This window comes from Denticeps clupeoides, chromosome 16 (assembly GCF_900700375.1).
Source record: "Denticeps clupeoides chromosome 16, fDenClu1.1, whole genome shotgun sequence".
Lineage (NCBI taxonomy): Eukaryota > Metazoa > Chordata > Actinopteri > Clupeiformes > Denticipitidae > Denticeps > Denticeps clupeoides.
The window spans coordinates 6037746-6109320 of NC_041722.1; the positions used below are offsets into that span (position 1 = coordinate 6037746).

The 71575-nt window shown below is 42.3% G+C and overlaps 5 protein-coding genes, 2 long non-coding RNA genes and 3 pseudogenes across 10 annotated transcripts in view; 7 read left to right on the forward strand and 3 right to left on the reverse strand.

The window, feature by feature from the left end:
* The window catches only part of LOC114766317 (uncharacterized), a 1760-nt gene extending 470 nt beyond the window's left edge, over positions 1 to 1290 (reverse strand). The window contains exons 1-4 of the mRNA XM_028957018.1: positions 834 to 1290; positions 559 to 730; positions 275 to 358; positions 5 to 187 (exon numbers count right to left, since the gene is read on the reverse strand). Of these exons, the coding sequence (XP_028812851.1) occupies positions 5 to 187; positions 275 to 358; positions 559 to 730; positions 834 to 1024 (630 nt within the window). The 5' untranslated portion in view covers positions 1025 to 1290. The remainder of the gene's footprint in view (positions 1 to 4; positions 188 to 274; positions 359 to 558; positions 731 to 833) is intronic.
* Positions 1291 to 2264: 974 nt separating this feature from the next.
* On the forward strand, positions 2265 to 5647 carry LOC114766219 (uncharacterized). Of its 2 annotated transcripts, none has more exons than XR_003742756.1 (5): positions 2265 to 2389; positions 2748 to 2787; positions 2883 to 2946; positions 3161 to 3304; positions 4446 to 5647. It is a non-coding gene; the product is annotated as an uncharacterized LOC114766219 (long non-coding RNA). The 2 variants fall into 2 exon arrangements; XR_003742757.1 differs by having other exon boundaries at positions 3161 to 3299.
* A 14162-nt stretch (positions 5648 to 19809) lies between these two features.
* On the reverse strand, positions 19810 to 20603 carry LOC114765733 (uncharacterized). Of its 2 annotated transcripts, none has more exons than XR_003742710.1 (3): positions 20182 to 20227; positions 20040 to 20092; positions 19810 to 19952 (listed from the first exon to the last, which is right to left on the reverse strand). It is a non-coding gene; the product is annotated as an uncharacterized LOC114765733 (long non-coding RNA). The 2 variants fall into 2 exon arrangements; XR_003742709.1 differs by lacking the exon at positions 19810 to 19952 and adding an exon at positions 20548 to 20603 and having other exon boundaries at positions 20080 to 20110; positions 20182 to 20244.
* Positions 20604 to 25240: 4637 nt separating this feature from the next.
* Positions 25241 to 26870, forward strand: LOC114765732 (UDP-glucuronosyltransferase 2A1-like). Its single transcript, XM_028956138.1, has one exon. It carries the CDS (start codon positions 25280 to 25282, stop codon positions 26750 to 26752), a length of 1473 nt encoding a protein of 490 aa, XP_028811971.1. The 5' UTR covers positions 25241 to 25279; the 3' UTR covers positions 26753 to 26870.
* Positions 26871 to 27583: 713 nt separating this feature from the next.
* On the forward strand, positions 27584 to 29083 carry LOC114765760 (UDP-glucuronosyltransferase 2B31 pseudogene; annotated as a pseudogene).
* Positions 29084 to 34515: 5432 nt separating this feature from the next.
* Positions 34516 to 37141, forward strand: LOC114765821 (UDP-glucuronosyltransferase 2B1-like). Its single transcript, XM_028956285.1, has 2 exons — positions 34516 to 34524; positions 35609 to 37141. The coding sequence occupies exon 2, from the start codon at positions 35657 to 35659 to the stop codon at positions 37139 to 37141; it is 1485 nt and encodes a 494-aa protein (XP_028812118.1). The 5' UTR covers positions 34516 to 34524; positions 35609 to 35656.
* Positions 37142 to 43676: 6535 nt separating this feature from the next.
* On the forward strand, positions 43677 to 45690 carry LOC114765756 (UDP-glucuronosyltransferase 2B15 pseudogene; annotated as a pseudogene).
* A 1357-nt stretch (positions 45691 to 47047) lies between these two features.
* LOC114765700 (UDP-glucuronosyltransferase 2C1 pseudogene) lies at positions 47048 to 50769 on the forward strand (annotated as a pseudogene).
* Positions 50770 to 51493: 724 nt separating this feature from the next.
* Positions 51494 to 53223, reverse strand: LOC114766301 (calcium homeostasis modulator protein 6-like). Its single transcript, XM_028956995.1, has 2 exons — positions 52340 to 53223; positions 51494 to 52242 (listed from the first exon to the last, which is right to left on the reverse strand). Exons 1-2 carry the CDS (start codon positions 52874 to 52876, stop codon positions 52099 to 52101), a joined length of 681 nt encoding a protein of 226 aa, XP_028812828.1. The 5' UTR covers positions 52877 to 53223; the 3' UTR covers positions 51494 to 52098.
* A 1798-nt stretch (positions 53224 to 55021) lies between these two features.
* The window catches only part of LOC114766411 (neuroplastin-like), a 26578-nt gene continuing 10024 nt past the window's right edge, over positions 55022 to 71575 (forward strand). Inside the window, exons 1-5 of one of the 2 annotated variants that reach the window (XM_028957180.1) lie at positions 55022 to 55204; positions 55331 to 55469; positions 65102 to 65449; positions 68645 to 68828; positions 70317 to 70411. In XM_028957180.1, coding sequence (XP_028813013.1) covers positions 55391 to 55469; positions 65102 to 65449; positions 68645 to 68828; positions 70317 to 70411 — 706 coding nt within the window. In that variant the 5' untranslated portion in view covers positions 55022 to 55204; positions 55331 to 55390. The remainder of the gene's footprint in view (positions 55205 to 55330; positions 55470 to 65101; positions 65450 to 68644; positions 68829 to 70316; positions 70412 to 71575) is intronic. The other variant, XM_028957181.1, reaches the window with a different exon arrangement.

Consider the following 71575-nt stretch of genomic DNA (forward strand, 5'->3'; position numbering starts at 1 on the left):
TTACAGTTTGGGAGGGTCTGACTTCATGCACCATTGGGATGTAAGTATCAGCTGAGATCCTCATCCTCTTTTCTCTGACAGGTGGCCTCTCATCTGGTGGCGCCCTTCTTTTTAATTGAGACCGTCCCTCTAGACTGGGCGTTGAGGGAGAGCGGAAAAGCCCATGTGGTTCAGAGCGAATCACAGACTACAGTCCAGGAGGACAAAGATGTAGAGTCAGAATCTACAGAGGATTCAAACGAATCAAACAGTAAAGAATCAAATCGTGTCTCACCGATCCAGGACCTTCAGCTGGTTCATCAGTCACTACTGGAGCAGTAAGGACACTGGCCATTCCCACTGGAACGTTGGAGTCAATCTAAAGAATTAAATGTCATTTTAAGGATTACACAGAACTGTTTTAGTATGAAACATTAAACTGTCATGGTAGCAAACACTGACATATAAACAATAACAGCTATGAATAAAATGATAGTGAACTCTTTGATATTTGAAACTGAAAATAAACAAATAAATAGATAGATCTGTTGTTACAGAGTAGAGTTATATATTACTTACAGTTTGGGAGGGTCTGACTTCATGCACCAATGGGATGTATGTATCAGCTGACATCCTCCTGCTCTTTTCACTGACAGGTGGACTCTCATCTGGTGGCGCCCTTCTTTTTAATTGAGACCGTCCCTGAATACTGGACATTGAGGGAATCTTCAGCTTGGGGGGTTCACATTGACTGTAAAGAGAAAAAGAAGCATTAACTATTATATGAAAAGCCAATATTATAAATAGCAGACAACACGAGGATAACGGCTTATTAAAGAGTTTAGAAACTGTACCTTCCGAGACCTGCCAGGTTGTTCATTTTTATGCACGATTTAGTCACGGGGGACAGCACGTCCCCGGGACCAGCGGGGGAGAAGAACAGAGTCTTCACAATTGGGGAGCCCGTGGACACCAAATCCGGCAGCGAGACCTGAGCAAGTCCTCGGCCAGGCTGGGGGTGAAGGCTGTCCGGGCTGAAGTCCATATTTGCCCGCTATGCGCAGTGTCCCCAAAAAACGGGATTAATCGGTGACAAACTCCTGTGAATTTGCAAATCGCACTGGCGACGAACACGGACACGGAGTAAGCACGCTAACGGTCCCGATTGCAAAGCAGTTGAAAATTTTCAAATTAATAATTAAAAAGACATCTTCATTTGTCTTCCTCCTTCCTTCGGCTGTCAGAAAGCTGCCGCCAAACGCGCACTCTCTCTGACCCTCGGGATCCACTGTGGGGGAGAAAAACTCGAGTCTGTATGTCAGCCAGATTGTATCTATGTGCAAACCAGAAGCATCAAACCTCTGACCAATAGCAGACACTGTTATTATGTTCTCAACCAATCACAACCGTGATTGAAGGGGCGGACGGATGACATACAGAACCGACATCCAATCAGAAGCGGGTCGGTGATAGCTGGTGCGAGCCATTATCCAATCAAATCGTGACCTGGAGCTGAAGGGTGGGTGCAGAATAATCCGCGTAAAAAAAATGAGCAGATTTTCCCGCGGAACGTTTCAAGCTGCGACTGGACCACCCCCGACGAAAGCCCGTCAGCCAATAGAAGAGCGAGTTTTTGTTGCGGAAACGTGCCATTTAAACACGACACGCGGTCTTTTAAGATTCGCTATACATTACGTTTAATTTCACAATGGCTAATTCACACATTTTGATTTTGTGCAGGGTACAGTTAGAATAATCGTTTTTTAAATATACATACAGGCAAATGATTTCCAATTTTTGATTCATGATAAAAAACTGAGTAATCAAAAATCATGTGGAATTTTTTTATGACCTACCAATATGTATCTGCATACTAACCTGTTTGTGTGTCTTCTGTTTATCAGAGTGTTGAGTACATGAGTATCTTATTTTAAACAGAAAATCTGCCCACCGGGTTTCACTGATCACACCCTCCATCTGGATATATATACGATATATACACACACACACACACACACACACACACACACACACACACACACACACACACACACACACACAGCATGTTCTATTCCTGACAAGTTAGGCCTTATCGGGGCACTTAGTTTTGTAACTCAAAATCTATAGAAACCGAATGAGGAATGCCAAGTCTGCCAAGTAAAGTAAAGAAAAGAAAAGAACGTTTTAACTCCATCTCGGCCGCAGACAACGTCAGAGACGGGGAGGTGACAGCGCGTCAGGGGGGTGGGGACAGCTGGCCGCGTCGTCACCCCGCTCCTTCACTCCTCCGACGCGCTGCTCCTGCGCTGCTGCACGGACCGAATCGCCTACAACGAACCTGGATTCATTACACGTGCCGAGATGCAGATCTCTTATTCAGGAAACGCTGCCGACTGAAGACTGGACCCCAGTAGGTTATTGTTTCTTTCCCTATAAAATGATATGAAGATGCTCCTTCTCCTACTTTCTCTCTCCTATGTCTTGTTGGCTGGGTAGAATTAGCTGCCAGTCCTGCCAGTTTGTTTCTGAATTTTATCATTTAATGGCTCAATTCTGCTTGCAAGATGTTGGTGTGTAAATATGGGCTGCAGTGTGAATGTCACAGCCTTCTCTTAACTAGGCTGCACAACGACAACAACACAAATAATATTAATAACTCATAAATGGAAATGGAAGGTGAATAATTTGAGGAACACTGAGTATAAAATTGAAATGCACTTATGACGACTGCTGAGTGAGTTTTTGACATTTGCTTGCGTTGTGTTCAGGTGTATTCAGTGGGATCCAGATGATCATGGCGATCCTCAGGTATGACGGGAACTTTTACATAACTGGAGTTTTTACATAACTAACAGGTACCTGGAAGTAAAAGAACTGGTGCTCTGTGTGACTCACACATGCAGCGCGATCGGGGATGGCTCCATAATCATCTACGCATCTTTCCAGAACCTCCCGCAAACGGCTGAGGTGCGTGTGTGGACGTTTGAGGTGATGTTATTTATGAGACCATGTGCTGCATTGTTCTGAAACAGTAAGGAACATGATCTGTGGGACCCATTTGCCATTAGTCGAAAATGAGGGGTTTCCTGCGGTGTTGTCTTTGACTCTGTGTATTATTAGGAGTGCGTTGTTTCACTGCTGCCTACCACTCACCGCTCTCTCTCTCCCTTTTTCTGTTTAGGTGTAGATTCGTTTCTGCGGAGTGCAGTCGACCTGCTGTTGGCTCTCAGTTGGCTGATTGGGGCTCTGCTGTACACAGAGGCCTGTGACAGACGGAACATCTGCTACATCCTGCACGCTGTGGAACACGTAACAAACACGTAAAGTGAATACACACATCATATACACCCACACAGGGCCTGGCGGGCAAGGAAGCGGAAGGTTGGAAGGTTGTCCGGTTCGAATCCCGAGCCGCCAAGGTGCTGCTGAGGTGCCACTGAGCAAAGCACAGTCCCCACACGCTGCTCCCCACATGCCTGTCATGGCTGCCCACTGCTCACAGGGTGATGGTTAAAAGCAGAGGACACGTTTTGTTGAGTCACCGTGTGCTGTGCTGCAGTGTTTCACAATGACAATCACTTCACTTTCACTTGCTGCAATGAACAATCCATACGTTCTGCATATTGCACATTATTTACAAGAAACATGCATGTCATACCAATTGCATATCTGCTGACTGACAGTGTGTAGAATTATCTATGCAGCGAATCTGTGGGTGCCAACAATACAGAAAAAGGATGAATTGTAATGTGTGGGGATTAAAAATAAGGGAGAAAACGACATTGTACTCTTGTAGGTTAGGGAAGCAGGGTTTCTTTCCTTGATTCTTGCGATCCTGAAACACAAATCAATGATCACAAGCTCAGTTTTATCCACAATTCATTCTTGTTGGAACATGCTGCTGAGTCCAGGCTCTAGCATCCGTTTCCCATTTAGACACATGCATCCGAACGTAAAAGCAAGCAGCTACAGATTTGCAGCCATTGTTGGTACTTTCCCTTTGTTACGTGATATGTAAGTGAACCAGTGGGTGTTTTTGTGCCTGTTTATAAGAAATTATATTTTTGTTTTTTGGAAGGAGGTTTCCTTCGTTTTTTTTTTTTTGCATTCGTAGTATGTGACATTAGTCGAAAATGAGGGGTTTCCTGCGGCGTTGTCTTTCAAACAAATGAGCGCCGTTTTCTAAAGTCTATGAGTGCAGCACACAAATAAACTAAATTGACATACAGCAGTAAAATTTCAAAACGTGGTGTTTTTATATTTGTAACGTTTGAGTAACATCAGATGGTACAATTTACCATCACCTCACGTTCGAAAATGTGACACTGATTTCATATGACAGTTCAACAAACAAGTTAATTATAATAATAATACATTTTAAATGAAATAATTACTGTTTTGGTCTATTTTAGCAGCGAAAATAGATCTGATGAATCAGTTTTCATTTTTTTTCCTCCTCCCTACAGCATGTCATCTAAATGTTCCCTCTGTCACAACCATGGTGGCATGACGAGGCAGTTGAACGGAGACGATGACGAAACTGGACAAGGAAGAAGGACGCAATCACGAAACCAGGGATTAATGGGTGAAGAACAGGACAGGGGAGACATCCGAGATGTTGGTGAACATGTAACATATCGCAGACCTGACGGCGAACAGAAACAAACAGGGCAGCTTTATACATTCGACACAGTTGAAAACGATTAGGGAACGATTCGAGTAACCCCTTTCAGACCAGATCATGACACCCTCTGAGTTTGCCCCTTGCAGTTCTGTGCTCAGGATTGTGATAGAGGCCATAAAAAATTTGGTCCTGAGTATGTCTAGTTTCATATTGTAAATGCTAGATGTGACATTGAATATGCCCATCAATGGGAGAGAATAATAAACAGAGCTGCATGAATGAATGTCTATCAGGCTCAAGGTGGCATACAGGATTAAAGAACCATAAATCGACAAATTTGAGAAGCAATTCTTATTGTCTTGGTTTGTTACAAATGTCAGACATGTATTTTGCAACCAAACTGCAAAAAAAATTGATAGATCTATACTTTCATGTTCAATATGTAATGTGCATTTATTTTTTTTTTTTTTTATTGGAAATAAACTTAAACTACAATTCTACTACATGCAAAACAATGCAAATACAAACTCCACAAAAAGGCTAGCAATATTAGTTGAAAGACCCTGGCAATCTCCAAGATACATTTACACTCATAAATTTATAATTATGCTGTTACAGGCATTTGTATAGATCTTTAGAGAACTATAGACAATGAACTGTACACAATACTAAATGCGACATCTAGTGTTTATATCTATGGTTCACGCTTAGCACATTGCATGTGTAAAATAGCATAGTTCATAAATAATTTGTCATTTAAAGTATTGCTAGAGCAATACCCTCTCCAGACTACCTGATTTATAAATTAAGCACTGGCCATGTCTTACAGTGTGTTTTTTCTCTACTTTATCCATACTTTAAATTAGTATTCAAGTTTTGTCAACATGTGAACACTGAAAACTGTTTATATCATAAATTAGAGAACAGAAAACTGCTGACAGTTTGTCAAAGTTTAGAACACAGATTTAAAATATGCTGACAAGAGCTTTGAATTGATGAAGTGTGAGTGAAACAGATTCATAAACAGAAGTGTGAGGAAAAGTGTGGGTCTGACAGTCTTATCTCTGAAGGAATGTGTGAGATCGTGTTCTGTGCTGGCACCAACAGACACAAAGATAAACATCAGTGCTTCACTGACTATATATACATGTCACTGTGTTCAGACCTTTGGAGATTCTTATAGCGAGTCTTCCCATGCGCGCATGTAAATAAAACCTGACTAAATTCATTTAAATGTTTCTCATTGTGGCTCCTCAGACGCTCAGTGATGGAAAGAATTTCCATGACAGAAGCATGTGTTGAAATTCATCTCTGTTAATAATCATCTCCTGCTAATATGAAAACTATAAAAATTGCACCGCCATACTCACTTGTTCCTAACGAAAATACAGGTTGGTACAGAGGTGATATTTGGAACAGACTTTTGCAACACTGAATTGATGCCCACATGTGCAGCCCACCTATACAAAGGAATGCAAGTCACTACTGCATAGCTGTTAAATATCAGAATTTCAGTGCGTTGCATGACGTTTCACAGCAGCACCTCCTCTGTCTTCCAGACTACCTGGTTTAGTGATTAAGGACTAGCAGATGCTTATATGGCATTAAGTTTTAGTAGAATCAAACTGTTCCATAACATGAAGAAAGGACATGAGAAGACACCAGCATAAAGACAAAATTTACAGGAACGTCCTTATAGGGGATGTTCTGCCTAGATTTTGTGAAAGTGAAAAGAAAGGCTGAAAATTGTGGCCACAAAAAAATATCAAATATATGAGGCAAAACATTATTTAATGTGAAGGTGTGGATTCAGTCTTTAATAAGGTGAAAATAATGTTTTCTGTTTTTATACAGTGCTTAAAAATGGTATCTATCACAGATAAGAGAACAGAAAATTGATGACTGAAAATTTCTGTCAAATGTATAAAGGGTCTATTTTGGGGGCAGTGGTGGAATCACAGGAAAAGAAAGTGAACTAATAACAGGAAAGTTGCGTGTTCAAATCCTGATCTGCCAAGGTGCCACTGAGGTCCCCACACATACTGCTCCCTGGGCACCTCACCAAGGGTTAAATGCAGAGGACACAGTGCTTGCTTGGTCTTTATCACAATGACAAAATCACTTTCATGTTCACTTTTTGCATGTAGTGCCCTGTCCCATCAGTAATGCATGGAAGTGTCAGTTACTATCTTACAAATACATAGTGTAGAAACAAGATCAATGTTTTATGATATAGAGCATCCAATCCTGACATGATTATTGTTGTTGGAATGATGGATATTGTATATGTTAAAATTATTGTGGAAGGATCTACCTTTTGTTCTTACCACAACACCCATTTCTCGTGTTAGACAATTTTTATTGTCACTCTTTTTAACACTCTGACCTTCTACAGAAGCATGTAACAAAAATAAATGCAGAAAATATCAGAGTTGACCATTATCCACTGTCAATACTGCAGTTAAGTGGAGTTATTAGGAATAATAGTAACACAGCATTTAAAAACACAGCACTTGTGAACATCCAAGCATCTAATAGTCAATTTATATAGAGAAAATACAGATAATTACTGTAAGAATAAAAAAATACAGATAATCATACTGTATGTGAAAGATTACAAAGTAGGAATCAGCCTATTCCATATGATTGAGTAACATGAGAGCATTTCATGCTTGAAATGACTGTTTACAGCTACACATTCTATACAATCCAGTGACAACCCAGTGGTTTGTGTTAAGAGAGTCATGTATACAGTGTGTATAATGAAGACGACAAGTAATTGTGAAAGAAGCAGCACTACACTGTACTTCATTCGGGTTGGCTGGACATGGTGAGGAAGGAGGACGTATACGCACAGTGTCACCAGGCAGAGGTTTTATTACATGATGCACACAACGTCCGGAGTAGCCCCTTCCAAACCAGATCCTGACAGATTGCACTTTTAGTGATTAAGCACATTGAAATATTACTTTTTCTATGATATAAGAATAAAAACAATTTAATAATCAGCTTCATAAAAGTTGTTTCAAGCAAGGCGTTTTCAACAAAAGACTGACTCAAGATACACAACATTTTATGTTTTTAAATCATTTGTCTGTTATGTATGAATTCTAAATACATTGAACACCAGGGAGGAAAAACAGAACCTTAAACCATTGATTTTCATTACACACTAATGCTTCCCAACCACACGACCCAGGCTTTGTAAGGGGTTCTGTGTCCCCATTCCAACACACCGTTACCAATTTCGGTTTTTAAATATGGATGGATTGACATTTTCCCTCACCACCACTCTAACCCTTTGGCTTCTTTGAAAGCTCTCCCTAAAAGCAAGTCGGATGTGCTCTTCTGGAATATTTTGGTTCTGGGGAATCAAGACCTGAGCTATAGTGGTGCTTTGACCACTGTTCCGCCGACAATTCAGCTGAATTTGAAAGTTATGGAAGCCACCGGCCATTCCTTGCATGTCAATGCGAAGGTACCTTGTCTGGATTAAATTGGACCTTGCCTGGGTTACCAAGTGCCAACTATGCCAACGGTTCACACAATCGTCTACGTCGTTACTCCAACGACGACCATTTAGAATGCAGTTGTTATTATCTTGCTCTGCGTATAAAACTATCTGCCGGTTTTCTCCATCAGGGAATTCATGGATAGGAATCTGTGACCCTGAGTTGCCACTCTGCCTTTTTCTGCGGGTAGATGAAACGTAGAGACACTCTGCTGGTTCCACACTTCCACAGAAGTTCCACGATGCCCCCTTTGTCTGGCACCATGTGTACTTTTCACCATTTTCAGAACAGTCATTTAGGCATTGTTCATCCTTGTAAGTAACACCTTGCTGTGGAGAGCAGTAGTCCCAACCTTGCTCAGTTGTGCACCAGTAGTAGTCTACTTCCCTGTCATAGCGACAATCATCCAGACATTCTTCATGGTATGTGCTGCTGTAGTAAATCATTTCTTTTGGCCTCGTATAGCCACAGTAGCCCCAGCTCCCAGCAGTATTGTAGCACCAGTAATACGCATAGCCATCAAGCTTACAGTCGCTCGTGCAACGGAAGTCTTGGTGATCATAGCCATTATAAGCGGAGCAGTATTGCCAGTCACCTCTGGTTTTGCACCAGTAGTAATTGGAAGAGCCCTCATGGCAGCTGCTGGTGCACTGCTGGTGTCGAAGTCCACTGCTGTAATAGTTCGTCCTCACAATCTTTGTCACATCCTCACAGTATTCCAATCCTGAATCGCTCCCTTGAAGATCAGCGCCAGCCACGAAGATGGGCCAGGGTGAGATGTAGACGGTGATGAAACAGATGAGACGAAATACGGAGACAACTATTTGAGGCATTATTTCAGTTTTGGTGGAAAATTGAATGAGGTGGAATGAGAGTTCTGCTGCAGTTCTCTTCCTCTTTATTTATAGCTTGACAATGAACAACACCCTTTTCTCTCAAGTGCCAACCCCCTTCTCTTTTATAAAGTAAAAATACAGAAGAAAAAATAAATTAATGTTCAGCAAAACTTTAAACTGATTATCATTCCCATTGCTAGCTTTAGTCTGCTGATATTTCTTTCTCTCTTAATAATAAAGTCAAATTCAAATCTTCCTGGCTGTAACATTCGTGCCACCTCTGCCACGCCCCCAGCGGTCGACCTCTCCCATGTATTAGTGTGTGTTCTTCCGGGGCTCACCAGCACCCTGATTATTCCCACCTGTTCTTCATCACAGGTAAGTGGTGGTAATCACGGGTGCTTAGCGGGATAATGACTTCTGATCGGTGATTGGTTAGTTTAGCGGTAATGGGTCTGTCCACTCCTCTTTATAACCAGCCGGTCCCTCTAGTCCTGCGTTTAGTCTCCCTCACACAACCAGAGTTCCTTGCCGCACTGCATGCTGTCCTTAAATGGCAGTGATTGTGAACCCCACGGTAGGACAGGAACTCAACCCTCCCCTCTAGTCTCACTACAGCTCTGCCACGCCGCAGCTCCTGGAGACACTGGTTCGAGGCCTGTGAAGAACTAGGGCACTCTTCGGCTCTCACGCTGAGGGCCTCGCTGAGGATCCTTCAACAAGACCTCTTGAGGAGAGACGTGGCACTACAAGAAAGGACATTGTTTCATTTTTTTCCCTGAGTTGAAAATAAATACGCCATTCTCATTTTTTTTTTTTTAACCTGCGTCCTCCATTCATCACCTGAGCTAGAGGGGATCGTGACACTGGCCCTGGTCCAGCACTGTTTGCTGGAGATCAGTTGAAGGTCAGGGGGCTTGGTACGTTCAGCTGATCGATGAGTTCAGCTGATCGAACCACCCTCTGTAGGGCTCGCATGTCCTGCATGGTGCTGTTCCCGAACCAGGTTGCTGAATGCAGATTTTAGCGTAAATATGGCACATTCAATTGGACATTTCTCTAAAATGGTACATTAAAAAGCTTGATATTCAGCATGTGAGAAGTCAGAACTCCAAATATGAGCGTAGATATGGGACAGTTAATTGAACATTTCTTTAAAATGGGCATGGCAATGCGCGCCTTGAAATTTTGTGTCTGCTGATTTGGCTGCAGTGATGGGGAGACAGACAAAAATGTGGCGATATCTAGTGGCCAAAATGTACCAGGTCGTGATATGTAAAGCTCCCTAATAACCCAATAAAGCCAATTAAGTGTTATTTTATGGATCATATCCTTTACACATATGCTGCCGCGATGTGTGTAATTCCTTTTCTTGCCTATTTTTTTTTTTTTTACTACTTCCAGTCTGCCACCTTGCAACACAGCAAAACACAAAAAGCTGAGAAGGTGTTCATAGACACTTTTTAAAACATGTACAAGTGATTATGTGCTCACTGAACAATTTCATTACTACTTTCTGTCTAGTGTTGAGACTGAGAGGAGCTGCAACAAAATCCAGGCACATCAGAGGAGGACACCTTTTCTAGTAAGTATTCTTCTACAATTAAAAACTTTTTTACTTCTACTTTAATTAGTAAAATCTTCATCCACACAACAGAAACTGAATGGTAAAAAAGTAAATGTCTTATCTTTTCTTTTTCTTCTTTTAGATAGGAGCAGTGGAGATGAAAACACCAGAGGACGACTTCCAGAGCGAGGAGCTAACTGGGACTGGTGAAATGGCCCTTACATTAAAGGTCATTTTATTGTTCACTTTTAACACACATACTGAGTTTTTATTCACATACTGAGTGCCAGTTTCAACTGTAGGGTGAGTAGATTTGAGATTTTGACAAAGAGGACAGGCTAAGGATTGGCTAAGGAGTCTAGTAAAATTTCCATTCGCATGAACACCAGAACAATTAAATAAATGGGTTAAAATGACAGTGTTACTGAGAAACGAGTGAAGTGCTGATTTTTTTTTCTCTCTTTATCCTCTCTTTTTTTTCATGCAAAAAACCTGCAACAAGCCAGATTTTGGCCAGGAAGATGACCTGGCCTGAACAGTAATGGCTCTCAGTGTCCATCAGATGCTCACCAAGTAGAGTCACTGGTTTCATTACATTAGCTGAACTGAAACCTCCCTCCTGGCAATGATGGACGACCTTCGTGCTGCAAGAGCTGCCCGCAGATCATCTGTCCTTGTCCTACTTGATCTATCTGCTGTCTTCAATACAGTTTACCACGAAATTCTTCTCACCACACTCTCTGATTTAGGAGTTACAGGAACCGTACTAGATTGGTTCACCTCTTATCTTCACGACAGGTCCTTCAAGGTATCATGGGGAGGTGAGACATCTGTCCTCTCTAGGGTAACCACAGGGGTTCCACAAGGCTCTGTCCTTGGCCCCCTTCTATTCTCAATATACACTCGCTCACTTGGTCACATCATCCAATCACATGGCTTCTCCTATCACTCTTATGCTGATGACACCCAGCTCTATCTGTCATTCCCACCAGAAGATGCTACTATAGCAACAAAAATTTCGGCCTGCCTCTCAGACATATCGGCATGGATGTCTGAGCGACACCTCCAACTCAACCTATCCAAAACCAAGATTCTGATCTTTCCGGGCAACAATTCCCCTCAGCAAAACCTTTCAATTCAAATTGGATCGCTACTGTTAACACCCACGGCATCTGCAAAAAGCCTTGGAGTTTGGATAGATAACAAACTGAGTTTGAACCATCATGTTGCTGCGATCTCCAGATCCTGCAGGTTCACTCTCTACAACATTCGCAAGATTCAGCCTTTTCTCTCACAACAGGCTATGCAGCTCCTCGTCCAGGCAATGGTCATCTCCAAACTCGACTACTGTAACTCTCTCCTGGCTGGAGCCTCTGCAGTCACCATAAAACCACTCCAGATGGTCCAAAATATGGCAGCCCGTCTCATTTTCAATCAGCCAAAATACACCCATGTTACACCTCTTCTTACCTCCCTCCACTGGCTCCCGGTAGCTGCTCGCATTGAGTTCAAATCCTTGATGCTTGCCTACAGGGCTGTAAATGGAACTGCGCCCTCCTACATCAACACAATACTACCTAGCTACACCCCTGCACGCTCTCTCAGATCTGCAAACGAAAGGAGACTAAAAATTCCTTCTTCACGGGGTCTCCGATTCCAATCATCTCTGTTCTCCGTTGTTGTCCCTGGCTGGTGGAACAACCTGCCCTCCTCCACACGACTAGCCGAGACTATCAGCACTTTTAAGAAGAAGGTGAAAACCCTCTTGTTCAAAAAATATTACAGACAAATCTAACACTTACACACGCACATGCGTACACATTGCACAAACAATACAAAAATGTATAAATACATTATAATTTTTCTTCGTCTAGCACCTAACAATCTCTGAGCATGCTCTTCACTGACAAGTCTGAGCCTTATCAGGGCTCTTAGTTTGTAAACTCAATATTCTATAGAAATCGAACGAGAATTGCTGGTGTCTTCCTCTTGTAAGTCGCTTTGGATAAAAGCGTCTGCTAAATAAAGTAAAGTAAAGTAAAGTTCATTTCTTTCTCTTTTAGGAGTGCAGAAGATGTAATAGCTGGAAGTCCCTGATGGAAGACGCTCAACATCCCAGTTTGCAGAAGGAGAGCTTGGAAGAAAAGAGAGAAGAAGCTGACGAATGTCGGGAAAACAAGGTGAGACAGTACAGGGAGCACCTGTACATGGTAATGAAAACCCCAGTGCGGGGAAAGCGCAAGGAGGCCGGTGGATAGCCACGATGTTAATCTGCTGAAGCTGCAACATCCACGGATGTCGACACTCACATACAAAAAGACAAAACAAGAGACGAGAAGGCAGGGAGGCAGGACAGGAAAACCGGCAAGGACAAGGAACGATGTTACTTGGAAAAGTGGTGGTGAGTAGAGCTGAGTCAAGCAGTCCAAACAAAGGGTTTCAATGACTGAGCAACCTGGGAGTGGCCATCTTGTCCTATTTGAAGATCACCTCATTCCCGGTCCAATTTCTAGTTTTGCAAGTTGGTTATAGGACTGCAATGCTATGCTGCCAGTGCAGCGTTTACTGTCATGTCCAGATTTTTACATTTCACAGATCAACTGTTTTGTCCAGTTATTGGATTACTTTTACTTTACTTTATTTAGCAGACACTTTTATCCAAAGCCAGACGACGCTGTGACGACGCCTTTTTTTTTAATTTTGAGCCCAAATAAAATATCCACTTTACTGTAAAAATATTGAACTGACCTCACTTGAGATTTAAACCAAAATCCCATATAATAAGAGAATTTTCCAGATTTCTAGCTCATTATATTGAAGTCCACACCCCATCTAGGTAAAGAGACATCAGTTGAACAAATTGCTTCTGTAGTTATTTAGGCTGATGATTCTTACCTGAGTGACACTGAAAGCTGAAATGTCACTGAAAATGTCAGAACTGTTGATCATGCATCAGATATGACAGCAGGGCTGCTTGTGGTGGGCAGTGGTGGCCTAGCGGTTAAGGAAGTGGCCCTGTAATCAGAAGGTTTCCGGTTCAAATCCCGATCCGCCAAGGTACCACTGAGGTTCCACTGAGCAAAGCACCGTCCCCACACACTGCTCTCCGGGCACCTGTCATGGCTGCCCACTGCTCACTCAGGGTGATGGGTTAAATGCAGAGGACAAATTTCACCGTGTGCTGTGTATCACAAGTGACAATCACTTTCACTTCACTTTCACTTGTTACTAGAGCAAGACTAGAGCTTTACTCAAAACATTCTACATAAGTGAACTTCAGAAGATTCCTGAAGGCCCTTCGGCAGGGAAACTGTAGTCCAGTCCCACAAGATATCCATTCTGCACATGTAGGCACTTCTCACTCCTGAAACTTTTTTTGTGAAACCAACTAAAATGTTTGATCCTCATGAGCTTAGTTTGAGGGAATTAGACTCACTCGAGTGTTCGCAGGTTTTGGGGCTGTCATTTTAATCAGCTGATACTAAAGTGGTTCAGAATTTTGCAACCCATTCCCATGTCTATGTTTTGATGTAAAAGTGAAACCACAATAAATTATTTCAAAACTCTTGCCACTTAAATGTGAGAAATTCATTATAGGCTGGATGCATAAGTGCGCACCCTTAAATGGGTTGCAACTGCTTCGGGAATGCAATGCTTAAATTCCTGTAGTACCACTACTCCCGCAGCTGATCCCATGTGGTTACCTTACTAGACGTACACCATCAGTCAAATAAAGTTTCTTTTTCTCTGGTGAATTCCACAAATGTAAGCTGATCGTTTTTACCAGGGCATAATCAGAACTTTGCTGCACAGTGAGAGAAGAATAAATCTCCTGAGCTTTTATAAACCAGCACGCACTGCAGCAGCAAGGTCCAGACCTTGTTTGTTTCTCCTGTAGTGACATTTCCTTAAGGCGCATCTCGGTCTCTACACTGCCAGCAGAATGTAATGATTCCTCCACCGGAGGTGGGCTACTAGGCTTAGAACTGGAACCAATGACACCCTGCTCTACCAAGCCGATTTTTTACAGCTTTCAACACCGTATCTTTTAACCGTTTAATGAAACCAACTATGCGTTACGATAATACAAAAAAACCCCGAAATAAACTGCATGCTGGGTAATGAGGTCATTTAGCGAGGTCATTTTAATAAATCAAAACAATACAATTCCAGCCTTGAAACAATACTACAGTCAGGCCACAAAAAAGCACCGGGTAGACTACTGGGAACAGGGCATCTGTCTGGCGTATTTCCCCCTTCTTAAAAATGGGATGTATCACAGATAAGAGAACAGAAAACTACTGACTGAAAGATTCTGGCAGTTTGTCCATATTTAGAAAAAGTTATGCTGACCGGAACAAGGCAAATGTTTCAGGCTTTTAAAACTCTAAAAGTACACATTCTGCTATTATTCCATATGATTGAGTGACATTGTAGCAATGCTTGAAATTATTGTTTACATCTACACATTCTTTGTAACCCGGTGATGCCATGGTTTGTGTTAAGAGAGTTATGATGATATACAGGGAGTGCAGAATTATTAGTCAAATGAGTATTTTGTCCACATCATCCTCTTCATGCATGTTGTCTTACTCCAAGCTGTATAGGCTCGAAAGCCTACTACCAATTAAGCATATTAGGTGATGTGCATCTCTGTAATGAGAAGGGGTGTGGTCTAATGACATCCACACCCTATATCAGGTGTGCATAATTATTAGGCAACTTCCTTTCCTTTGGCAAAATGGGTCAAAAGAAGGACTTGACAGGCTCAGAAAAGTCAAAAATAGTGAGATATCTTGCAGAGGGATGCAGCACTCTTCAAATTGCAAAGCTTCTGAAGTGTGATCATCGAACAATCAAGCATTTAATTCAAAATAGTCAACAGGGTCGCAAGAAGCGTGTGGAAAAACCAAGGCGCAAAATAACTGCCCATGAACTGAGAAAAGTCAAGCGTGCAGCTGCCAAGATGCCACTTGCCACCAGTTTGGCCATATTTCAGAGCTGCAACATCACTGGAGTGCCCAAAAGCACAAGGTGTGCAATACTCAGAGACATGGCCAAGGTAAGAAAGGCTGAAAGACGACCACCACTGAACAAGACACACAAGCTGAAACGTCAAGACTGGGCCAAGAAATATCTCAAGACTGATTTTTCTAAGGTTTAATGGACTGATGAAATGAGAGTGAGTCTTGATGGGCCAGATGGATGGGCCCGTGGCTGGATTGGTAAAGGGCAGAGAGCTCCAGTCCGACTCAGACGCCAGCAAGGTGGAGGTGGAGTACTGGTTTGGGCTGGTATCATCAAAGATGAGCTTGTGGGGCCTTTTCGGGTTGAGGATGGAGTCAAGCTCAACTCCCAGTCTTACTGCCAGTTTCTTCAAGCAGTGGTACAGGAAGTCTGCATCCTTCAAGAAAAACATGATTTTCATGCAGGACAATGCTCCATCACACGCGTCCAAGTACTCCACAGCGTGGCTGGCAAGAAAGGGTATAAAAGAAGAAAAACTAATGACATGGCCTCCTTGTTCACCTGATCTGAACCCCATTGAGAACCTGTGGTCCATCATCAAATGTGAGATTTACAAGGAAGGAAAACAGTACACCTCTCTGAACAGTGTCTGGGAGGCTGTGGTTGCTGCTGCATGCAATGTTGATGGTGAACAGATCAAAACACTGACAGAATCCATGGATGGCAGGCTTTTGAGTGTCCTTGCAAAGAAAGGTGGCTATATTGGTCGCTGATTTGTTTTGTTTTTGAATGTCAGAAATGTATATTTGTGAATGTGGAGATGTTATATTGGTTTCACTGGTAAAAATAAATTATTGAAATGGGTATATATTTGTTTTTTGTTAAGTTGCCTAATAATTATGCACAGTAATAGTCACTTGCACACACATATATCCCCCTAAAATAGCTCAAAATAAAAACAAACTAAAAACTACTTCCAAAAACATTCAGCTTTGATATGACTGTTTTGGGTTCATTGAGAACATGGTTGTTGTTCAATAATAAAATTATTCCTCAAAAATACAACTTGCCTAATAATTCTGCACTCCCTGTATGCCGTAAACTTTTGTTTCTGACTTCTGTCTGTTGTCCATGCTGTTCACATTGCATCTGTAAAATGTGAAATATTGCATAGTTCATAAATAATTTGTCATTTAATGTATTGCTAAATCAACACACTTTCCAGACTACCTGATTTATAACTAAAGCATTGGCCATGTCTTACGGTCTGTTTCCTTTATTCATTAAATTAGTGGGTTTCTTTGTCAAAATTTGAACATTGAAAATCGGGTGTGTTAACTGAGGCTGGAAATTGTGGCCACCAAAAATATATGAGGCAAAACTCAAGCTTAAAAATGGGATGTATCACAGATAAGAGAACAGAAAAATGCTGACTGAATTGCTAGAGCAACACCCTCTCCAGACTACCTGATTTATAAATTAAGCACTGGCCATGTCTTTTTTTTCCCTATTTTATCCATACTTTAAATTAGTATCCAATTTTTGTCAACATGTGAACACTGAAAACGGTTTGTATCATAAATTAGAGAACAGAAAACTGCTGACAGTTTGTCAAAGTTTAGAACACAGATTTAAAATATGATGACAAGAGCTTTGAATTGATGAAGCATCTCTGTTAATAATCATCTCCTGCTTATATGAAAACTATAAAAATTGCAACGCCATACTCACTTGTTCCTACCAAAAATAAAGGTGGTAGAGATCACTACAGCATAGCTGTTTACTATCAGAATTTCAGTGTGTTGCATGACATTTGCTTTCTCTGGTGCCACCACAGCCCTCTAGTGACAATAGCACAATATAATGACTTATATCTATTAAATATCATTGCATCATATAACATTATCTGTGGCAACAACGTGGCTACAATTAATTGTAAATAAACAAAACAAATACTACAGTGGTTCATTGTATATATTTATTCAGCTTCTACAGTGGTGTGAAAAACTATTTGCCCCCTTCCTGATTTCTTATTCTTTTGCATGTTTGTCACACTTAAATGTTTCTGCTCATTAAACTGTTAACTATTAGTCAAAGATAACATAATTGAACACAAAATGCAGTTTTTCAATTAAGGTTTACATGGCCCTGTGTGAAAAAGTGATTGCCCACCTTGTGAAAAAATAACTTAACTGTGGTTTATCACACCTGAGTTCAATTTCTGTAGTCACCCCCAGGCCTGATTACTGCCACACCTGTTTCAATCAAGAAATCACTTAAATAGGAGCTACCTGGAGTGAAGTGATTGTCACATGTGATACACAGCAGCACAGCACAGCACAGCACAGCACAGCACACATAGTGAAATTTGTCCTCTGTGGTGGTGAACCTTCCCAGGAGTGGCCGGCCGACCAAAATTACCCCAAGAGCGCAGCGACAAATCATCCGAGAGGCCACAAAAGTCCCCAGGACAACATCTAAAGAACTGCAGGCCTCACTTGCCTCAATTAAGGTCAGTGTTCACGACCTGGGCAAAAATGGCCTGCATGGCAGATTTCCAAGGCGCAAACCACTTTTAAGCAAAAAGAACATTAAGTCTCGTCTCAATTTTGCTAAAAAACATTTCAATGATTGGCAAGACTTTCGGGAAAATACCTTGTGGACCGACGAGACAGAAGTTTAACTTTTTGGAAGGTGCGTGTCCCGTTACATCTGGCGTAAAAGTAACACAGCATTTCAGAAAAAGATCATACCAACAGTAAAATATGGTGGTGGTAGTGTGATGGTCTGGGGTCGTTTTGCTGCTTCAGGACCTGGAAGGCTTGCTGTGATAGATGGAACCATGAATTCTACTGTCTACCAAAAAATCCTGAAGGAGAATGTCCGGCCATCTGTTCGTCAACTCAAGCTGAAGCGATCTTGGCTTCTGCCGCAGGACAATGACCCAAAACACACCAGCAAATCCACCTCTGAATGGCTGAAGGAAAAACAAAAATGAAGACTTGAGTGGCCTAGTCAAAGTCCTGACCTGAATCCTATTGAAATGTTGTGGCAGGACCTTAAAAAGGCGGTTCATGCTAGAAAACCCTCAAATAAAGCTGAATTACAACAATTCTTCAAAGATGAGTGGGCCAAAATTCTTCCAGAGCGCTGTAAAAGACTCGTTGCAAGTTATCGCAAACGCTTGATTGCAGTTATTGCTGCTAAGGATGGCCCAACCAGTTATTAGGTTCAGGGGGCAATTACTTTTTCACACAGGGCCATGTAGGTTTTTTTTTCTCCCTAAATAATAAAAAACATCATTTTAAAAACTGCATTTTGTGTTTACTTGTTATCTTTGACTAGTTAAATGTGTTTGATCAGAAACATGTGTGACAAACATGCAAAAGAATAAGACATCAGGAAGGGGGCAAATAGTTTTTCACACCACTGTATCTTAAAATTTACTCTACTCTTTTTCTATATGTCTGTGCCATGTAAATTCTTCATATGTCTTATCTTGCTGTAACTGGAGCCTCTCATCTTTCTGTATGACGTTATGCAACGTGAAGGAGGAAGTAGACAAAATGAGTGTTTTGATGTGGAAACCAAATATGGCACAATGGCCAGAAAAGGAAAACAGGAAGCACAATGTCTGAACCTAAACAGCATGAAAACAGAACAGGACCTGACAGGAGTCCGACATCCTGGAGTGTGGACTATCTCTGGAACCGCAGAGAGTGATTAGAACCAAATTAAGACACCAACACCCTTCACCTGGTGAACGAGGTTTAGAGCATCAAGATTCGGGTGTATTAGATAGTAGTAGTCGTAGTAGTATTAGTAGCTTGTGTAATGGAAAACATTAACAGTGACAATGCTTTGGTTGAAATTAATCATGGGTTTTCTTCTTTACTACTCTGTAAAGTAAAGTGAAGTGATTGTCACATGTGATACACAGCACATGGTGCACACAGTGAAATTTGTCCTCTGCATTTAACCCATCACCCTGAGTGAGCAGTGGGCAGCCATGACAGGCGCCTGGGGTGCAGTGCGTGGTGACGGTGCTTTGCTCAGTGACACCTCAGTGGCACCTTGGCAGATGGGGGTTTGAACCGGCAACCTTCTGATTATGGGGCCGCATCCTTAACCGCTAGGCCACCACTGCCCCTACTCTGGTACTACTTGGGGTTAAAATGTCTATGCGGTTGATTTCCAGACATCAAACACTCTCTTTTCTGATTATAGGTTTTGAATCATACAAATTAGGGATTTAATATGATTTCAGTTTGACGTTTTTTTTGACATCAGGAAATGAAAAAACATAGGTTTTCATATCAGCAGTTTTTATTCCATAACAATTAAACATCATCCACCTGTGGGCACATCACCCACCTTTAACTAATGCTTCAGCAGTTTTTTGTAGCATTTTGTGTGTTTTCAATTTGGGTTTGTAGGTACACCTTGTGTAGTTGTTTCACAGGGAGCTATAGGAACACAAATGAAGTTGAATTTTATAATGCCATGTCTACTTAGTGTCATTGTAAGTTGTGAATGCTGAACAATATTCCTACTGAGGAAAGCAGTGCTGTGGAGGTTGATGGACACTGTTCCTCATGAATGTGCTCTGTTGAAGATAAAGAAGCTGCAAGTTGGATTGCAGAACACTATTAACTGAAACCAGTAACTGAAAAGTTATTTTACAAAAGCGTATACCTCAACAGGCCTCTCCGCAGCTTCCCTTTCTGTGATGACTAATAAGGTGTCTTCATCAATCTCCTGTAGTGAAACAAAATTTCTCCCTTATATCCCCATTATTAACACTTTGGAACATTAAGTGTAGGTACTTACAACAGCATGGAAGTCTGTTATAGAAGAGGCCTCCACAAAACAGATTAACTGGTAGAAGATTAGTCATCTGATTATTTCCCAGAACTGTTCCCCATTTAAAGTTTTGTTTTTGTTTTAATACACTGCATGTCTCATCACATTTGTTCTGGCTCTTAGTCAATGTGAGGCAGGAACGTCCTCGTCCTGTCTACACTAGGCGCTTCCACCACAAAAAAAAACAAAAAAACATACCTGTCACGTTCCTAAGTCTTGGGGTCTCAGAAACGCAACAAGGGTGTGAAGAGGAGGAGGTCCACTGTTACACATTTAACCCCCTTATTACACCTCGCACTGCACCTCGTCTACTCCGAGCCTCCAGTACTGCTCGCCTGGTCCCTCCATCTCTGAAGGTAAAAGGAAGACATTCATCTAGACTCTTCTCCGTCTTGGCCCCTCGGTGGTGGAATGAACTTCCCCTCGAGGTCAGAACAGCTCAGTCACTGAGCACCTTCAAACGACAGCTCAAGACCTTCCTCTTTAAAGAATATTTAGATTAAATTGTAATTTTCTTGTCAAACTTTGTGTACAGAATCTACAACAGAGTGAATTAAATAGATGTATTCATAGTTGGGGTCCTAGTGAACCGGAATTGATCTCTTCATCGATGGTAACTTGAAAGCACGTTGTAAGTCGCTCTGGATAAGGGCGTCTGCCAAATGCCGTAAATGTAAATGTAAATGTTACACATGCAACCAAACAAACGATACAAACAGGGCTTTTATTTACAGTGTGCCAACAGGTACGATAATACAGCACACTCAGGACAGCTAACAAACATCAAAACAGCCTAAAGGAAGGGATGGGATGGGATTACAACATGGATATCTCAAAACACGCACAAGTCAACAAAAAGGGCACATAACAGGCTAACAGCTAACAGGCTAACGACAAAGGGATCTATCACACAAAGCAACAAGACACATGAATGAGATCCCCAACAACAGGTTTATTTACAGTGGGGGAAATGTGCTGAAGAAAGCAAAAACAAAAAAGGCCATCATAGGCATATATATATATATATATATATATACACACATACATATATTTACATACATACATACATACATACATACATATGACAAAAGATACAGATTCACTGCAAGCACACTAATGCACACTAATGCAGAAACATCAACGTGACCTTGACCCACACGAAGGCCCCCGGCATACGATGCTGTCCCCTTAAATACACCCCACAATCATAGCCTAATTGGGTGAGCTCAAGATGTCAGAGAGGAAAAGCAGGCGGTCATAATCAGGTCTAGATTGCTATATGTCAACATAACATATCCCCGTACATAAGATAAGATAAACCTTTATTAGTCCCACAAGTGGGAAATTGCACAAAAACACAGCCATATTCACAAATGACCATTTCATAAAACAATGGACATGACTCAAATCATACAAAAGAACACTTATACATTAACAAAATAAACACAGCAGACAAACACTCCACACCCCTTACAACCCTTTTCCTGTGTCCCAAGCTGGCCTAATTGGTTACCCGCCACCTGTTTTACGGGCCTCAGCCTTCTTTTGGTTGGCTATAATGGGCGGTCAGATTTGAACAGATCTAGAAAACTAAAATTTTAAGACATGCATATCTAAACCAGCAGTTAGGTGTGGCTTTCATATAGACAATATATTTAATATGGCAGTGATAGAAGATTTGGCTTTTTCTTTGTTTAAAACTGCTTGTAAATCAAATGTAAAAAAAATTATCTATATTTTTAGATTTCATCTTAAGTTGCTGCCATGTAGTTTTGGCACATGTGCGTTCAAAAAAACATATGGAATATGAATGTTAAATGAGTGGAACATTCAAGGGCAAATTTTTCTTCCCCCCTCTAATTAATACTCACGTATTGACTTGGTCTGCAATTTTCTGCCACACAAGCTCTCTCTTTTGATGATGCTGCAGTATTGCTTTATCCTTTTAAAATATGCTCATTCTCTGCATAGGGTGGTAGTAGCCTAGTGATAACACACTCGCCTATGAACCAGAAGACCCGGGTTCGAATCCCACTTACTACCATTGGGTCCCTGAGCAAGACACTTAACCCTAAGTTGCTCCATGGGGGGACTGTCCCTGTAACTACTGATTGTAAGTCATTCTGGATAAGGGCGTCTGATAAATTCTGTAAATGTAAATGCATATGCAGTCATTAAGAGATAAGAGAAGTAAGAGGCTCTAACCTTTGGTCCAGTGCTTGCCATGGTGAATCGTTATCTGTGTTCCATTGATGGGGGCTTTTTATATCCTCATGCTTGAACTCATTCTTAACCAAAACTCTGAGTTCGACAACTGAGTTCAGGTTTTGGTTTAGTTTTTTAATACTGCTTTCTGAAACGGGCCCCTGGCCTAGACAGTTTGAGACTTTTCCTTCTGTCGCTGTTTACCAAAAACAACATTTTTACTCTTGCCATTATTCAGTTTCAGAAATGTAATAAAAAATTTAATCTTTGAACTTTTAATGTAAAATTGTGTGCAAAATAATTAATCAAAAAATACAAAGCAGTGATTTCCCAATTAACTGGGAAACAAATATGAGACAGAATGTGACGGCGGATCCTGCCAATGCGTGGAACGCCTGGGGAGGAGACAAGGAACACTGGGTGCAGGCCACGCCCTCTTTATTCCCCGAACCTGTAGCCCTCTGCTATAAAAGAGATCCTAGATCCAGTTTTCTGGGTTCCGGCATTGTAAAAGTGAAAGTTAATTGATTGTGAAATACTTCAGCATTTAACCATCACCTTAGTGAAAGGTGGCAGCCACAAAAGGCGTGCAGGGATCAGTCTCACCTCAGCGGTTCAGGATTTTAACCCGCAACCTTCCAAATGTTGTAAAAAGTGTTGAATGCAAATATATATGTGTGTGTGTTTGTGTGTGTGTGTGTATATATATATATATAATATAGATTTGGTCTATATAATTATAACTGAAATAAATTAAATTAAATGATATTCAAGATGACCGTACATCTCATTGCAATTTTTTACAAGGAGTGCCAATAATGCCGTATATATGTATAAATGCCTAAATGTGGCTTAAAAATGTATTTATTCGTGCAGGCCCTTATGTGTGTGTTCAGTGAAAAAATATGTGTAGATAAAGCATGACATCTAATATATTCACGACACTGTGCACTTGATCATGTTATTGTCAATAACAATACTATGAGATCTGTTTAAAAGATACCACGCCCCAGTTTCCATGACACAGTTGTCAGTATCTACAACGTTTAATTTTTTTTTTTTTTTAAACTTTCACCATATATTTTAAAATGAAAATAACCCAGGCAGACAAAAATCCAGGTGATACATGTGCACCCGTAGGTGGGACCGTGTGGCAGGTTTACAGCTCGTGTTGTGTAAGAGGTCCGATGTCCGGCTTTTACGTCCTGAGCGGTCAGCGCGCTGAAGGAGCGGTAAGTGCGGGTGGTGTCGAGGTGTATGAATGACCGTGCTCGTCCGTCTGACCGATTTCTTCCAGTCTTCATCCAGTCGGTTTAAATATATGAAGAGATATTAAAATATTTAATGAAATTCACAGAGGACTGGCAGACCAGGCTAGCCAATCGCAGAACTGATCGTGGTGATAAGGCAAATACAATCGAACAATCGAATAGAACTCGGTATTCAAATGTTAAATGTAGTGAGAAAATATCCTGGGGATAGAGGCATTAGGTTCCTTTTGCAGAACATAATTTGTCTACATATCTATCTAATATTAGAATAAATAAATATAGGAAGAAAAAAAGATAATCAGCATTACCGGTTTAGGAACAACCGAAAGAAGGCAGCGACATCTAGTGGCCGCAGTGAAATAAATTAGTTTAAAGCCAAGAGGTGAGTTCAAACACAAACTATTCAAAGGTCTGTATTCTTACCAGTGTTGACAGACGTACAGTAATTATCAAATTTGTATCCTAATTTTACCTTTTGTATAATGTACGAACAATAATTCCAAATTTCCCATAACGTTTAATAATTGTATCCATTCAAATAATTTCATAAACACGACAAGTGTCAGGATTGACTGCAGCTGTGCTTATCACCGGTGGCCAATCCTGACGGCGCATAAAGGACGGACATTTCCGCCCCCTCGGAAGGGACGGCATTTTCGTGGACGTTAGTGCACGTATGTGAATGTGTATTTTCAGTTCTGGCAATCGCCACACGCCTGCGGGCTCGTTTACGTTCTTTATTGTAGTTAAATTGTTTTCGGCCACCGAGCCACGTTCGTTTATGTTTATTTATTGTTCATCTATAATAAAAACCCATTCCCAGCATGCCAGACCTCTGCGCTTCCTTCCCCCGTAAATCCGTAGACGTGACAACAAGTTACAGATCTCTGTTTTCATCTGGCTGTGCAGACATACTTGCCTTGTTTTTTATGCAGCTATCTCACGTGCCTTTACACCCAATTAATGCACAATGTGATGCTTGGTGATGCACAAAGTAATCCATGATGAGTGGTTGAAGCATACGCAAAATCGCCATCAGACTTGCTTCGATGAATGGGAGAAGGACCCCGGTTTTACTGGGTGATTAAAACCTGTAGGTAGCACTAACAGTAAACCTTTCTGTGTAGGGACTCGCTCTACACTCCACACAGGTTTTTACAAACGTCCTGTAGGTAAATGATGATGTGTGTTTGAAGCAGATTTTTTGAGCAACGTCACAATGTAAATTGGGAGTTTGCCATAATTTTAAGTTGCTGGTACGATACTTTGAGGATCTGGAAACACTGCTAATACCGTAAATGTAAACACTGATTCTCACCAGAATTGTCCATTTTTTCAGGTGCTTTGCCATGAAACGTCTAGGTTCAACTGTCCTCACACTTTTTGTCATTTGGCATACCTGTGACAGCGGAAATGTGCTTGTTTATCCCATTGAGGGGAGCCACTGGATCAACATGAAGATCCTCATCGAGGCTCTGCACTCAAAAGGACACAGCATCACAGTTTTGCAATCAGATAAAAGTTGGTACATCAAAGAGGATCCACTATTCTACGAAACAATCACAGTCCCTGTGAAGGCAAGCTTGGATGAAAAAATGCTTGAAGAGGATTTTGTAAAACTTATTGACCTCCTGTGGGCAGAAGGCTCTGTAATCAATTTCCTCAGATTGTTCATTGACATGATGATGAAGTACAAAGACATTCATATTATCTTGAAAGAGATGATTGTCAACATGCTGGAGGATCAAAGGTTAATGAAGAGCCTCCGGGACCGTAACTACGATGTAGTGATCACAGATCCCTGTTGGGGAGGAGGGACAGTGCTGGCTCATTACTTAAAGCTTCCCCTTGTCTACAATGTGCGTTGGCTCACAACTGGAGAAGGGCACTTTGCCATTGCTCCTTCCCCCATTTCTTACATCCCACTTACAGGATCTGGTTTGACAGATAAGATGACTTTCATTCAGAGGGTAAAAAACATGTTATATTTTGTCTTGCTGATCATACAAGAAAGATTTACTGTAAGACCCATATACCAAGAAGTGTGTGATAAATACCTTGGTCCTGGTGCTGATTTCTATATGCTAATGCAGGCTGCAGACATTTGGCTGATGAGAGTTGACTTTGTGTTTGAATTTCCAAGACCCACCATGCCCAATGTTTTTTACATGGGTGGGTTCCAGTGTAAACCAGGAGGTCCTCTACCTCAGCACCTGGAGGACTTTGTTGAGAGCTCTGGAGAACATGGTGTCATTCTCATGTCTTTAGGATCCTTTATCAGTAAGCTTCCCAGCTCTCTAACGGATGAAATAGCTGCTGCTTTTGCTGAGCTGCCCCAGAAGGTCATTTGGAGACACACTGGGGACAAACCAGCAACCCTTGGTAACAATACTTTACTAGTCAACTGGTTACCACAGAATGATCTACTGGGACATCCTAAAGTCAAAGCATTTGTGGCACATGGAGGAACCAATGGAGTCCAAGAAGCCCTGTACCATGGTGTACCAGTCGTGGGACTTCCTTTGTTTTTTGACCAGTATGACAACCTGCTACGGTTACAAGAGAGAGGAGGGGCCAGGATTCTTTCTGGTACCAAACTGGATAAAACAGTCTTTCTTCAGGCTCTGCAGGAGGTTCTTCATGATCCATCCTACAGGGTGAACATGCAGAGGCTCTCCAGGCTGCACAAGGACCAGCCAATGAAGCCACTTGACCAAGCTATCTTCTGGATTGAGTTTGTAATGAGACACAAAGGTGCTGCTCACCTGCGGACAGAGTCCTACAAGATGCCCTGGTACGCCTACCACTCACTGGACGTCATAGGGTTCTTAGCAATCATGGCTTTCACTGCTGTTTTTCTTACTGTTATCTGTGTCAGATGTATATGCTGCAGGCTGTGCCTGAAACGAAAATCTAAAATTGAATAATGTCTTCTGCAATCCCATATTTTAAAATATGTGTTTTACATTTTAAATGTTTTATTTTGCTTTTAATTTGCATTGTTTAAATATGATTAACACATTAACCCTTTCTGAATGAAACTAGCATCCCTTAATTTACTGACTCATGACTAAATTGAATATGTATAAATAAACATTAATTAAAAGTACAAGTTTGTAGCATTGTAAAACTAAAAGGGACATTGAACTTGTTAAACAACCTTTGTGATAATGGGCAGCAGTATTAATAAAATTGGCCTCCAACCTTTGAACGTTTGTGTGTAAAAGACAAACAGTACACTGCAAAATTTCAGAAAGACAACTTTTCATTTCGTTTAATTTCTCACCAGAATCAAAGCATTTGGTCTAGCCTGTATAACATTGTCTTTCTAATATCTTGTAAAAATCATTACATAATGGAGTCAGTTCAGGACACCATTGTAAATGATGTGTATGTTTCTTTAACTGCTTTATTGACTCAGTAGAAATGCTCGGAGTTCTACTGGTGGAACTCATAACCACGCCTGACTGGCATATATGACAGCTTGATTTCTTTAATGAACTTCAATGACTGTTGCATATGAGAATTTTTCTGGCTGTGTGATATAGGTAAAGTATCCTGCATGTTAAGAATAACTCAAGTAAAATATGTATTATTTTTAGATATTAAATGGCTTGTTAACTTTCTTTCATTCCTGCAGAAAAATGGTTAAACCTGCCCTTCTGAATGTCATTCTATGCCCCCTTTTTGTGGCATTGATTTCCTTACTTAATCCTGTTTGCCATGGAGGAAAGGTGCTGGTGGTTCCTTTAGATTTAAGCCACTGGGTGAATATGGACATTCTGGTCAAGGCTTTGCACAGCAAAGGACATTCAGTCACTGTTGTGCGAGCCAGCAAGAGCTGGTACATCAAAGAAGAGTCCAGCTACTACAACTCCATCACAGTGTCTGTGACTGAGGGTTTTGATGAGGATTTTGTAAAACAGGTTATTTCAAAGCTCATCTCTTCGTTTAGGAGTGGGAGCTCTTTTTTTAACTTAATTAATCTGCAGCTAGAATTTTTTTCTGTAATGTCTTCAGCTCATGATGTGGTGTATGAAATGGTAGTCAACATGTTTGAAGACAAATGCTTGATGAAAAAACTTAATGAGAGTCAGTTTGATCTGGTTCTTGCGGATCCTGGATTGGGTGCTGGTGCTATTTTGGCTTATTACCTACAGATCCCCCTTGTATTTAATGTGCGGTGGACCACAACTGGGGAAGGGCACTTTGATATTGCACCTTCACCCCTGTCCTACATACCATTAACAGGAACAGGGTTCACAGACAAAATGACGTTTAAACAAAGGCTTAAGAACATTCTACACTACTTTCTAACCTTTTACCAAAAATATGTTTTGATTAAACCAAAGTATCAAGCAATCTGTGATAAGTATTTGCAACCAAAAGTTGACTTTTTTGAGCTTCAGCAAGCAGCTGATATCTGGTTGATGAGGGCTGACTTTGTCTTTGAATTCCCACGTCCCACCATGCCCAACGTAGTTTATATGGGTGGATTTCAATGTAAACCCTCAAATCCTCTTCCCCAAGACCTGGAAGTTTTTGTCCAGAGCTCTGGTGACCATGGCGTTATTATTATGTCTCTTGGGGCATCTGTGACACAGTTTCCTCCTGATGTAGCTGCTGATCTTTCAGATGAAATAGCTGCTGCTTTTGCTGAGCTGCCCCAGAAGGTCATTTGGAGACACATAGGGGACAAACCAGCAACCCTTGGTAACAATACTTTACTAGTCAACTGGTTACCACAGAATGATCTACTGGGACATCCTAAAGTCAAAGCATTTGTGGCACATGGAGGAACCAATGGAGTCCAAGAAGCCCTGTACCATGGTGTACCAGTCGTGGGACTGCCTTTGTTTTTTGACCAGTATGATAACCTTCTTCGACTGCAACAGAGAGGAGCTGCAAAAATTCTTTCATTTGAAACCCTGGATAAAACAGTCTTTCTTCAGGCTCTGCAGGAGGTTCTTCATGATCCGTCCTACAGGATGAACATGCAGAGGCTCTCCAGACTGCACAAGGACCAGCCAATGAAGCCTCTTGACCAAGCTATCTTCTGGATTGAGTTTGTAATGAGACACAAAGGTGCTGCTCACCTGCGGACAGAGTCCTACAAGATGCCCTGGTACGCCTACCACTCACTGGACGTCATAGGGTTCTTAGCATTCATGGCTTTCACTGCTGTTTTTCTTACTGTTATCAGTATTAGATATTTGTTTTGCAGGTTCTGCCTAAAAAGAAAAATGAAATATGAATAGTTTCATTTGTTTGCTTCAATCTCTGTGACACAAATATAAAAGTTGAAAAATGAATCTGAACCTCGATCATTATTTTTTTATTTATTTATTTATCTTGATTGATTTGTTCATATATAGAGCATAGATAAATATTTCAAATGTGTCCTGTTTCCTGTCACTTCATCCTCATACCAATGCTCCAGGTCCCCAGGATATTTAATTTGCTCCCCTGTCTCATCTTCTTCCTCATATCATCATTCCAGTTCGAAAAAGTATTCTCATCTGTTCTACTGTGTATATGGGTAAACATATTAATTTCAATTGTTTATGTTCTCTATGCAAAATGCACAGAATGTGAATAAATGTTTCAAAGCATAATACAGTGCATCAGGAAAGTATTCACAGCTGTCAGGATTGGCCACAGCTGATGTTGCCAGGTGTGGCCAATCAGGACATCTTTTAAAAGCCACAGATTTTCCGCCCCTTCGGGATCTGAGGACTGGACCTGTCAACTTTGTGTTACGTTGTCCCCCTTTATTTCCCTTTGTAAAAAGCCACACATGAAGACCATGTGGTGTTGGACACAAAGCACTGTATTCAACCACTCCAATTTGATGTTACCTGGCAGAAAGAGGCATGGCACAACAGAGGTTAAAAATGAACAGTTTCTAATTTATTAACACCGGTAAATAATTATTGTAGTTACATGTGAATATTGAATGTAAAAAGGTACCAAGGTTACAGAGAAAGTAAACATGAGAAGAAAGAGTAAAGAGGGAGAAGAGAAAGAGAAGGGAAGATAAAAGTCCCAGAAGCCTTCCGGCTTCTGAGGGAAAACCCCCCTGAGCAAGATAGCTCAGAGCTCCTTTTCCACATGTGCGCAGGCTTTTATACCCCTGGCCTACAGGAAGTTGTCACTGGCCTACAGGAAGTTGTCACTGGCCTACAGGAAGTTGTCACTGGCCTACAGGAAGTTGTCACTGGCCAATCAGAACCTGTTGTTTCTGATGTCACGCCCCCGGTGCCTCCCATTTGGTGAAGACAAAGAGGGTGGGCGGTCCTGACGGCTGATACTTCGCACGTTGACGTCGGACAAAAGACATGTAAAAACCGGGGTGTCGAATCTTCACCCACAACCATCGACACAGGAATGTCACACTTCCCCCTGCAGACATCTGTTATGCAAGGCAAAAGCAGGCTCCCGCGATGTCCATTCTTACAGACGGCCGGTTGGTCCCCTGGGGCACTCGAGTATTCAGGGTCCATGGGGATCACAATTGGGTCATGATTGTGTATCTGCTTGCTTCCTGGTCAGTCGGGAATTCAAATGTAGCCGATAGTTGTGGTTCTGTGTCCTTTGTGATCCTCAGGCGTCTGAGGTCACCCTTGTAGGGAAACCTGCCTTCTTGACATAGATCAAACACAGCAGCATACATAGAATATTCAACTTGATCCAGGGCTTTTCACACTTGGTTGGGTTCTTTGTCTGGAGTGTGATGAGGTTTGCATACAGATTGTGCATGTAGAAAAACAGTGTTCATCGTACATTAAAAGCAAACCAGAAAAACAAATGACAACAATGATCAGATACTGTAATGCAAAAAAACATGTAAATATAGTGGGAGGCTTAAAATGATATCAGGGAATTCATAACTCCGCAGATTTGCACTGGCTTATCAAGTCTAATCAACAACAGTGGCCGGAAAAATAAATACAAATAAATAAATAAAAAAGTCCCGCTTGTTGCCATGTGATTGGAGAATTACACCTTTATTAGGGAATTCATAACTCTGCGAATTCAAGTCAAGTCAAGTCAAGTCAACTTTATTGTCAATTCTGCCACATGTACAGGACATGCAGAGAATTGAAATTACGTTACTCTCTGACCCATAAGAATAACATTAAATACAAAAACAGTAACAGTAACGAATACAGAGTATAAATACAATTTAAAAAGAAAGGCACAATATACAATTTTAAAAACACCATGTACAAATAATGGTGGAGAGTGCAATTTGCATCGGCTAACGAAGTTCAATCAACAACAGTGGCCGGAAAAATAAACACAAATAAAATCCCGCTTGTTGCCATGTGATTGGAGAATTACACCTTTATTAGGGAATTCATAACTCTGCGAATTTGCATCGGCTAACGAAGTTCAATCAACAACAGTGGCCGGAAAAATAAACACAAATAAAATCCCGCTTGTTGCCATGTGATTAGAGAATTACACCTTTATCACTAAAAGCTATTATTTGAAATTATGGCATTGTTGAGGTGTTCAGAGAGAGAAACAGTTTCACATAAATTTAAATTCTGATCCTAAACATGTTGATCATACTGAACATGAATTTAAAATAAAAACAATGAATTTTAACAGTGCAATTTTCAATCCCTGATCAGTTATTATCAAATTGTTCACCGCGGGACATGGTTTATGATGTTCAATGTAATACCAGTAATCTAAAATGTCACAAATCCTGGTTATTACTGGTTACAGTTTGGTTTGTGGGTTCATCTATTGTGCCAGCCATATCTACATGCCACATTGTAAGTGATACAGTAATTAGTCTATGTTCATTTTATACCTTGTCGGAGTGGATCTGGATTTAGAAATGCCTCGGTTTCTACGGTCCCGGGCTTTTTAGGATATGTAGATCCTTTTTATTTTAATTAAAGCACATAGATTCTATTCCTCCCTATGCAGTAAAATTCAGATAAAAGAGACTTACGGTCACAGATCCACATCCGAGCAAAGGTATCACGTCGGGATCACCATTTGTAAAAAGCCACACATGAAGACCATGTGGTGTTGGAGAAGAGAATAGAGTGTGTAGAAAAAACTCTTTCTCCCTCCACACAAAGCACTGTATTCAACCACTCCAATTTGATGTTACCTGGCAGAAAGAGGCATGGCACAACAGAGGTTAAAAATGAACAGTTTCTAATTTATTAACACCGGTAAATAATTATTGTAGTTACATGTGAATATTGAATGTAAAAAGGTACCAAGGTTACAGAGAAAGTAAACATGAGAAGAAAGAGTAAAGAGGGAGAAGAGAAAGAGAAGGGAAGATAAAAGTCCCAGAAGCCTTCCAGCTTCTGAGGGAAAACCCCCCTGAGCAAGATAGCTCAGAGCTCCTTTTCCACATGTGCGCAGGCTTTTATACCCCTGGCCTACAGGAAGTTGTCACTGGCCTACAGGAAGTTGTCACTGGCCAATCAGAACCTGTTGTTTCTGATGTCACGCCCCCGGTGCCTCCCATTTGGTGAAGACAAAGAGGGTGGGCGGTCCTGACGGCTGATACTTCGCACGTTGACGTCGGACAAAAGACATGTAAAAACCACAGGACACAGGAATGTCACACTTCCCCCTGCAGACATCTGTTATGCAAGGCAAAAGCAGGCTCCCACGATGTCCATTCTTACACCTTTTTGGCCATTGTGCCTTGTTTATTTGTGTTCTTTTATTGTATTTACAATAAAACCCCTTTCCCAGCATGTCCCGCCTCTGCACTTCCTTCCCCTGTCAGCTCGCCAGCGTGACAACAGCATATCACTTTTTCTACATTTTGTTATGTTACAGCCTTAATCCTAAATGGATACAACATTCCATAATGACAGCATGAAAAATTTTGAGGTTTTGGGAAATGTATTAAAAATAAAAAAACTGAGAAACCACATGTATATAATAATTCACAGCCTTTGCTTCATACTTTGTCGACACACCTTTGGCAGCAATTACAGCCGTAAGCCTTTTTGAATATGACTGCACAAACCAGATTTGTGCCTCAAGACAATTCTGTCTCAGAGGTCTATAGACAATTCCTCTGACTTCATGCTTGGTTTGTGCTCTGACATGAACTGTCAACTGTGGGATATATAGACAGGTCTTTCCAAATCATAAACTTTTTTTTTCCCCACGTGTTTTTCCCACACGTGGACTCCTATTAAGCTGCAGAAACATCTGAAGGATGATCAGAGGAAACAGGAGGCACCTGAGCTTGATTTTGAGCTTCATGCTAAAGGTTGTGAATACTTGTGTACATGTACTTTCTAGGTTTTTTTATTATTTAAAAAATTAAGGTGTTGTGTGCACAATTGTTGTGTGTAGCTAAAAAATAATTCCATCCATTTTGGAATAAGGCTGTAAGATAACAAATTGAGGAAAAAATGACTCATTGTAAATACTTTATGGAATGCATTGTAAATTAATGAAGTCATGCAATTAACTTATTTTATATCAGAAAATAATTATATTAATAAAACCAATAACCATTTATTCCAGGGTCATGACTGCCAGAGCCCATCCCATGACACTGGGTGCAGGGGAGGTCACCAGCAAGCTGCAGTGCAAATAGACCATCCACTCATGAGCTCACACCTCTGCTAATTCACTTTGTGTTTGTCCCTTTGGAGGACATTAGAAGACCACAGAACCCAGAAGAACATGTGCCTAAACAGAGTGAGCATAAAAACTCCACACAGAGAACATGCGAAGCCACATTGCTAATCACCGTGCAACCCAGGCCTCTTGGAATATATAATAAATATAATAAAATATAAATATAATAAAAAAAAAAGAACTGTTGTTTTTATAAGATCTATTTGGGGTGAAGTGAGTGTAACAGGACTTCAGTCTAATTACAAATATAGATTAATTTAGCTTGTACTCAACCTAAAAAAAAATAAATTTTGACCAGTATTCCAAGGGTAGTGTCTCTTGTATTGTAAGATAATTACCAAAGTTTTGGAATGAATTTATTACTCCACAGCCTAAAACTATACTTGGTATCATCCTGTAATCTGCCCAGGTGTGTTCAACAAGACACCAAAAGTCATAGATCTTAGAATGGATGGTCCTAATATAGGCTCATAATCTCAAGTTATAGTCCATTTTCTTAGTACCATTTGAAAGTTCTTGGTTCCCTTTACAACACATTAAAACTATATTCTTTCTGTTTTAAGGGTTTTCTCAAGCCTCAAATTGTCAAGTTTTCAAAAGTTGTAATGCTTAGATTTAAATTAAATATGTACACATACTCCTTAACAGAGCAGCTTACCAATACCAGCCATCTAGAGCGTGTTAAAGAGTTATATTCTGGACAGAATGTTTGTTTAAGAAAGAATGTCCCATATAGCATAGTTGAATATTCACCCACATATACTGCCCCACTGCATCTTCCCTTAGTCTGATCCATCTCAGATGCTATCTCTCTATTTAACCCTTGATCCCTGGAGACTTTAGCTTTGTTTAAACAAGTTGACATACTAGCAATTGGGGTATGTGCTTTAACTTCTCTCTGTTTAGTTTTTCTTTGTGGGCCTGTGGTGTTCTAGAGGTTAAGGAAGCAGTGTGGTGTAAATTTGCTCAGCAAGTAATGACCTTCACCATTGAACATACAATACCAGTGAAACGTTTGGACACTCCTGCTCTGTGGCAGTAATGGAGACTAGGATGTGCCATTTTGGAGAATCAAATGTGAGAAGCATATTTAGTATTTGTAGCAGGTGAAAGTGAATAATGTCTTTTTACCCTCATGACAGTTTTTTTCCTCACTATTGTTAAAGTAAAAAGGCGCTCCATGAGTTGCTCACTGACATGAGTGAATGATAAGAAATTGTAGGAGGAACAGTGCAGGAGGAACGCATTTTCACGACTTTCATGGAACAGGGGTTTTACTTATAACAAAAACATGAAATATGGTACAAGTGCACACTAACATACAATGACCCAACAGTGACTAGACAAGATAAGGCTATATTTACACATATACATCAGGTGCACACAATCAAGAATTAGGATGATATAAAAGTCACAAAACTCTGGACCGGCATATGGAGCCGTGGAAGTGACAACCGAGACAAAGCATTCAGCATAAACCTTCAGGACTGTTGGAAACCATCCCCGTTGTCTAATTTAAGGTGGTCAAGAGAACAAAAAGTGTGAAATGCTGGCATCACAGCAAAAGCTCTCTGCTTTATAGAGTATCATAACCTAATGTGTGTTTTTTTGTATTACTGTGTATTGTTCTATAATGTAAAAATTCAAGAGCCTAAATGAATAGGTGTTCATTTTGACTGGTGTAAATATGGGTTAAATGCATTTGGTGTTCTTGTCTGGTCTTTTGTTCTTTTTTTTAACCCATATTGCCACATCTGTACACATCTGGAACATTCATTTAGGGAACAAAGTCTTGCGAGGTCATGGTGAAATCAGACTGGCATTGATACAGTGACTGGTGGAACTGATAGCCACGCCTCATCTAGTTATTCAGTAACTAACATATATGACTGGCTGTCTTTTTTTCCTGATTTTAATGTTACAGACAAGAAACTCATTTTGACTGACTGTGTTATTCAGGTAAGACGTCTTGCATGAGTTTATTAAATGCTGTAAAGTCAGAGTGATATGTTGATTTTAGACTGAAATGGCATGTTACTGTCTCCCTATCCTGCAGAGATATGGCAGCATTTTTTCATCTGAAGTTCATCTTATGCTCCCTTTTCGTGGCGTTGATTTCCACTTTTCATCCTGTTTGCCAGGGAGGAAAGGTGCTGGTGGTTCCTTTGGAAGGAAGCCACTGGGTGAACATGGACATTCTGGTCAAGGCTTTGCACAGCAAGGGACATTCAGTCAGTGTTTTGCGAGCCAGCAAGAGCTGGTACATCAAAGAAGAGTCCAGCTACTACAACTCCATCACAGTGTCTGTGACTGAGGGTTTTGATGAGGAATTTGTGATAAAGGCTCTTTCAAAGCTATTTTCTTTTTTAAGGAGCGAGACCTCTCTTTTAAAATTTATTAATTTCCAGTTTGAAATGTTTTCAACAATGTCTTCTGCTCATGCAAGGGTATGTGAAATGATAACAAACATGATTGAGGACAAAGGCTTGATGAAAAAACTCAATGAGAGTCAATTTGATCTGGTTCTGGCAGATCCTGCGTGGGGTGCTGGTGCAATTCTGGCCCATTATCTTCAGATCCCTCTAGTATTTAACGTGAGGTGGACCACAAATGGGGAAGGGCACTTTGATATTGCACCTTCACCCCTATCCTACATACCATTAACTGGGTCAGGGTTCTCAGACAAAATGACTTTTACTGAGAGGGTAAAAAACATTCTACACTACTCGCTTCTGAAATTACAAAATAATGTATTTATTAAACCACAGTATCAAGCAATCTGTGATAAATATTTTCAAACAAAACTCGATTTCACTGAGCTTCAGCAAGCAGCTGATATCTGGTTGATGAGGGTTGACTTTGTCTTTGAATTCCCACGTCCCACCATGCCCAACGTAGTTTATATGGGTGGATTTCAATGTAAACCCTCAAATCCTCTTCCCCAAGACCTGGAAGTTTTTGTCCAGAGCGCTGGTGACCATGGCATTATCATTATGTCACTTGGGACTTTTGTGGGACAACTTCCAAAGGATGTAGCTGCTGACTTAACGGATGAAATAGCTGCTGCTTTTGCTGAGATGCCCCAGAAGGTCATTTGGAGGCACACTGGGGACAAACCAGCAACCCTTGGTAACAATACTTTACTAGTCAACTGGTTACCACAGAATGATCTACTGGGACATCCTAAAGTCAAAGCATTTGTGGCACATGGAGGAACCAATGGAGTCCAAGAAGCCCTGTACCATGGTGTACCAGTCGTGGGACTTCCTTTGTTTTTTGACCAGTATGATAACCTCTTTCGGCTACAAGAAAGAGGAGGGGCCAAGATTATCCCTCCTCACATACTGGATAAGACTGTGTTTCTTCAGGCTCTGCAGGAGGTTCTTCATGATCCATCCTACAGGATGAACATGCAGAGGCTCTCCAGGCTGCACAAGGACCAGCCAATGAAGCCTCTTGACCAAGCTCTCTTCTGGATTGAGTTTGTAATGAGACACAAAGGTGCTGCTCATTTGCGGACAGAGTCCTACAAGATGCCCTGGTACTCCTACCACTCACTGGACGTCATAGGGTTCTTAGCAATCATGGCTTTCACTGCTGTTTTTTTTACAGTTTTCATTGTCCGATGTATATGCTGCAGGATGTGTCTGAAAAGAAAAATGAAACGGGAATAATATCAGCATTCTTTTTTTTTGCTATCTTAATGAGCCAAATAAATTCAGTTATCTGTACCTGTTTCCTGATGTCACTTTATCCAACATCACTCCAAGTTCCAGGAAAACTTAACATGAGTATTTGCTCCATAATCAGTCTCCTCTGGAGGCACGGGGGCTTCAGGGCACCCCTCCCGTGTCCTCCCAGTCTGCATCCGTTGGGACTTAGCAGGCCCTCTCCCAACATATCCTGACTGGCCCTACCTGCCACCCTCGGGACTCAGGTGCATACTGTCCCCCTGGAGGCTGACTAAGGCCACTGCCTGACCTGCCCTCCACCCCGGCTACCTGGGGGGCCAGCCCCGCATTGCAACTGTTATTGTCTTCATCCCTCCAACCACTCACCCACAGACTGCCCCGCTTCCGGGTTTCACGAATTACACTGGGGCAAATCGCTTTGACGTGACCCTCGCCTCGATCGTGAGGTAGCCTTTGCTCAATACTTCGTTGATGTACCTTTTGTCAGAAATTACAGCCTCAAGTCTTTTTGAATATGATGCTACCAGTTTGGCACGCCTATCTTTGTCCATTATTTGGCCAATCCTCTTTGCTTCTCAAGTTTCATCAGGAGATGTTCAATCGGATTCAGGTCTTCAAGGACATTCACAGTGCTAGCCCATAAACAGAATTCAAATTGGCGGTGAAGGTTGGACATCAGAGATTGTGTTGACCTTGTTCATATGACTCCATTAATGATTAGCAGTGTATTAAAACTCTTCTAATGTTACTGAAACAGAGGAATGGCAGAATAGAAAATACAGGTTACACTAGATATTAACCGTTTCTAATTTATTAAGACAGTAAATTACTTTTGCAGCTACATGGAAATATTATGTAAAAAGGTACTTTTTCTGTCACCTCTAATATTTTAGCTTTGACGTAATGTAAATAAACAGGTAACAGCCTGTTTACATTGTCAGTGTTAAAATATTAAGAGTATGGATGCACTGAAAACTAGCTGTTTGTTTAATGTTTTTTCTCATTTCAGTAATTACAAATAAGTTTGCTATTTTAAACTACGCATTCTAATTTATGCTTATGAGTAAATCGGGTTTTTTTTTTCTTTACTATAATTCTACTAACAGCGGCTTTGTTTGGTTTATTCACATTACTACTAAAATATTAGGTGTGAAAGATTACTTCAATTATTCAAAGATAAGCCAGTGTTTACTTTTTTCAGTTACTTTTTCAGAATGACACCTCATTGAAGCGTGGGGAAAGTATAGTATAGACCAGACAGTCCTCTATAATGGACACGTGGCTCCCAAAAATGTTACCACAAACAAAATCACACTGTAAAAAAAAATGTTGTGAAAAACAAAATTTAAGACAACTAGATGCAATGCAAGGTCACGTTCCCATCTAGGGAACAACATGAACGTGGTGGATGGGGACAAGAGGCCTGACCAAGCCCACAAAAGTGAAACTGAAGTGATTGTCATTGTAAAACATTACAGCACAGCACACAGTGACACAACGAAATGTGTCCTCTGCTTTTAACCATCACCCTTGGTGAGCAGTGGGCAGCCATGACAGGTGCCGGGGGAGCAGTGTGTGGGGACGGTGCTTTGCTCAGATCGGAATTCGAACCGGCAACCTTCTGATTTAAAAAAAACCCAACCCAAAACTGAACTAATGTTCATTCCAGCAGATTCTTCACCACATCAGGATCTTGCTATTTACCTGGACAACTCGCAGCTCTCTCCTTCTGCAACAGCCCGCAACCTTGGCATAACAATAGACAACCAACTCTCCTTCTCTACTCACATCAGCAATCTTTCCCGCTCATGTAGATTCCTTCTCAGACGAATCCGCCCTTATCTGTCAACACAGGCCACCCAGATACTGGTTCAGTCCTTAGTAATCTCAAGTCTGGACTACTGCAACTCCCTTCTAGCTGGTCTACCACTATGTACCATCCGACCTCTACAACTAATACAAAATGCAGCAGCACGACTGATCTTCAACCTTCCCAAATTCTCCCACACCGCCCCTCTGCTACGCTTCCTCCACTGACTCCCAGTAGCTGCACGCATCAGGTTCAAAATACTGATGCTGGCCTACAAAGCCAAACATGGAGCAGCCCCATCCTACCTCACAGCCCTTATTACACCTCGCACTGCACCTCGTATACTCCGAGCCTCCAGTACTGCTCGCCTGGTCCCTCCTTCTCTGAAGGTAAAAGGAAGACATTCATCTAGACTCTTCTCCAGCTTGGACCCTCGGTGGTGGAATGAACTTCCCCTCAAGGTCAGAACAGCTCAGTCACTGAGCACCTTCAAACGACAGCTCAAGACCTTCCTCTTTAAAGAATATTTCGATTAAATTGTAACTTTCTTATTGTCGATCTTGTGTACAGAATCTACAACAGAGTGAATAAAAAGATTGTATTCATAGTTGGGGTCCTTGTGAACCGGAATTGATCTCTTCATCGATGGTAACTTCGAGCGACTTACAAAGCACGTTGTAAGTCGCTCTGGATAAGGGCGTCTGCCAAATGCCATAAATGTAAATGATTACTTCCACTTCCTTAACCGCTAGGCCACCATTGCCCCAAAAATGTGTTTATTTACAGTAGTGATAAGTACACCACCGTAAACCCCTCAACCAAACACACACACACACACACACACACACACACACACACACACACACACACACCTACAACTATATGCAAACTAACAGAGAGGTAGTTAGTGATGTTACGGGACGTACCGAGGCTTCGGAGCGTGTATCGCGTAGTGGAGGGGGAGGGGCTTGCTTCATCTAGGGGTGGAGCCTAAAAGGATGACGTCCGAAGCCTCGCTGCCAGCTGTACCACGTGACTGCGTCGGGAAGCGATTTTGCCGCGAGGTTTGAGGCGATATAAACCCCTCAGGCTCCATTCAAAATGTGGGGTTTTGATGGAGAGTTGCGGTCAGTTCAGAGTTTGGATAGTTTTACTAGTTTAAATACTAGAGTTTGGATAGCGTTTATATAGTTTGGAGATAGAGTTTAGAGAGACAGAGCAGCGTCATGGAGTCACGGAAGACCCAGAATGTAACAGCAGATACCACTGTGGAGGTCCAGCGCTACCTTTCAGAGCCGAATATAAGCAGGCTGGAAAACACTCTGGAGTATTGGGAGGGGCAAAAAGGACTGTACCCAAATTAGTATAATCTTGCTCTTGCGTTTTTGTGCACGCCGGCATCTTCTGTGCCATGTGAAAGGGTGTTTTCAGAAGCCGGAGAGGTTGTCAAAAAAAGGAATCGCTTAAAACCAAAAAATTGTTATTTCTGAATAGAAATTCCACTGTTCTGTACATCATTGTCCAAGTTACACAAGCATACAAGACTTGCCATATAATCTAATGCTACCATTTTGTGAAAATACTCACACAGAATACACTCAAATAGTATTTTATTATACACATATGTGAACAATTATTTGGTCATACATGGTTTGTAATTATACACCTGGCCAGTAGGTGGTGTCGTGTGCACATGAAGCTTCGAGAAATGAACCCTTTCTCGAACCATTTGCCTCATGAGGCTTCATCTCACCATCACTAGAGGGAATCCACGCACATACAAACACATGAGCAGAGGAGAGTACACAAAAAGGGAGCACAAAAACAAGCACTATCAACTCCAAAAAACTCCAAAAACACTAAGCCGTTGACTTCCTGCTTCAGGCATCTTCTTATGCTGGCAGTGGCAGATTAGCCACCAGACTGTGGACGGACCAGCAATCAGACACACACCTAAAAAGGAAAGGCAAAACACACACACTAACACACACAGAATGGCAAGCAGAGATTCCCCTTGTACTACTCCCTGGCGCAAGGCACCCAGGAACGTAACTGCATTTTTAAGTTAAGTACATGGGAGGGAAGTTGAGGGAACTTAAATTTGTATGTTTTCCCAACTTTGTTGTTTGCGTTTTGTCCAGAGAGAACTCCGTATATTGGAATACAGTGGTCATCAACCCCAACACAAGACTCTCCCATCTTGGCAATTCGGGGCATTTGTTGGCCTTTTGCCCCCATGGTGATTGTCCTTGTATATGAGGGGGAGGCCACAGCTTGGCGATAAAGTGGGGGGGTCTTCATTAACAGATGTTAAGTCATGGACCTGAATCTCCCATCTTTCAACCTTATGAACTGAGGAAACAGCTACCAACTTCTTGTACCCTAGTTTTGTGGACATGAAATATATTTTTTATATTTTACAATGCAGGAAAATCCAATATTTCAGAATATTTTCAGCCGTATTAGGTCTGCTCCTCACCTTGCCAAACAGACCAATCCACAGCAGCAGAGCAGGGGTGAACCTATATTAATGAAAGTGATGCAACTGCTCAAGGTTTGCCAGTAGCCAGCATATTCTGTTGTATTCATTACACTGTTTTACTGTACCTTGTACACATCGGGCTGAACTCCATCTGTGTCATAGTGACTGTATCCTCGACATTGACCTTTATTCTGCATGTTTACCATCCATTTTTAACTTTTGCTAAGGTACAGTGGGCCAGAACAGCAAGTGCAAACACTATGTACACTAGGTGTGTCTAACTTTTGTTAGAGATAGATTTACATGTTGGGTTTCTTGAGTTTTTTCTACAAGCCATTGACCCTGCTGGGTTACCGTGGTTCACTATTGTTTAACCATTTACTCTGTAATAAAACACCTATGCATGGATGCTGTTTGTTGATTTCAGCTCAGCATTTAACACTGTCATCCCCTCTAAATTAATCACTAAACTTAGAGCCCTGGACATAATACCATTAAACTGGATTATGGACTTTCTGACCAGCAGACCACAGCATGTCAGGCCACATCTGCTCCACTACTGTCATGCTCAGCACTGGTGTACCACAGGGCTGTGTGCTGAGCCCCTTCCTCTACTCCCTCTTCACCCACGACTGCCGATCTGTGTATGGATCAAACTCCGTTTTCAAGTTTGCAGACACCATGGTGATAGGTCTCATCGACAACAATGATGAGACCTACAGGAAGGAGGTTCAACATCTGGCCACTTGGTGCACAGACAATAATCTGCTCCTAAACACCACCAAGACCAATGAGCTCATTGTGGACTTCAGGAGGGAGAGAAGAGGCTCTCATGATCCCATCATGGCTGTGGAGCCTGTTACATCCTTCAAGTTCCTGGGGACTCACATCACAGAGGACCTGTAGTGGATCACTAACACCTCCAGCCTGGTCAAGAAGGCTCACCAGCGCCTCTTCTTCTTGAGAACATTATAGAAGATCCAGTTATCCACTACCATCCTGGTGAACTTCTACCGCTCTACAATAGAGAGCATCCTAACCAGCTGTCTCACAGTGTGGTATGGAAGCTGCACTGTTGCTGAGCATAAGGCGATTCAGCAGGTGGTGAAAAACTGCCCAGCGCATCACAGGGACTCCACTTCCATCCATTGAGGACATCCAGAGGAAGCACTGTCTGCGTCGAGCTCGCAGTATTCTTAAAGACTCCTCCCACCTGGCCCACAGACTGTTTTCTCTCCTGCCTTTGGGCAGACACTTTAGGCTACCACGGACAAGAACCAGCAGACATAGGAACATCTTTTTTCCCAGAGTTGTCTCCTTGCTGAACTCCTCTGCCCCCCATACACTCCTGATAATCACTGTACTACCCATTTTTGCACATTTTTGCACATAATCATTGCACTGACATTTTTATAATTATGTTCATATTTATTTTCCATCTCCTGCACATATCACTTTATGTATATGGTGGCCTAGCGGTTAAGGAAGAGGCCCCGTAATCAGAAGGTTGCCGGTTCGAATCCCGATCCGCCAAGGTACCACTGAGGTGCCACTGAGCAAAGCACCGTCCCCACACACTGCTCCCCGGGCGCCGGTCATGGCTGCCCACTGCTCACTCAGGGTGATGGGTTAAATGCAGAGGACAAATTTCACTGTGTGCACCGTGTGCTGTGCTGCTGTGTATCACATGTGACAATCACTTCACTTTTTCTTTTATATACATAACTTATTTGACCTGTATTCTGCACTTGCTGCTTATTGCACTTCTGGTTAGACCTAAACTACATTTCATTGCCATGTACTTGTATCTAATCTAATAATTACCCTCAGTAACTTTCTCCTTATCCCACCAGAAGGTCACATCTGACCAAGACCAGGCACAAACCACACACAGGATTTTGAGGGTACACCATGCAAACGATAAATTCGATTTTTAATTAAGTCAAACAAAATGACTCATGTCAGAAAAGCACACATTTAAATTTTGTATAGCATCGAAAACAAATAAAAATATTTTAAGCCAAAACCAGAAAATATGCAAATAGATTTAATAGATTTTTGAATGTACTACATACAGTATTAGAATATGTTTTAAAATGGGTTCATGCAGTCACTTCAGGACATCTGAATTAATGTGTGTTTCTTTAACAGTGTTCATCACTGGGGAGATGATAGCCATGCCCCATCTGGTCATTCAGTAACTGTTTAACTGTATGTCTGTTTAACTGTTTCCCTGGACGTTACAGACAAGAGGATCATCTTGGCTGGCGGTGTGATACAGGTAACCAATTCTGCTTATCAACATTTCTTAATTACTGTCATACCAAATTTTAAGGTTTAGAATGGCTTCTTACTGTCTTGTTTCTTATAGATATGGCTTCACATTTGAAGTTTATCTTATGCCCCCTGTTTGTGGTGTTAGTACCCACACTCTATCCTGTTTGCCATGGAGGAAAGGTGCTGGTGGTTCGTTTGGAGGGAAGCCACTGGGTGAACATGGACATTCTGGTTAAGGCTTTGCATGGTAAAGGTCATTTGATTTCTGTTTTGCGAACTACCAAGAGCTGGTACATCAAGGAAGAGTCCAGCTACTACCACTCCATTACAGTACCTGCGACTAAGGGCCTTAATAAGGAGTTTTTAGAGCCACTAATTTCAAAGTTTATTGAATATGCAATGAGTGAGAGCACTTTTATTAATTCGATAAAGTTACAGATGGAATTGTTTGCAGCGAAGTCTTCTGCTCATGAAATGCAATGCGAAATGTTATCAAGCATGTTTGGGGATAAAAACATGATGAAAAAACTTAATGAGAGTCAGTTTGATCTGGTTCTTGCGGATCCTGGATGGGGTTCTGGTGCTATTCTGGCTTATTACCTACAGATCCCCCTTGTATTTAATGTGCGGTGGACCACAACTGGGGAAGGGCACTTTGATATTGCACCTTCACCCGTGTCCTACACACCAATAACAGGAACAGGGTTCACAGACAAAATGACGTTTAAACAAAGGCTTAAGAACATTCTACACTACTTTCTAACCCTTTACCAAAAATATGTTTTGGTTAAACCAAAGTATCAAGCAATCTGTGATAAGTATTTGCAACCAAAAGTTGACTTTTTTGAGCTTCAGCAAGCAGCTGATATCTGGTTGATGAGGGTTGACTTTGTCTTTGAATTTCCACGTCCCACCATGCCCAACGTAGTTTATATGGGTGGCTTTCAGTGTAGACCATCAAATCCTCTTCCCCAAGACCTGGAAGTTTTTGTCCAGAGCGCTGGTGACCATGGCGTTATCATTATGTCACTTGGGACTTTTGTGGGACAACTTCCAAAGGATGTAGTTGCTGATTTAACAGATGAAATAGCTGCTGCTTTTGCTGAGCTGCCCCAGAAGGTCATTTGGAGACACATAGGGGACAAACCAGCAACCCTTGGTAGCAATACTTTACTAGTCAACTGGTTACCACAGAATGATCTACTGGGACATCCTAAAGTCAAAGCATTTGTGGCACATGGAGGAACCAATGGAGTCCAAGAAGCCCTGTACCATGGTGTACCAGTTGTAGGGATTCCTCTGTTTAATGACCAACATGACAACCTGATAAGGCTACAAGAAAGAGGAGCGGCAAAAATTGTCCCCCCTCACACTCTGGATAAAACAGTCTTTCTTCAGGCTCTGCAGGAGGTTCTTCATGATCCGTCCTACAGGATGAACATGCAGAGGCTCTCCAGGCTGCACAAGGACCAGCCAATGAAGCCTCTTGACCAAGCTATCTTCTGGATTGAGTTTGTAATGAGACACAAAGGTGCTTCTCACCTGCGGACAGAGTCCTACAAGATGCCCTGGTACACCTACCACTCACTGGACGTCATTTTTTCTTCATTGTGTATAATACTTTTTACAATAATAACTTTTATTTTTGTGACAATAAAGTTGTGTTCTAGACTATGTGCTAAGATGAAAATTAAATCTGAATGACTGTTGATTTTGCCATCAGTGCAGACTACATTAGGTATGTCAAAATTTTTACCTTGAACCTTGCTCAGGAAATTACTTGTACAAAATTTTACAGCCACCACCAATAATTTGCATAATTCGATTTATAATAACATAATTATAGTTATAAAACATGAATGTGAAACATGAATGAAATATGTAGAATGAATCAAACCTGAATGTGAATTTACATGTCATGTATTTTGGGATTATGCAATAAAGAAAAACACTAGCCCTATATTCACCTCGCTTAATGCTTCCCTCATTAGAAAAATGATCATTAGCTGTACCTCTATGTTAAGAATGATTGAAAAAATTATGGATTTTACATTATATTCTGAATGCCTTACAATCAGTAGTTACAGAGACAGTCCCCCCTGGAGACACTCAGGGTTGACACTCAAGTGTCTTGCTCAGGGACACAATGGTAGTAAGTGGGGTTTGAACCTGTGACATTGTGGTCTTCTGGGTCATAGTCAAGTGTGTCACCCACTAGGCACTAGCCATTTTTATATATTTTTTTTTTAATTAGAATTTTGCGTTATTTTATTCACTGTTAATACAATCATTTGATTTTGGGATGAGGTCAGATGAGAATTCTCCCACAAGGAGACCAGGCACAAGACCTCAGATTGTTAAAACACACAGAAATATTCTGTAAATGATCATTCATGAGATATAATCAGTATGACAAACGTTGTTGCACCCGTCAAAACAGAACAAGGCCATTGGCGGACGTAGATGAATCAGTCTATTCCCAAATGTTACCCGGACAGGCAGATAGACTAATATTTCTTACTGTAACCTTGTCACCAAGACGCAGAGACTATATGTGATTTCAAAATATCCACAGTGCAATTGCTGGATTAATTTTTCCAACCTATGGATTTGCTCCGGTTTTTAGTTTTCAGATGTGTAGGCGTTCAATTGCACAACATTGACAAATTGTTGCATGAATATAGAAGGAAACACTGAGCTGTAACATGCACAGCTACAGGGCGTGGGGAACTTCTCTCATGCTATTCCTATAAAGAGAGAAAAGACAGAGCTTCAAATTTGATCTTGATATATATTTACTACTTGTGTTATCTCATAGTGTTCTACAGTTTTACACATGGCAAAAAAGTGTTCAAAATTGAATAAATAAATCCGATATAATGAAATAAAAAAAAGGGAACAGTCAATCTGCATCATAATGCGGTGTGAATTTAAAGGACTTACAATGAACAGCTTTTTAAAAGAACGGTTTTCATATCATTACAAACAAAAGCAAAGTTTATTTACAGCACAAGCTGCTTTTATATATCACTCTGTTATTAATTCATATGGTTATTTATCTCATTGTGTCGTGTGCACTTATTTCATTTGTAACACTTTCATATTGTATGTATTCCGGCGTAATCAGAACAGTATTACTGTTCTTTCGTTTTTTCTAACGAAGTCGATTTCCCTTTAAATGGCGGCGCGCCGCGCTTGTGAACATGCCCCGAGCCGCAGCCCGCCCTGCGTACCGCGCCGCGCCGCGCTTGTGAACATGCCCCGAGCCGCAGCCCGCCCTGCATGTCGCGTCGCGCCTCCTGGAGCCCGCGGGCTTCCTGTCACTGAAGGAGAAGGCGACAGTTCCGGGGAGCGACTCGGCTGGATTTTAGACCTTCTGCACCGCTGCCTGCAGACATCACGATATACACGACGCGTTGGTCTGCCGCTCGGTAATATTCGTTTAAAATACATCGATAATCCTGTTAAATCTTTGCCACGTTACAGCCAACTCGATTGCTTTGTGCAAACAGCCTTTAATGTGGGTGATATTAAGGCTGGGTTTACATATACACTACAGTTTAAATAATACGTGTATAACATAATTTATGTAAACATCACATTATGTACAGTACAGGCCAAAAGTTTGGACACACCTTCTCATTCAATGTGTTTTCTTTATGTTCATGACCATTTACGTTGGTAGATTCTCACTGAAGGCATCAAAACTATGAATGAACACATGTGGAGTTATGTACTTAACAAAAAGTGGAGACCTGGTCTCCACAGTCACCGGACCTGAACCCAATCCAGATGGTTTGGGGTGAGCTGGACCGCAGAGTGAAGGCAAAGGGTCCAACAAGTGGTAGTAGCCTAGTGGGTAACACACTCGCCTATGAACCAGAAGACCCGGGTTCGAATCCCACTTACTACCATTGTGTCCCTGAGCAAGACACTTAACCCTAAGTTGCTCCAGGGACACTGTCCCTGTAAATACTGATTGTAAGTCGCTCTGGATAAGGGCGTCTGATAAATGCTGTAAATGTAAATGTAAAGTGATAAACACCTCTGGGAACTCCTTCAAGACTGTTGGAAAACCATTTCAGGTGACGACCTCTTGAAGCTCATCGAGAGAATGCCAAGAGTGTTCAAAGCAGTAATCAGAGCAAAGAAACTAGAATATAAAACATGTTTTCAGTTATTTCACCTTTTTTTGTTAAGTACATAACTCCACGTGTTCATTCATAGTTTTGATGCCTTCAGTGAAAATCTACCAACGTAAAGGGTCATGAAAATAAAACACATTGAATGAGTAGGTGTGTGCAGACTTTTGACCTGTACTGTATATAAATAGTCCCGTTTTTAAACACTTAGAAGATTTATGTACTGGTTGGGAGTTGGGAAGTTACCACAGGTTTGGACACACCTTCTGTACAGAGGCTGTGAAGGTTATGGTGGAGCTTAGTGAGATCACCGACACGACTGAAGGTCAAGCAGCATACAAAACATCCCAGAGACAGAAGCCGAGGGTATGAAATGCATCAGCGTGGTAGTGTGTGTTTGAGGGGAGTTCGAGAACGCGTTCCTGGTTTTATTCGTTTAATTGGTGCTGGGCGTGAGTCTGTTTGTCCGGCCCTTGGAAGGCAGCTGATTGGTTCTTAGTTGCTGGTGCACAGTTTGACCTTGTCACTAGTACTTCATTTGTAAGCCGCCACCAGGACACGTGCCGTTCACCACTAGACGTAGCCGGTTGTCTCATCATTTGGTAATTTCTGTTTTTGTCTGTTTTGTTTTTCTTTTACATAGAAGCATTTTCATCTGGTGAAGGACACCATGAAACGTGCCACCGCCTTTTTAATTGCAACCCTACCCATGGCGTTCCAAGTTGTTGATAGTGGAAAAGTCCTGGTGGTGCCACAAGACGGCAGCCACTGGATCAACATGAAGGTTTTGATTGAAGAGCTCCATGCACGAGGCCACAGCATAACGGTGCTGCGCCCGGCAGACAGCTGGTACGTTCTAGAGCACTCGCCGCACTACAGCGCCGTCACCATCGACGTGCCCGGCGGCGCGGACGAGGCCTTCTTCCGGGCATTCGTCTCCCAACAGCTTCAGATACAGAGAGAAGGAACCTCGGCCTGGAACAGGTTCCGCCTGGACATGGAGCTCAAGGACAGGTTCTCGGAGATCCACAGGAACGTTTGTGAAATGGTGGCTCGCGTTCTGGAGGACCGCGATCTGGTGCGGACCCTCCAGGACGCCCAGTACGACTTGGTCCTGACAGACCCCGCCAGCGGGGGCGGGGTTATACTCTCGCATTACCTGCACTTGCCTCTTGTGTTCAACGTTCGTTGGACCGTCCACGGCGAGGGCCATTATGCCATCGCTCCATCTCCTCCTTCATATGTCCCCTTCCCTTCAACCAAATTGACCGATAAAATGGACTTTTTTCAAAGGGTACGCAACGTCCTGTTTTACTCTTTCCGGATGCTTCTGTACAGGAGCACTGTTGGACCTCATTACTCGGCTCTGTGCAGGAAATACTTTGGTCCAGACGTGGACTACTTTGAGTTGTTTCAGGCTGCTGATATTTGGCTAATGAGAGTAGACTTTGTCTTCGAGTTCCCACGTCCCACCATGCCCAACGTTGTATACATGGGCGGCTTCCAGTGTAAGACGGCTCAACCCCTTCCCCAGCACCTGGAGGACTTTGTACAGAGCTCTGGTGACCATGGTGTCATTATTATGTCACTGGGGACACTGGTGGGACAGCTTCCTGGTGATCTAGCAGTCGAGATAGCTGCAGCGTTTGCTCAGCTACCACAAAAGGTCATTTGGAGATACACTGGAGACAGACCATCTACGTTGGGTAATAATACCTTACTGGTGAAGTGGATGCCACAGAATGATTTACTGGGACATCCAAAAATTAAATTGTTTGTGTCTCATGGGGGAACCAATGGCATTCTGGAGGCTATTTACCACGGCGTTCCCATAGTCGGCATACCTCTCGTGTTCGACCAACCAGACAACCTTGCTAAAATGCAAAGCAGGGGGGTTGCAAAGGTGGTGGACATTGCCACTTTAGACCGAGGCGTCTTTGCCCAGACGTTGAAAGAAGTTCTCCATGAGCCGTCTTACGGCACCAACATGCAGAGGCTCTCCAGGCTGCACAGGGACCAGCCAATGAAGCCTCTTGACCAAGCTCTCTTCTGGATTGAGTTTGTAATGAGACACAAAGGTGCTGCTCACCTGCGGACAGAGTCCTACAAGATGCCCTGGTACACCTACCACTCGCTGGACGTCATTGCCTTTTTATCAGCTTTTGTTGCAATATTATTCATGGTCGTTGTTTGTGGCCTCAGATGTTTTTGTTGCAAATTGTTCAGAAAAAGGAAAACTAAATCGGAATGAATATTTGAATAAATAAATATTTGAGAAGTGCATGCATTGAGAAATACATGAACATATGAAATATGTGAAGTTGCTCTCAGCAACAGGACTGCATCTATGGGACAAAAAATATTCCAACATGTTGTGAAGTGCTACCAAGTGCTACCTTGGTTTGTGTTACCTTTTGGATGGTGTAGGTGGGGCTACATCATGACGTCCAATTTGTACATCTTCTGAGGAAAACTTCTTCCTGATTTTGCCAGCAAGGTTCCTTCACTTCTCTGTTTCGCTCTGTTCTCTACACTGCGGCTTGTGCACTGGTTTGCCACTGGGTCCTATAGGCATGTTCATCATTTCTCGTACAGGCCTCTGCATTTTAATTCAAGTTTGTCATCTTTCTGCCCATTTAAAAAAATAATAATTAAAATAACAATATGTTACTAACATTACCTGTTACCTGTAACATTACCTGTTACTGACAGCGTGTTTTTGCTTATGCAGAATTTTGTTTATGCAGAATTTTCAGTAGAACATGAACAGTTTGCTCTTCTTAAAGGTCCCCATTTATGAAAATTTCACAGATTATTTAACATTAATACGAGTTAGCCTTTCTATGGTCCTGCAGTGGCTATAAATTTGACCATTCTGCTTCACCATTCAGAGAGCAGCAGCTCAGATGGTCGGATCTGGGATTTGTCCCCTTATGTCGTCATAAGGGGAAAGGTTACCTCCCGCTTCTCATGCTTTGTCCACCAAGAGAATTTCCCACCCCTCCCCTAAAACATTATCTCCACCCATCGTCATGGCTTCCAAACATGCAAAGCATTAGAGTTTCTCGATGATTGGATTTAAAAATATGGATAAAAAAGGCCACTCTCCTCCTCGTCCTGCCTCTCTCGTCCTCATATGCATTTAAAGCTACGCAATCTCATTGTGTGACTGGCTGAAAGTGGCTGTAATTCTGCACCAAGGCTGAATTTCGGAAAGACACTTCAGATATAGCATTAGGGGACCAATAAGACAGATAAAAACGCCCAAAAAATCAATTATAATAGGGGACCTTTAAAATATTTTCAGTTGTTTTGAATGTACTGTGCACAAGACATGCAACCTTTCCTAATAACAAATGATCAAATGAGCATATGAGATTTCTATCCGTTCCTTTTCACTGAACCACATACAACAATCAATTAAAAGTGACTCATTGATGTGCTAAAATGTTGTACGTAACTTTTTAATAAATGATATTAAGAGTTCAAGTTCTCACTACACACTTCATGTAAGTTATATGTTATCAATGGAGGATTACTGTTACATTATGACAAGAACCAATGCCTTTGAACCTGGTCTCAAAATTGTCCATTCTGTTCTCACAACTGGCTTTGTGGTGAGTTTTGTGTATCTTAGCTTCTAAACCTGTGCGTACAAGAGATCATCGTTTTTTTTATACCAGTGAGGAAAATTTTCTGTGGACACACAGACTGCAGTAACACCGACCAACCAGCAGAGGCTCCCATCTGCAAATTTAAACTTGCAAACCACCCCTGAGAGGGTTAAACGGGAGATTCCGGTGATGTGAATTACAAAGGGGAGCATTTGCACAGGTTCTTTATAATGCAGCGGCCAAATACAATCTGCTTAAACATCTTATAATAGAGAATAACAGAAAGTAAAATCGTATTTCTCTGGTCAGTTAGAGCTATGCTTGTCGTGAATATCATGATCAGTTAATTTTTTTTCCCCTTGAATTTAGGATGTCAAAATAAGAAATTTTTCACAAATCTTTAACTATATTGTAACACACATGCAACATCTTTTAATAAATGAGATTCTTATCAATTATCCTGAGATTTACAAATGATTACAATACTGTGAAACAACAAGACAACGTATCAACTGTGGCTAGGTCAATAAATTATTGCAGCATAGTAAGTAGATGGATAATTCATTGAGCACTGGAGCGCTTTACAGTCCCGTGGTGTTGAAGGGTGTGTGAGGTCAGTGAGAGGACGAGCCCGTGCTGTACATGGTCATCTCCGCTATGTTGGCGTCGCTGGCTTGCAGGTCCTGCAGGCGGCTCTCTCTGATTACATACACTATCAGTCCCACACAGATGAGAATGAGCAGAGCTATACCTACTACCTGAAACCAGGAGACACGCAGCATTGGTTAATGGTGATGCATTGTATGGCTATCCATCTTAAACAGTAGCAAAAGCCTCGGTTCAACCTTCCCTCACCTGAGACACAACGAATAATTGTTGGGAGCGAATCATCAGCTCTTTGGGGGCGACATCGTCCTCCTTAATGGGCTCGCACCACTTTTGCGGAGCCGCTTTGTCAACAAGGACAAACCTCCCCTCCCAGTCCGTCATTGCACAGGCGAAGTACTGGCCGTCCAGGAACAGGAGAATCAGCCACACAACCGCTGGGACAAAGCTGGAGAGGGACACACTCTTGTAGCACCACGTGTCACACCTGCACCCTTGGAAGATGAGCATCAGCGTGAAAGCCATGACGGCGGGGATGATGAAGAATGCGGAGGAGAAGACTCCGTTCCAGCTGGGGTTGCAGGGGCACTCGAACTCCAGCTCCACCAGCTTCTCCAGGCCCATGAGAATAAAGCCGAAGGCCACGTTCGACACCAGGGGACTGTTGCTGAGTTCATTCTTCAACCTTGTAAGCCATCTTTGTCGACTTCCCATACTCAGAAAACAGACCTCGGAATGAGAAGTGCGATGGTGAAAGTCCCACAGGCAGCGGCGTTGGGAACACATTGGCAGTAGTCCAGTGATGCGTGATTAACTCTGATCCTGTCCAAAGTTTTTCACCCCCTCAGGCAAAGCGCCACACTCCTCGTCCCATTGGATTTGGACGAAGGAGGGTGTGTCATGTGCCTTTACCTCGCTCCAAACAATTGGCTCACAGCAAGAGGGTGGGTGGAACTTTGATTTGAACGTGTCCTCCTGTGGACGTTTTAGTGGGAGGCATAGAAATTGGAGGGAAACTGTTTGGCAGGCCATTGGACAAGGGGGAAGAGGGAGAACTTACTTATGAATTTACTCAACTTTAGAGGAAATTTAGATTAACTTGTAACCTTCTTATTGTCTGAATTATGTATAGAAACTACAACAGAGTGAATAAAAAGATTGTATTCATAGTTGGGGGTCCTAGTGAACCAGAATTGACCACTTCATCGATGGTAACTTGAAAGCACGTTGTAAGTCGCTCTGGATAAGGGCGTCTGCCAAATGCCTTAAATGTGGAAATAAAAATGAGAGTTGAATAAAAGTTTACATTTGTAAACTTTTATTCAACTCTCATTTTTATTTCCACTCAAAATGCATAACTCATAGTTTTACATGTTTTACATGTTTATATGTTACATCTTGTTGCCTTGATGGTTTGCAGTTTATAGAGAATATGTGCAGAAATGAGAGTAACGTTGAATCACCACTTGCAGGATTCTAGGTCTGCATTTTGATAGCACTTATGTAAGTAGTTAGGTGATTGTACATGTATCCAGGACAGTAATTAGTCTTGCTCTTGGGAACAAAATTGCATCTGGCTTAGGTCTAATAGTTTTTTTGTAATAGTTTTTTTCCAACTGAAAAACAGGAAAATAAACAGAAGAACTATATTACTAATAAAGCTAAAAAGGGAAAATTGGTTTATTTCCAAACAGCCCATATTTCATTTTCTGTATAAATTACTGAACTAATTTAATTGCTTATTTTATGCCTATCTCTTTTTAGACTTCAAGATATTAAACCCACCACAGTCGTCTGACCTGCTGGTTACTGTTAGATTAAAATGTTAAATAAAAACATATAATATTATAGAATGGAGAAGCAAACAGACAAAAAAAATTTTATAAATGTTTTTAAGTTTCTCCGAACTAAATGGACCACATGAAAATAATTACACGTATGTATGTATTGCAGTTTTACATTCATTACATTTTTTGCACTAAAACTAATACCTTCCACCAATATTCTTTATGTGCTCCAAATAGACACTTCACAAAGTAACCATGTGAAGGCGCTCAAACTATGCCAGTGTTTCTCGGTTCTTGGGATTAATGGGAGCCATGTTGGGAATGTGGATAATAACGGTCTCCGTTATCCTGGCTTCTGTACTGTAAGCAGCTCAGTGTGGGCAGGTTTATTGGCAGGCTATAAATACAGCGTTCTGCCTAAAAAAAAATCTCTCTTTCTCTCTCTCTCTCTATATATATAAAAAATTCTAGAATGCATGCATAGATATATATACAAAAAATATCTAAAATATATATAAAAGAAAATTGCATTCTAGAATGATGATTGCCTGACCCCCCCCCCCCCCTAAAAAAAAAAAAGATCTGATTTCCGTGTTACTGCCTAGGTATGATTTTGTACCTTATGCAGCTAATTTCTGACATTCAATTTCTATCGCAGCAAAGTGGGAAAAAATAAAACCGAAATAAAGGGGCGTCTGAGGTTGAAAGGTGACGCTTTGAAATTAGTTTGAAACTCTTTTAATTGAATAGTAGTCGAATGGCATTGATTTCAAGGGGCGCTATTGCGCAGGACTTCACGCAGAATTGATCCTCGTGAACTCATGTTGCCATGTCCGCTTAATTTAGGCGACATCCATATTAATTAAATTATAAAAACAATAAAAACGATGTTTATAAACCAAGTTATACATTTGTGCAGTGTTTGTTTAGAAAACGTACTTGCTCACTTGGTTCTGCTATTTGTAGGTCAGACAATGTCCGGCCGAAACTTGTCAACTATCTCCACCTGTCCCACACACACAAATGACGCATATTTAAGGTCGCACAAGAAAAGTTGCATGCTTTTGCTCTCATTTTTGGAGAGCGATGTAGCGATATTTGTGATACTGTTCCGGGCGGACCGTGTTAGACGTTTCTCTCGCGAGATCTGGCAACCCTGCCCTGAGCCTCAACTGTGGATGCGCGCAGCGACATCGAAGGCTCGCCGAAATCGGATGAAGGCGACTCCTCCGCCGGGGCCCTTTGTCGGCATCCCTCGGTCACCGGGCTTCCACCGCACACCCCCGACTGACTCCTCAAACCAAAGAATCGTCCGGCCGTTTCCAGGGTGCGCCATCTTCACGGACCTGCCCCTGCCCGCGTCCGAAGAAGAAGCCGACGCCTCCTGATTCCGTCCTGTTTGTAACCTTCCCGAAAACTTCATCATCATCTTTTTTTTTCTTTTCTCGCTCAGTGTTTCCCCCTCCAGCATCTGCGGTTTTTTGGGCCTTGGTTCTCCAGCCGAAGCTGAAGAATGCACCCCGATGCGGCGATGCTGGCGGCGGTCCTTGTGGGAAACTTGCTGCTCCTCCAGCGCGCCTCGGCACAGAACGGTAAGACCGGAGGTGTGACGGCGGCGAGGACGGCTGGCGGCCGCGGCGGAAGGGTGCTTGAAGGGTGGATCAGGGTCGTGGACGGCGGGGTTAAGAGGGTCACGTCGATGATGCGGGCTTCGGCACGATTTACCGCGTTCCCACGTACACCCGCTCTATGACGCTCTATAACGCCAGTCCGTCCGACATCATGCGCTACGTTGTAATGTACAGTTATGCATATGAAGTTATTATAATGTATTCGTCTCCTTTATATCGAGGTAACCGCTGATCTGGCCTTTGAATAGGCCACCATTAGTGCGTTTGACCTCTAGGGGGTTGCCATCTCTTCTCTTTTTTTACCCCTTTTCTATTGGCTTGCGCACGCCGGGGTGTATCTGTGCTCTGGGGCTGTCAGAATCGAGGAAAAATCCAAAAATATGTGCTTTCAAGACATGCGTTCAGGTCTCACGTCCAATGCTTGTCCAGAGATATATTTTAATGAAATGATGCTGTTTGCTCTCATGCATTACAGCACATATTACACCTCAACTGAATCTATTCATATATTTATTTTATTTTTTTTATTGCTTGACATCCGTTCATGTGAACGGATTCATTCACCTTCATCACTAAGGTGCCATCGTCACTGAGCACACAGGTTTTTTACCAAGAATGATTTTATGTAATTTGTACTTTGTAATAACAAATCAGTAATTGAAGCATTTTACACGAGTAGCTCCGCAGTGGTTCCAACCCAGCCCCACCTTAATGAATGGTCCCGTGCTGAATGTGATGGGTTGACTGGGTCAGAAGAGATTATCCGGGCACTGGGTCCTGCAGGAGTCCTGGAGGAGCTTGTGAGACAGAAACCGCCAACATATTTAAAAAAAAAAAAAAAATTATTATACTTCATTAACAAACTATTATTTCAGACCTGGTAAGATGTCTCGTGCAATAACAGACAAGCACTTTGCGTCAAAGCTGTGGACCCCCTCCCCACACCAACGGCCCCATGTGAAGAATCGTGATCAATTCCAAGGTGAATAAAGCAAAAGTTTAACAAAAATTTTTTTTTTTAATTTTAAATCAGTGACATGAGGCTTTGCTACTGACATTTGGTGGCATTTACGGAAGGTAGGGGGTCTCAGATAAGATAATAGTACCCAGTGTGGAGTGGACAGTAGAATAAATGGACACTTACTCAGTGCTCCTGGTCTTTTCTGTTTATACTCCAAAGGTGCAAAAAAAGAGAAAATGAGAACAAACGTATCAGAGACATGCAATAAATGTCCTTCCTTGTCGCTCTACTGTATCTACTGTTAGCTTTTGTTAGTTTCATTTGATAGGTAACTATATATTTAGGGTCACCAGACATGTCTGGTTAGCTCCACAGCGTCTTGGATGTTGTGCATGTGACCGCATTTAATGTCCAAGCAGCCGCTCGCCGGCCAGGCATCCGGATCGAGTGCCGAGCTTCCGCCTCGGACTCGCCTCCCCTTCACTCAGCTGACAATTACTCTTTATCACATTAGCTTTTTTTTTTTTTTTTTTTTCATCCAACACTAAATAGACTTGTGAGTCATGCATCATTAATAATTTATGCTAATTGAGTGAGACAAGGTGCGACGGGCCTGTGGCAGGGCTGATATTAGAGGCCAAACCCAGAAATCGTTGACACTGACCGCCGTAATTGACTGATGAGATTCAAGTATTTTAATGAGCCGTGGAATGATGCGGAGATGGTTTGCGCGCCGGCCTCCCTGCTGTATCAGGCTCTTAAAAACACGGTGATGGTGAGATGGTGAAATAACATTCCGCATTCGAAATTAAGAAATGTGTTAATGCGTCATCTTCGGGAGACTCTAGCGATCCCTTAGATCCCATAAATTGCACAGGTAGTGTGTACATTTACATTTACATTTACAGCATTTATCAGACGGCCTTATCCAGAGCGACTTACAATCAGTAGTGACTGGGACAGTCCCCCTGGAGCAACTTAGGGTTAAGTGTCTTGCTCAGGGACACAATGGTAGTAAGTGGGATTCGAACCCAGGTCTTCTGGTTCATAGACGAGTGTGTTACCCACTAGGCTACTACCACCCTTTTTGGCGGCCATAGTAGTGGGAGCTGGGTTATTTTGTGAGTTGTGTTCGTTTAGCCGCTGATTCACGTGCGGCCAGGGCACGTGAGTGGTTGGCTACGGCTTGATCGTCTAGACACTGAGCTTCTGATGCCTCGTAAGTATGCCATTGTTTGCCAAAGCCCAACTGTATGCATTCCGGACCCCGCCACGGCATCCAGAGAGGGCTGCTGCCGGCTGGCGCCGCACTTCACAGCTCTCCGGCGGGCGCGTGCCGCGGCAGATTTTGAAGCCGATGCCGGGCGCCGCTGTGTCGTGGGCATGTAACACCCTCCGCGCCGGCGTGTCCGTTTTATTAACGGCATAACCACATCGCAGCCGTAAATGATGCTGGATGTTTTCTGACGAGTTGGCGAAAGAAGTGCGATAATCACTATCATCCCAAATTAATTAGGTTGCGCTGAGCAATTGCACAGTGGCGAGAGATTATGCGGCGCGCGTGTATGGGTGGGGCCGCCGGGTGTCAGATTCAGCAACAGATATCTGCAGGACTGTAAATAGCATTTGCTCCGTTCTGCTGCACGTTTCTATTTTTAGGGCCAAGACACTGAGTGGGGAACTGTGGCTTTAATGTCCTTTTGTGACAGCGAATCCATTAACTCTTAGATCACTGCATGACTGGACATGGAAAATACCTCTGTGTGGATCTGGGGGGGGGGGGCACTATACTGCACGTGAAGGGGCTGAAAATCAGCCCATCTGATAAGGATCCTTACGGTGTTGGACCATGCCTAATCTTCCTTCATGAACAATTCACCAGCCTGGGTCTGAGAATAGCCTACGCGCAGCTGAGGTCCCTTTTTACGAATAAAAGCACGATAGACCCTGTTATTTGTGACAAGCTGAAAGGTTCTCTCCTTTAAAAAACGAATAATGGTTTAAATCGTTCCATCTCAACAGTAAGAAAGAGAAAACATTAGACTTGTAGGCCGTGCATAACCAGACCTAAATATGCCTGGGTTGTAGAAGAAGGGACCGCCGAAGGTAATGCGTTTAAAGCAATGGTGGCCTACTCTCCCACACAGAGTGAAAAAGGTACAAGAGCTGCAGGTCACATATAGGCGCTGTTACCACAGCAATTCTGTTCTAGAAAATTTCTTCTTACTTTGAGCCCGTCCCACAAGAGATTTCCCCAGGACGCGTCTGTAGCTTTAAATGCTAATGAGGAGGAGAGAGGAGGGACGAGGAGGAGAACGGCCTATAGAAGTTGAGGGGACATTCGCGGAAAAGACGTCGTCAACACCATTTGCCAACCACAACGTTTGGCACGAACAGGAAGGCGTTTTTCCAGAAAAAATTCAATGGCTAGAGTCTCGTGTGATGGAAAAAAATATATATAGCCATTGAAGCCATGATGGTTGGTGGAGATAATGTTTTAGGGGAGGGATGGGAAATTCTCTGGCTGGACAAAGCATGAGAAACGGGAGGTAACCTTTGCCCTTATGACGTTGTATGGGGACAAATTCCAGATCCGACCGGCTAAGCAGAATGGCACTCTTTACACCTATCGCCATTTCTAGCCACTGCAGGACCATAGACAGGCTAGATTTCATATTAATGTTCAATAAACTTTAAAATGCTATATTTTTTTAATGCTACAATGAAATTGGAGCAAAAGAGAAACTTGTGAGAATAAAACAGCGCTGCCTTTAGCAGAAGATTTTGTTGGTAAATGAGAGACAGTAGTGCCACACACTGTGGGTGCCTGATCTGTGCCGTCTGCCCAGTCTGTGTGGGCAGGTGTACAGAGCTTCAGTTTGAAATGTAAAGTCGGGCTGTCACTGTCCATTGATTTTTATCTAATCACTCGTTTATTAACAACTTACAACTAATGCTTGCTATAATGCATGTTTAAAACTAGAGAGACAAGTGTCGGAAAGAGACCCAGTCAGTACACACTGCCCTGAAGGTGTCAATGGAGGTGCTACTCACTCACTTTAAATGAGGTGACTTCGTACGAGGCTGAACTGAATTGTGGGTCCATTGTCTCGTGTTCATTGCGGTCCATTCGTGCAATTTTCTCTGTGAACACGTTGGCCAATCAGTCGCATTTATGCAAATGACCTAGCTAGTCAAATTTCCAGTCAGTCGGCCGTGTTGATTGCGGGTTAACCTGGATATGTTGTCATGAGCGAGAAACAAAGACGGTCTGGCAGACACAGTAAACGAAACGTATCTCCGTTAAAATCCGAGCTTCACTCCTATCCATATTACCTGTTCTCATTTTACGAGCGTTTTAAAGCAGTTTTCTCCTTTTCCCTGTCAGTGTTTATCATCTCTAATAGGGTTAAGGAGGCATCCCAGTGTCCGACCCCCTCTTCGCTCCACCCTCTCCGTGGGTTAATGAGGGAGTAATATTTGCTAGAAGCGGATTTGCACATTGAGCCAATGAGGAGGTTATTAGGGTTTCATCCTTGTTAGGAATTGGTCCCTCACATCATGCATTAAACCAGGTCTCCAGAGGCTGGAAAAAAGACCCCTGTTCACAGCCATCATTTCAGGGTTTGAATTAGATATATGAAACTTTAACCAAAGCAAAAATACGTTTTGCCAAATGTTGCCCTGTCCACTTGCATTTCATTTTTTTCCGATGAGACTTCCTGTAATGGCAGAGGCTCATGCAATAGGAAGGACAGGCGTTTAGCTCGGATGATGTTACGGTTGCATTGTAGACAGATGAGGTTACTGATATTGTAGAGTTGCTTTCAATGTATATTGAAAATATTGAAATATATATGTGTATATATATATATTTCTTTAATGTGCAGAGTTGCTTTAATCAGGAGGCATAAATGCACATGCCCTACAAGTCACCCACATGTTTAACCAGGGAAGGGTCCGTGGGGACTGTGCTACCTGCTCGGGATGCTGGGGGCCATGGAGGCTGGATGGCGCTGGCAGGCTGCAGGGTGACGTATGCTGTGCTCCCAGCTCTCGGGGGAAGGCTCTGTTCTCTCAGTGCCGGAGCACACCGAGGGCTGTCATCCATGTGTGTGTGTGTGTGTGTGTGTGTGAGAGAGCTCTAATCCAGCACCATGCTTAAGCCCAGATGTGCCTTGCTAACTCGGCGATGCTGCGACCTTCAAGTTGCCTAATGAGACAATTGAAAGGCTCCATTCTGACAGGGAATTTTGTAGGCTTTAGTGGCGGATTTGAGCTCCTGCCACGTTCAGTTTCATTTCATTTTAAACACCCTTCTCTGAGCACTATCTGTATTCATAATTCATTTTTGTGGCATATTAATTGATCAGAGACTCATTAATGGCGAAGCATCCAAGTCTGCTAGATTTTATTGCATTCATTCCTCCATTTTTTGAAACCACCTCGCCCACGTCAGGGTTAAGCTTGATCTGATCACTACCACCTACAGACTCAACCATCCTCTGTGTTTATTTCCTTCCTAATATCTCCTCCTTAGTAATGACACATATGATGTAGGCTTGTCACCATACTGAAATTTCAAACTCGATACCAATACTACTTTTGCACAAACACAGGGCTTTTTAACCAATTTTTTTTTGCTAGATTTGTCGCGCTTTTCGCCGTGGTCTTTTCCACATCTTTTTGTTTCCCTCGTTCATCTGCTCTTGCTTTTGATATTTTCTAGTGAGCTTGGTGCTGCAGAATTAATGCTGGACCAGCTTTCGGCTGCTGCCATGTTTAAAGTGTGTGTCTCATGTAAACACCGGGTCCTCCAGGTCGCCGGAGGGAGGGCTGCCCGCTGTAAAGAGATTTCCATGAACCGGAAGATGCAAAACGATACCAGTGCCAATCGCAATCAAAACCAATACTAAAGATTGGGATAGATTAGTATCTGAGAATCAAGCTTTTTTTTACAGCATTAATATGTTATTATGATCAAAGCTTGAGGGTGTCATTATAGATCTGAAATTGCACTTTTTTTCATATATTTGTTGCCAAATGGCGACACAACAGGAGATCCTAATTTAGCACTTGCCGTACCACTTCCCATGACAGAGGACAGCTGTTGTAGGTTTAAGTTAAAAATCAGACAGGAAAATAACCCATCTGTCATGTAACACAAGTTAAAAATATGTCGCAGCTCAGAACCGGAATCGGTGATGAGTATTCCCGCGGTAACGAGAGTGCAGACAAACAGGAGCAGGGGAGGAAGGAGGAAAGGAGAACGAGCTTCCGGATCTTCACATCTTCGTACCTTCATATCTTCTACATAACGAGGGGTATGCAATGAGGCCATACACTGCTCACGTCCCACAGACCAATACGAATTTTTCAGCGTATTTGAAATAATTTGCATAGTTTCTGGGGAATCTTTACACACCACAAATATCAATATCTGGGAACCTCAATATGTCTTAGTCCGATCATTCAAAAAAGGATTCACAATACTAAAAAAGCACAGTTGGTGTGTTAAAAAGGCAAAATAACATATCCGTCATCATTCCATATCAGTCCTTTCTGTATTGGACCATTATTGAACACCTCCTGCAGGTACAGTTCATTTAACGCAATAACAGGCCCAGTGGTTTATTTATTATTATTACATAATTATTACATATTCTTTCATATTTTGTCAGATTTTTTGAGAATGGGCTCTCTCTCTGTCTCCCTTGGCATGTGAGGGCCAGATCATTGGGCTGCTGTGTTTTTTAATGATGATGGAGAGAATTGCGTGTAACCGCATCAGACGTGTCAAAAGAGGCAGCAACATTTTAATAGCGGGAACGCAAGCAATCTGTTCAAATATGAAGTCCATCACATTCAGACAGATAAATGCACAGTTTTTTTTTTTTTTTTTTTTACTGCCTAGCACGCGATTGATCTGTAACAGCCTGGAGTATTACAGAAGTATTGCTCTGGGGTTTGAGTGTCTTTGAAAATAACATGGACGTGCTCTGCCAGTCTCCACCTTGCTATGGTGCATTTTATTTATTTATATCTGTAGGTCAGACCCATGCGGGCAGTAAAAAAAAAATTGCCATTAATTTATTTGATGAGTTAGCACATTCATTTTGGCAGCCTTAGTATGTAAAACTAATTTTTGCTGATTTTATGCTCACTTGATGCATGAGCTGATAAAATGATTATGTCTGATGATGTTTAATCTGGGTCTCATCTTGGCAACATGACCACTGCCAGTGAACAAACAGCTAATTAATGACCGTGTTCATGAACTGTCTGTGCCGATTGATGCTTAGCGCATTTTTCGGTGTTAAATGTTGCTCTAATGGCTCATTTATTGGCCTTCTGGTCTTTTGGAGGACTCCTGGCGCAGTGATGCAGGGTGCTGTTCCGGGAGGAGGGACAGTCGGTTGTATCTGGTGTGACCGCACCCTGTGCCAGGGCCTGAGGTGTGGTCAGTGTTCTGGAACATAATGTCCACGTGTGATCAGAGGTGGGCTTTTTGATTCAATTGGCTTGCATGATGTGGGCGGGGAGTGACAACATTGAGCGATTTTGACCTTTCTGAGCAGCCAAATGTGACCTACAGAGATGCAACCCTCATGTCTCTTACTAACTATGCCTAGGCGTATGCACAAGAACAATATTCTGACCTTTCAGATATAGTTGTTATTATTAATATTGAGAATAATTTTTGAATAAAATAACTGTTATATAGGTGAAGATGTGAGCCTGGTGTTGGTATAATATATGTATCACTTGCTCCATTAATAATAATGAATGAACACACACACCTACAATTTCAACTCAAAGGTTGAAGGTCAAATGGGTTAAATCCTCTTGATTCTTCTATCACCTTCTTTTTATCTGATATTTTTTATCTGTGTTTGTCTCACAGCTGAACTTCAAAAGAACTGTTTTGTATGAGTTACAACTGTGAGAAATAACGGAGAGCAAGAAGTCAAGCAGGTTGAAGGCTTACCCCACTCTAAAGAAAGCCCGGGGATCTGTTGTCAGCGAAGCACCTTGTTATGGTCAGGCCATTCGTGAGTCAGTCTACACACATACTATGTGAGTCAGGGCTCAGAGGAGAGCAGACCTTGGATTGCTCAGCTACGTTACTCACACACACACACACACACACACACACACACACACACACACACACACACACTTCCAGAATAAACAAGTGAGATGCTGAACTGAAATCAGACATACTATATATGTACAGTACTTTGCAATATACTCATGAAAACAAAAACCAACACACAAAAAATTAAAATCTGCACTAATTACATTTTGTGTATAGCAAGAGAGACTCTTATCTTTTTGTTCTCCGAACATCAATTCAATATTGTTTGCCATCTGTAGAAAAAGTCTTGTAGGGGATTATTCGCTAGTGTACACTTTATATTACAGCCCTTGTTACATTAAAACACCTTTACAGTACATATAATACAAATACAGAACATGGTATTAAATCCATTAATGTTTTAGGGAGTGTTTAATCTCCTGAATTCACGCATTTTAGTTCCATAGATGCAAATATATGCTAAACCAATATGATTGTTTTTCATTACCCGTGTCCTCAGTTTAGTTGCTATGGCACGCAACTCCAGTTTACACCCACCATCTTTCTCCCAACGGACAGCCAGACTACGTTCGGGCGCACATCACACCTCAGCCAGAATTTAACTCAGCCCCCAGTGTACATGCACTCGCTGTACAAATCCAAACCGCGTATTCAATTTCCTACACACCCCCGGACATCTGAGGGCAGCACCGGCCCAGTAAAAACAATCATGCTGACGCCCCACGAATGCTATTGATCTGAGTGTTGATTTATTTTTTCCCATAGAGCGTCCCGAATGGAATGGGGATTTTAGAAACGTAACGTTATTTGTAAGAATACTGTGAAAATTGTCTATTTCATGCTCCATTGTTAGCTGGGCAACATACAACAGACAAAATAGGAAAATTTACAGCTGACACCCTCCCTCAACCCTAGAGCCCCTACAGTAAAAAGGAAAAACCTTGGAAGGAACCCCCTCCCTCCAGGTAGGATGAGTCTACTGTAGGGGGAGTTCAGGGTGCTGGTGACTAACAGGCTTATCAGGCTGATGTTTGTATAATTCACCAGGGGGGTTATATTTAAGGATGTGCAGATGGGCCCTTCAGACTTTGGTGAAATCAGCATATGATGCAATTTATCTGCACAAAAGTGCGGCACATTATTTTGTAAACGTAAAGACCACTGGCTCCTGAAGGTCAGATGGGGGTGGATGCGCCTGGCTTATCTCCAGGGAGCCGGTCGCGGCTGTGCGAGGTCACATTGAAGAGCGAGGTGCCGATAGAGGACTGGAGGACGAGGTGGTTGCCGGGTGGGCTTCAGTGGGCCATTAACCCGTAACACATTTCCACTTCTTCTCCTGGATTCTTGCTTCAGATTCTTAATTCAACTGCTTTACTCATATGAGTTTCTGGCTGCTTGTTCTTTCATTTACTTTGAATCATTTTATTGATCCAGTTTGATTTACCCTACTGCATTCCCTCTTCATCCCCTCCCTCCCTCTCCCTCCTCCACCCGCCCCGCCCCTCTCCCTCTCCGCACATTCTTCTTCTTCAGCTGGGTTTGTGAAGTCGCCCATGTCTGAAACTAAGCTCACGGGGGATACCTTTGAGCTGTACTGCGACGTTGTCGGTAACCCCACGCCGGAGATCCAGTGGTGGTACGCTGAGATCAACCGGGCCGACTCCTTCAAGCAGCTGTGGGACGGCGCCCGCAAGCGGCGCGTGTCCATCAACACGGCCTACGGCGCCAACGGCGTGAGCGTGCTGGCCATCACGCGCCTCACGCTGGAGGACTCCGGGACCTACGAGTGCCGGGCCAGCAACGACCCGCGCCGTAACGACCTGCGGCAAAACCCGGCCATCACCTGGATCCGCGCTCAGGCCACCATTTCCGTTTTGCAGAGTGAGTGGGTCTATGTCCTGTAGTACGTAGAGATTGAACCCCCCCCCCCCCTTCCCCCACCAACACCCTCCACCCCCAACCCAACCCCAAACACAACTCTGCTCTTTGTTTCAGCACCAAAAATGTCGAGATCTCCTCCTACGCGCCTGCCATTGTTCAGTCTGAGTACAAATAAAACAAAACACCAACAAACCCCTTCTCTTGTCATTTGAAGAATTTTATTGTTAGAATTTTTAATCTATCTATATTTGCACTTTTATGTTTTTTTTTTAATCCAGAACAGACAAAAAAGTAATTTTTTTTACCCCTCTTCCCAGTTTTAATTTTATTATGGTCATTTTCATTTTGATCTGACATTGAACGTGCACCCCCCCCCACCCCAATTTTGAGGATTCACTGAATTCAGTAGACAATTCAGCCCCTCCCCCCCTACCTCTCGCTGTGGATGACCACAAACCCAGTATCCGTTCTTCTCTACCCCACCCACCCCAGCTGTCCCTCCCAACATGAACGTCACCCCCCGGCTCTCCTGTACTTCCTCTGTGGCTTCCTGTCTCACGTGTCTCCTAGCTGTCTACTTGTTTATTTTTAACCTGCTTCTTATTTCTGTAGTTGAATGTGATTTTTTTTTTTCTTCCTTTTCCCGTCGCTCATTTACCCTTTTTCCCTGTTCATGCCTTCTGTTGCGTTGTGTGTGTTTTTTTATTTACTTCAAAGCCCACTGCAGTCTACAATCCCTGTGTAACCTGTAGGCCTCACAGCGCTTTGAAGGTGTGCTGTGCCATTTTTGTTTTTCCCTCTATGTGCTTGTTTCCTGGTGAAGGGTGGAGGGGAACGTGAGAAGAAGACACAAGGAAGGGTCCATCCTGGTTTAACCTGCCATAGTAAAAAAACAAACCAAAAAAAAAAAGGCCACCACAGACTGCGTCCTATCGCAGTGCTTCATCAATGCCACAAACCGCCATTGTTTACTCCTCTGGGGTATGGAATGACCCTCACATGGTCCAAGGAGGACTGTTTGTGTGTATCTGTCCTAAACTGGAGGGAAGCAGAGTAGCTCCGGCGATCAGTCTTTTTACGGACTCGCCCGCGTAAGACCTTGTGCCTTCTTTTTTGCCTTAGTTGTGTGTATGTGTAGTTCCATCAGTAATGACATTATATACACATGTCAGCCCGAGTGTGTTTGGGGTCAGTGCTTGGTGGAACGGACCCCATCACCCCATGAACTGAGTCACTCTCTTGCAGTCAAAATGCTGCAAAAAAAAGGCATTCATGCAGTGCACTTAATTCACCTGCGGAAACAAACGGTCAAATGGACCATGTCATGGTTGACCTTTATTTAGCACAAAATTGACTTTTACAACTTTCCCATCAACTTACGTCCATCACTGAGTGTGAAAAATGCCTTTAAAGATGCCACATATTCTGTCATTACTGAGACGCAGTGTACATATAAATATATACATGCTGTACACATTATGACATGTATATAACATGCTATACATGAAGAGAGCGATGGAACTGGAATGTATAGTTTGTAACGTAGAGACGTGTTACGATATGTACTGTAGTTCTGTGTAGTTCCTGTGATTGTGACTACATCTGTTGTGTAGAACTTGTTAACCCTGAATGATGTTAACAGAAACAATGGTGTATGTGTTTGAACATGATCTTAGCCTGATGTATGAAGTCTGGCCTTTTAAGAACTCTGGATGCAAATGTTCTGTCCACAGTGGCCACGCCCTTTTATCGACGTCACTGGATGCCACTGTTCCACCTGCAGTTTTGTCTGGTAAAGGAATCATGTCGAAGCGAGCCTGGCAGCATTAATTTTTTTTGTGTCAACAGGAAACATCAGACCCCAGCGCTGCTGGCCAAGTAGGTCTCCGTGGAGACGCAGTTTAATTCATAGGGCAGGTCGCAGGAGCCAGAGGCATAAAAAAGGGAGAAAAAAGCAGTTTACTGATCCTCCATTTCTCCTTTTTTCTTTGAGCAGGTGCCCTCCAAATGACCTTGGTGGAAAGCAAAAGGCTTGAGCCTTCAAACAAACTGATGTGCCTTTCTGCCGTAGCTATTAGCTTTCTGAATGCTGTATTGTTCGTGTCTTTGTGTGCTGTGAAAATGCGGCACTAGAAAGAGTGAGAGATTAAGTGTGTGGGCTTTTTTTTATGAATGAGTGAACAGGATGATGGAGGGGGAAGCTGAGACTTGGGTTACTGCTGACAAGTGAAGGTCAGAGAGGAGGAAAATAAAAGAGATGAGGAAGCAAGTTGGCAAAATAAATATATATAGTAAAAGAAAGACATGATATGAAGAGAGAGGAAGACTCTGGACATATAGGTCCATAGGGGAACTTGCCTTATATGACACTCCAGAGGTCAGTTATGTCAGAGTCCAGTCCATCAACCAGTGGCAAAGTGAGCACGCTCCTCTTCCCGCTGTCTTTCAGGGGGGTTCCTCAGAAGCCCCGCCCCGAGGCGCAATGGGAGGAGCTCTGTGAAGCTTTTGCCTGCAGACAGCGTAACAGGCTGGCTGTACACTTGCTTGGAGGGACTATTCTGATTAATAAGCACATAAACATCGGCGGCACTGTCTAATTAGTCGTCGTGGCTCGATGACCTACTTTTGTTTGGCTCCACTTTGGGTGCGTCATCTTGCCCTCAGCCCAACTTTTTACTTACATTTTTTTATTAAGCAGGTTACACTTGTATCATCTTGTATCCTCTCCTTATGTTTTCTATTATCACTATTTACGAAAGATTATTACCAAAAACACCATGTCATGAATATTTTAATTGACCAAATATACCCTAAATATGGAAAAACTAACTGCATATGTTTCTGTTTGTAGGAAATTGAATCTCCCTAGATAGTATCTATCTATGCTATCTATGGGTAAGGTGAATGTGGCATATTACATATTATTATTATTCATATTATTCTTTGTCCATAATCTATGATACACTTGGGTATTTCAGTATAGATTTATAAATGCAGTGATCACTATGCTTTGCTTATCCATAAAATTAGGATGGCTTATGTTGCTCTCATTTGTGCCATATGATTTGCTGCCTTTTTGTCTATGTTTATGGTGTACACAGTTCTTGTTTCCTACACAGGTCTCATCAAAGGACACAGGATCAAGTATCAAGATCACATTTTTTTTGATTAACAGTGGCTCCTTTGCCTTTCTAGAACCCAGAATCGATGCCTCTGATCAGGTGGTCTTGGTCCATGAAGGCTCCCACTCCACAGCCTCCCCGGTTACACTACAGTGCAACCTGACAACAACACACAACACCCACACAGGAAGTTTCTGGATGAAGAACCAGCAAGAGATCCCTGGTACACGGAGAGACCCGAAGAACACAGAGTACAGGTGTGGGTCTTTCTGTGCGTACTGGTAGAGAAATAAGTCACTTTTGTTTCAGTCACTCAAACAAAAGTCACTCAGTTTTGCATAAAACTGAGGCGCACGCTCTGGATTGCTGGTGTTATTTGTGCGTGTCCTTTAAAATGATCATTTTAATGCTTAAAGGCTTTGTGACTCACTGATTTCCTAGATGTCTGTTGAGCAACCATGGCAAGCAAGAGTAGGTAGTAATGATTAATCGTTACATTAATCACATTTATTTATATTTATTCAGACTGTCTTTTTTTCCCCTAATACACCGTAATTTGATGCATTATGACTCATGAAACACTTAGCATGGCTTGACCTACTAATAGCACATGCTCGTATGTGTCACTATATTTTGTAATTAGTTCCCATTCAGCCTATAATTTAAAGCATATTTGATTATTATTAACATATACAAGGTGATTTAGGTATGTTGATTATTACAGAGTGTATAGATTCACACCTTGATTATGCCGTATGCAGAGCTATAGCTATGGCTTTTTAACCCCACACTAACTGTCACAAAATGTCACAACAACTCACCTTAAAAACGATGGGACGATAGATCAGTGGGAAACGTTTATCTGGGAAACCAGGCTTTCACTGATTGGCCTAGCGGTTAAGGACCCGTAATCAGAAGGGTCACACACTGCTCCCCGGGCGCCTGTCATGGCTGTCATGGCTTTCATGGCCGGGTGCCTGTCATGGCTGCCTACTGCTCACTAAGGGTGATGGGTTAAAATCAGAGGACACATTTCGTTGTGTGCTGTGCTGTGTATCACATACACTTCATTTTAAATTAGCATTTATTGTACTATTGTAATTTCATTCATTTATTATTGTAATTAAAATTTTACATTAATTCTGAAGCTTCTAAATGAAAAACTAACTTTTGAACTGTGTTCAAAAGTTTGATAACACTAATATATTCTTAAGACCTACAGAAACAATTATATGGCTCTAATGTACAAGACCCAACAAGACTGTCGATATAATGTTAAATTCCGAAAACACTAAAGCATACATCTTGCAGAAAGACTTTTTTGTCAAAATTAAAATGTGCATTGTGTTCTGTGCCAGTGGTAGGTGGTCCCATTAGCAGCACCAGCCTTTATGAGGGCAGCCCCCTCTATCTGAGCGGCATGCCCACGCGCCGTCGACACTCTCAGGCAATTTCCTGTCAAACTCGGTGTCAGTAATCCTCCAGTGGCTGACGTGACAGGAACAGACAGACCTAACCCTCCCTGGGACAAAGCAGTGCAGTGTAAATCGGAAAACTGCTCTCCCAGGATCCAGGCAAAAAAAGAATAAAAAAATATATGTATATATAGCATTCTAATTTTATGTACACATCTGTGTGGGTGGAAGAGCACAGACCAAAAAGAGAGCTGCTGCTGTTTGATTGGAAAACAAAAAAAAAGAAAGAATAAACTCTTCTTTTTTTTTTTTTCCTTTTTCTTTTTGTAGACTGAACAAACCGCGGGCGGACGATGCTGGCGAGTACATGTGCGTGTACACCTTCGATAAGGCACCCAATGCTAATGCTAGCATTGAAGTGAAAGGTAAATTACACACCGTGATGCGACATGACTAAGCGTGTGGGCGGGGCTAATCCCTCCCCTCAGCAATGTATTCGTTCCTCAGCTGTTGTGAGCTTAGAAGCCACGATGGAACCTGAGCCCATTTCAGTGACTTCTGTTTTGGTCCAATGGCTGATTATCAGTGGGACCCTTCTCCTTCTATCTGGTCTTCTCTGGTAGGCTTGGGCAGACTTGTGCGATCTCAGACCGTAGCTGAGCCAAAGGCGGCCTACAGACGACCGCTGTCACCCCGAGTGCCCGTCAACATCCCTACGCCTCATTACACATGATATTTTCGAAACGTGTGCTTGTTTTTATGTATTCCGCTAATTTGTTTTACACTTGACATTTCTTAGTTACAGAGGTCACATGTGCTGGTTCCAGAACAAAAGCTTGCAGAAAAGTCCACAGTTTAGAGCAACAGAGTGGCTCCCGATAGCAGCACAGACTCATGGGAGCCTGTGGAGGATGCGCTTGTCGACACGCTTTCCACGGTTAAGCCAATTTGTTTTGACACCGCCATCGTGCATACTGAGCATGCCCCGACCGTTATGTCAAAGCTGTCTTAAGTGTTGCCTGGTTGCGTAACGATGATGCGATGTCCGCTCTGGTTTGCTGGCTCGCCTCCTGCCCGCCCGTGGGATGACATGGCTCCTGCGTGCCTAATGCCCCCCTCCCCCAACGCGCACGCTCTCCAGAGAAGCCGGCAGCGCACATCACCAACCGCGCCATCCTGGTTGCAACTGGCCGGCAAACCGGCGCGTCCTCATTGCGACCGGACTCGGCCCCTTAGCTGCGTTTGTCTCAGGACAAAAGGTCCGGGCAAGTGCGAGTCTGTCTGTCTGTCTGTGCCACTTCGTTACCGGTCTACTCACTGTAAGCGTGTGAACGCATGTCAGCTCTGTGAACAGCGTCTGCTGCTGAGTGTGTGCATGGCGGTGTGAGTCCATGTGGATGAGTGTGTGAGTGTGTGTGTGTGTGTGTGTGCACTGTGCTCCCCCTAGGATGTAGTGTCCTTGGCACTCCCAGCTCCCAGGCACAGAGCTGGGAGGCAGCAGATGGAGGCTTGTGAGATGGGGTGGGATTAGAGTGCTGGATCCTGGCCTGGCCTTTTCTAATGGCAGCAGTTTATTGTCCACAATGATA

Excerpts from the sequence above, each read along its gene's own strand:
- LOC114765821 (XM_028956285.1), top strand. The coding sequence starts at position 35,657 with ATGGACATTCTGGTCAAGGCTTTGCACAGCAAGGGACATTCAGTCAGT.
- LOC114765732 (XM_028956138.1), top strand. The coding sequence starts at position 25,280 with ATGAAGATCCTCATCGAGGCTCTGCACTCAAAAGGACACAGCATCACA.
- LOC114766301 (XM_028956995.1), bottom strand. The coding sequence starts at position 52,876 with ATGTGTTCCCAACGCCGCTGCCTGTGGGACTTTCACCATCGCACTTCT. Across the intron at positions 52,243-52,339 it reads AATTATTCGTTGTGTCTCAG|GTAGTAGGTATAGCTCTGCT; the intron begins GTGAGGGAAGGT and ends TCCTGGTTTCAG.